The sequence below is a fragment of the Rhinolophus ferrumequinum genome, chromosome 8, assembly GCF_004115265.2.
Source record: "Rhinolophus ferrumequinum isolate MPI-CBG mRhiFer1 chromosome 8, mRhiFer1_v1.p, whole genome shotgun sequence".
Taxonomy (NCBI): domain Eukaryota; kingdom Metazoa; phylum Chordata; class Mammalia; order Chiroptera; family Rhinolophidae; genus Rhinolophus; species Rhinolophus ferrumequinum.
The window spans coordinates 45,888,288-45,960,376 of record NC_046291.1 but is presented as its reverse complement, the minus strand read 5'-3'; positions in this window follow the sequence as shown (position 1 = coordinate 45,960,376).

Here is a 72,089-nt window from a genome sequence, read left to right as displayed (position 1 = left end):
AGGTATTTAGAGCAGACAAACCCGTTGGTAGCCATTAAAGACGTGGTATTTGGCTGAATCTTGATTTCAAGGGGCTGAAAGAAGGAGGGAGTGAGAGAGGGAATTCTAGGCTGAGGGAACAGCAGAAGTAAGTTTGCGGATATGGTAAACTTCAAGTGAGAGAATATACTGTTCACTTGGGCTTGGCAATAGTGTGCATATTCTGTATACTTCCAGTTCAGAGCAGGGTCAGAATTTGGAGGCCTTATAGGTAAATTTGTATCAGAATGTGCGTACGCTCCTTTCATTCTTATTTTTTTTCTCTAGGAGGTTTTAATATTATTATATATGTAAATGTAAAATATGTGCCAATCAATACAATGAACGAAATTCTTCACAAGTTGGTGTGAAATCATAAATATGTTTGAAACAATACTGCATGCTGATTTTTCATAAACAATTTGATATCCCTTCACAGCTTGGCTGCAGCTTCTTGACTCAACAGGGAGGTAGAGAAAAACCACCATGTTTGGCCTCTGGTCCTGAAATAAAAGTAGTGGTTTGATTAAATGCCAGTTGGTTGTAAATGATAACCCACATAAACAGTGGGAAGTCATTACGCTTAAGCAGTGAATTCTAATTTAATTTTATGGCTTTTGGAAGAAAATCCCTTAGGCCAGTCAGCGGCAGAAGCTAAGGAATGGTGACTGAGCAGTGTGTTAGAGGAACTGTCCAATGCTGGAGGCCAGTTCTGAGGTGACCTACCCATGCAACAGGTAGCTATCTACAAAGATTCTTCCCTCATTCTTCTCATGAGATCATTTTGTTTGATCATTAACATATAGATGCTAAACTCATGTAAAGCCACACCACCAAATTTTTGTGTTTCGTGTCCATGTATTTCAATTATCTATTGTATTTCTATATTAAAAAAAAAAATCCCCCAAACTTAGTACCTTTATATCTAACAATTGTGTGGCGTGGTAATTCTTCTGCTTTATATGGTGTCATTTTGTGTTCCTTGGTACTATCCCGCTGGTATCTTGACCAGTGGGAAGGAAACAAGGTGGTTTCACTCACAAGCCTGGTGTTTTGATGGTGACAGCTCGAATGCTGAGCTCACCTGGGCCCCTCTCTTTCTCCATGTAGTGGTGGGACTTCTTCATGCTGTCTTTCCAGCGGGCTTGTCAAACTTTCTGCATGGAAGCTTTGGTCTCCAAGAGAACAAAGTGGCAGCTGCCAGTCTTTTTAAAGGTCAGGTCTGAGGCTGGAATAACATCACTTCCACCGTACACCATTGGTCAGACTAGCCATAGGCCAGCCTCGATCAAAGGGGAGGGTAAACAAACTGCACTGCTTGATGAGAAGAAGATCTAAGAATCTGTGGAAAGAGGACCCTATCATACACAAAATAGGATCTCCTAGAGAAATTAATCTTGGGAAAAACTGAAAATTGTTAATATGTATAGTTACATGACCTTTACAGGTCAATGGAAAATTATTATCTATGGTCAAACTGTTTCTTCACGTGATGAAGTCCTGCTGAACAAGTGCTGTGGAGATCCTTACGGACTTCTCCCTGTGAAAATCTGATGTATGGATCTGATATGTAGCTAGTGCCTTCACCTCTATTCCTTTTGTGACTACTTGGATTGTGCTGGTTTTCTAAGGCAGTTCCTCTTCAACTTTTTGCTTGATAGGCATGTCCCTGGCTTTTCTCAAACACTAAACTGTATAGCTTATTTGTTGGATGTTGTAGATGTGTATCCCAGGCAACAGATGCAATACACCCTGTTGTCTTGGCAGCACTTATACTTTAAGCACTATACTGCTTCTCCTAACGTTGATAAGATTGTCTATTTTGGCACTGACTGACAGTAAGTGCAATAACTTGTAAAGATGCCTTTTGGTGTTGATTTGGCTTTACAATCAGAGAAGACAAAGAGGAATTACTTTTTCACATTTTGTGCTGGGGTTGTCGATCTTATCTGATCTATACAGGGGCTCATATAATGATGCAAGTTGTATTAGGCAGGCCTCTGAACTGTCTGGCTAGAAGAAAGTCATTGTACAATCAGGACAAATTAGACAAAACCAGCATAGCAGTCGAATGGTGCTAATACAGGAGCAATATTTGTTGACTGCTAGTATACGTCATATAGCAATGTAATCACATTCAGTATAGGAAGAAAAAATTACATAGACAAGTGTGAGAACAAAATATCAAAGGACCTTTTTTAGGTAGCCATGATAGGGTTGAATTGATTCAAACACTTATAAAACCACCAAGATATGCTTCCGACTATTTTGAAATGTTTTGGATCAGAAGAGGAAAGACAAAATAAGAAATAAAATGTAGTTTTTAAAATTTACTTTTGGATGTCTTTCTCAGCCTCGGTACTTCAGTTCAATAAGCATTTATTAACTTGTACCTGTTGTTCATGGTTTCCTGTATTCATACATTCAACAGGATTTACTGAGAACCTGCTACATCCCAGACACTGCCAGGAAATGTGCTGGTACGCAAAACCAAGCATAGTTCCAGCTTCTAAGGAGCTTCTAGACTATTTACGGCGATAAGTAAAAAACACACATTCTTACAATTGAGATAAATGGTACATATAGGCACCTAAATGCTCATATTTGTAAAAACTCAGCATTTCAGAGGGTTATATGGTAAAGAGCTTATTTTTTATTCACTCTACAGCTCAACGTGGTTGCTCCTTCTTAGGTAGCAATCAGGGTAGCCTTCCATGAGCAACAACTCAGGGACACGTTTCTTCCATCTTGTGGCTCAGTTCTCCTCCAGACGTTCAAGTTTTCCCTGTTTAGCTGGAATATGGGGGAAGCAGCGGAAGGTTGTGTGTGAGGGTTTTATGGGCCTGCCTTAAAAATGCGTACCTCACTTCTGTCCACGTTCTTATCAGAATTCAGTCACATGATTGTATATAACTTCAAGGTAGGACAGAAAATATAATCTAGTGTGTGCTCCAGAAGAGGAGAGAAAGTATTAATCAGTCTGCCATAATTTGAGTGAAAAGAGCAAGGTGCTTTCAGATGTGATAGGTAAAGGAAAAATATATATATAAGACAATATCATCACGAAGGTTACAGTTTTGTTGGTGAAATATACAAATGACATATTTAAATAATACCTCAAGGCAATTTGTATTTGAATGAAACTTAGGACATTAGAGGAGGAATATTTTGCCGTCGTTGAATCTATAGGTGACCCTTGAACAACATGGTGGCTAGGGATGCCAAGCCCCCATAAGGTTGAAAAATCTGTGTATAAATTTTGACTCCCCCAAAATTTAACTATGAATAGCCTGCTGTTTACTGAAAGCTTTACCAATAACATAGTTGAGTAACACATATTTTGTTATATGTATTATATACTGTATTTGTACAACAAAATAAGCTAGAGAAAATAAAATGTTTCTGAGAAAATCATAAGAGAAAATACATTTACTGTATTTATTGGAAAAAATCTGTATATATATATATATGTATACACACACACACACACACACACACACACACACACACACACACATATATATGTATATGTATATGAATCTGTGTATAAAAAAGATCTGTGGACCTGAGCAGTTCAAACTCATGTTGCTTAAGCGTCAACTGTAATTCCTTTTTATATGTGAAGAATGGAAGTCCTTCCAACATAAGATACTGTTCCATTTGTTTGTGTATTCATTTTTTTTTCATCAAAGTCTTGTTTTCATTGTACAGATCTTTCCCTTCCTTGGATAAATTTATCCCTAAGTATTTTATTGTTCTTGATGCTATTGTGAATAGGATTATTGTTTTAATTTCTTTTTCAGATATTTCATTTGGTGTATAGAAACATAACTGATTTCTGTATGTTGATTTTATATCATGCAACTATACTGAATTTATGGATTAGTTCCAACAGTTTTTTGGTTGGATCTTTAGGATTTTTCTATGTGTAAGATAATATCATCTGCAAAGAATTGTACTTCTTCCTTTCCAGTCTGGGTTTATTTCTTTATTTTGCTCGATTGCTCTAGCTGTGACATTTAGTAGTGTGGTGAATAAGAGTATGGGCACCATTATAGTACTTGCTAAGGTAATATGGCTAATTAGTGTCACAGCTGGGTTACGTACTTATCAGAGAAGTGTATAATGTACGTACACACACACACACACACACGCACACTCTTACCCATATTATTGATTCCTATTGCCTATTTATTATCATGTGAGCCAACATATTCAGTTGCTTATTCCCAGTGCTGACCTTTCTGTGGAGGAAGCTGACCAAAGGGAACCGGGATCCACAGTAATGTTCTGCATTTTCTAAAGTCATCTGTAAATTTACAAAGTGAAAGATTTCCTAGTAATTTCAGATTTGGATCTAATGAAAGGCTATCTCTATACATGATAAGATCAAGTATATCATTTCTTCTTGCTTTTTTCAGACACATAGTCAAAAAGAATTATTTGTCTGCAGGAACTGCCGTTAGCTGGAATCAGCTGTCATGGATTGTATTTGGTATGTCAGAGGTCTTGTGAGAATCAGCTATCAAGCATGGAATAAAATCGTACAGTTGCTATAGGTCAAAGGAGGGAATGTTTTTTGTTCATGGAATTTTGACATTGTGTCAAGTGTTGTATCACTAGTTATATTTAACAAAGGTGAGGTTCCCTGGAAGTCTTGTTAAAAATCCTAAAGCACTGAAATAGCTCCAGATTATGAAAGATTCATATTGTGAGTTTAATTTTCCTTACGGTGTTTTTGAGATACTGAGTAACTATTTTCCATGATAAATCCTGATCTAAGGCAGTTAGAGGGACTCATACTTGAAACTCTGAATTTGACTTTGTTGAAATTTTTCTAGATTCTGGGTAGATGCTAATAAGCTGATAATGATTTTTTTCCCCCGTTGGTGACATAGAGTGTAGAAGGAGATCAATAAATGCTTTTTGAATCAGTGCTCAGTAAAGTATTCAGAATTCTTGGTGAGCTTTCAATAAATGCAAAACCATGAAACTGCCAATACTGGCAAGCAGTCAGTAGTTGGGAGTTGGGTGCTAAGACTCTTGCCTTCCCTCTTAGTTTCAAACCCCTCAAGAATCACAGATTGGCCATCCACAGGGTATATTTAGCCTGTGGATATGATTAATTTGGAAGACAGAGTTCATTAAACTTTTTGTAGTTGAAGCAATTTGAAAATCAGATGATTTCCCTTAAAAAAAACACCCAGCTTTCTGGATTCTCATGACAAATCAGAACATTCGCCACATTCTGCTATGGCAGCAATCAGAATTGCCTTCCCCTCGGGATGGTCAAGTACTCTCAAGCATGAACCTGCTTCACTCATTTATATTACCTGCCTCTGAGTTTGTGAACCCTCAAAGGCTTGAGGCTCGTGTTAAAAACACCTGTTCCTTCCTTTTAAATTTCTAGTGGTGCCCTTCACTCCTAAGTGATGTCCTCTCAAGATGACAACTTACTCTCTGAGCTCTCTGAGGGAAAACACACTACTTAACTACATTTTGTAAAAGTATATGTGCATAAGAAATACACAAAGACAGATACAGGCACACAAAATTCATCTCGATTTGTCAAGCTTAGAAGATGTATGACTGTTTTCTGATCAGGATAAGGACCAAAGTTAGTAAAATGAAATGTAAAAGGGAGAAATGTGAAATCATAAATTTACTTAAATATGAACACAGAAATACAAATATTGAGATACAAAATCAATTAGGAAATGCCAGATGGTAGATACCTAATTTGGTAGTACTTTTGTGAAGACAAAGTTTTAGTAAGTGAAAAGTTCAATATGTCAGTAGAGTGACATGACTATTAAAAAGATGTAAAAAGAGGTGCATTAATAGACATTAAATGTGGAAATGATGGAAATTGTGGTCTTTTTACTCTCTTTGGCAAACTGGGTATGGAGGAAGGTTTTGCTGAAATTGTAAAAAGGCACTGACCACAGAGCGCCAGGAAATGTGAGAATAGGTGACGTCAGTGGAGAAGGGCCTAGGAACTAAGCCATGTAAGGAATGACTGAGAAAGCCATATGTGTAAACCGGAGAAGAGAAGATGGAAGCGGGTAAGGGAAATAGGCAAGGTTTTAAATACTTGAAGGGTGTTACACGGCAGAGTGCGTAGGTTTGCGCTCTCCGTCTCCAAGGAGCAGAAAATAAGAGAGATCTGTGGATGTTTAAAAATGTGGGAGAAGGTGAACTGCAGATTGGGCAGCCTAGTGAAGCGAACCACTACGTACAGAGCACTACGGAATCTTTGTTAGCGTGGACTTTGACCACATACTAAAAAGACAGAGATCACAAAGGGCCAAGATAGACAAAACAGAATCTTGACAAGGTGACTTTCTTTCTTTTTTTATTTTATAATTTTAAAATTTTGTAAATAATAGTCACAAAAACACGAGACAGAAAAATATCTAATTAAAATAACTTGGAGTTCTATGTTGTAGAGAAAGTTACTGTTAACAGTTTTGATTATAGGCTTTCAAATTCCTTATGAGGAATTATACATATAAATACAAATATTTCTCTGTCAAAATTGGGATTCTACTATAACAATTTTCCTGTAATGCTTCTTTTCCACTTCAAAATGCATCATAAATGCCCTGTCCTTTCGTACTAGTAAATGTATATTTAAGTTATTTTAGTAGCATACTATAATAGTCTGTGTTCCTATATCATAATCAAAAATAAAAATTAATTTCTCATTGGAAATCTATGCTGTTTCCTATTGTATAGAATGATGAAAATGATGAAATATAATCTTGTTTAATTATTTTTGTTGGATATATTTCTAAAATTGGATGATAATATCAAAGGGTATGCATTCTTTCAGGAACTGTGATATATTACAAATTTTCCTCCAAAAAATGTTTCACAACTTATACTCCCACCAGCTGGTAATGATGGAGACATTTCCAAACACCTATATTAAATTCAGTGGTATCATTATTTATTCTGTTTTCCCAGTTTAAATTTTTTGGAGGATGAATATGTTTTTCTTTGATTATTGAAAGGTTTGTATATTTTTCATATTTTACATTTATATTTATATTTGGGGTAATTGTATATTCATACATTTAGCCCATTTAAAATTTTGGTTTCTTTTCATTTCACTTTAGTCTTTTTATTAAAATATACTTAATACACAACATTATATTAATTTCAGGTGTACAACATAGTTATTTAACATTTATATACTTGAAGAGATTGCCATAAATCTAGTAACCATCTGATAGTGTACAATATTTTTACTCTACTATTGACTGTATTCCCTATGCTGTATATTACTATATCCCTTTGACTTATTTTATAACTGAAAGTTTGTACCTCTTTCCTCCTTCACCTTTTTTGGCCTTTTCCTCATGCCCTTCCCCTCTGGCTACTATCAATTTTGTTCTCTGTGTCTATTGGTCTATTTCTGTTTTGTTTATTTGTTTTGTTTTGTTTAGATTCTACACATAAGTGAAATTGTTTGGTATTTGTCCTTTTTCTGACTTACTTCACTTAGTATAATACCCTCTAGAACCACCCATGTTGTTGTAAATGGCAAGATTTCATTTTTTTTTTATAGCGGAGTAGTATTTCTCTCTGTGTGTGTGTGTGTGTGTGTGTGTGTGTGTATCTCCTTTATCCATTCATTTATTGATGGGCACTTAGGTTGCCTCCATATCTTGGCTATTATAAATAACACTGCAGTGAACATAAGGATGTATATATTTCTGTAAATTAGTGTTTTTACTTTCTTTGGACAGATACCCAGAAGTTGAATTACTGGGTCATATGGTAGTTCTATTTTTAAGTTTTTTAGTAATCTCAGTACTGTTTTCCACAGTGGCTACAATCCTGCCAATAGTGCAAGAGGATTCCTTTTCTCCACATCCTTGCCAACACTTCTTATTTGTTGTCTTTTTGATAATAGCCAATTTGACTGGTGTGAGGCGATACCTCATTTTAGTTTTGATTTGTATTTCCCAGATGATTAGAGATGTTGAGCATGTTTTCCTGTGTCTGTTGGCCATCTGTATGTCCTCTTTGAAGAAATATCTATTCAGGTCCTCGTCCCATTTTTTAATTGGATTGTTTGTTTTTTGATCTTGAGTTGTATAAGTTCTTAACATATTTTGGATATTAACCCCTTATCAGAGATGTCATTTACAAATATCTTTCTCTCCCATTCAGTGTGTTGCCTTTTCATTTTGGTGATGGTTTCATTCGCTTTTTCATCATTTTTAATCTATCATGCTATCCTCTCTGGCCTGCAAAATTTCTGCTGAAAAATCATCTGATTGTCTTATGGGGATTTTTCTTGTATGTAACTAGTTGTTTTTCTGCTTTTAAGATTTTCTCTTTGTTTTTAACTTTTGTATTTTAATTGTGATATGTCTTGGTGTGGGTCTCTTTGGGTTCATCTTGTCTGGGACTCGTTGTGATTCCTGGACTTGGATGTATGTTTCCTTTGCCATGTTAGGGAAGTTACCAACAAATTTCTCTAAAGAGGTTTTCTTCCCCTTTCTTTCTTCTCCATTTGGGATCCCTGTAATGAGGATGTTATTACTGTACCACAGGTCCCTTGAACTCTCATTTTTTTTGCATTCCTTTTTTTTTTTGCTTTTCTGATTGGGTGATTTCCACTATTTTGTTTCTCATGTTGCTGATATGTTTTTCTGCATCATCTAATCTATTGATGATTCCTACTTTGTATTTTTCATTTATTGTATTCTTTACTTATGATTTAAAAATACGTATTTTTTTTCTGTCTCTTTGTTGAAGTTCTCACTGTGTTCATCCATACTGTTCCTGAGCTCAGCGAGCATTCTTACGACCATTGCTTTGAACTCTCTATCTGGTAGACTGTTTACCTCTGTTTCATAAGGTGCTTTTCCTAGGCTTTTGCTTTGTTCTTTAATTTAGAGCATATTCCTCTGTCAGCTCATTTGGCCTAAGACTCTGGTTCTATGTACTAATTAGATCTTCTGCATCTATGGTATTGAAAGAGTGCCCTTATGTACAGGGTGTCCTGCGGGGCCCAGTAGCACAATCCCTCGTCACCAGGGCCAGCTGCTCCAGGATTGTCCCCCGTCCAGGCTGTGTGTGCCCTCCTGTGGTGGGCTGTGACTGTTATGGGCACACGGTTGTGCAGAGCTGGCCACTGGCCCTGTCCTGGCTGTCTACAAGGCCTGGTTGTAAATGCTGCTGGTGTGCTTGTGCTCAAGGCAGGCCTCTAGTGTGGGTGTCTGTGAGGCTTGGCCTCTACTGTTGTGGGTGCTTTGGTGTGTGGGAGCTGTCCCGTTGACCCTGTTTGGGGCACACTGCTTTGGAAGCCTGCTGGGCTGCTCCTTGGTGCTTGGGCAAAAGGTGCCACTTTTGAGGTCGGCCAGGGACCACCTTCCAATAACCAGTTTTTTTAGATGATCATCTTTTTTTTTAATTCCTTTTCAAAAGCTCTTAAAAAAAATTAGGCTATTAACCCATTGTCTTTTATAGAGTTAAATACTTTTTCTTGTTTATCATTTACATTTCAAACTTATTAATATATATATATCAATACTTTGATTAGTCTAAAGTTTTACCCTACTTGTAAGCTAGTAAGTTAGCTTGCTACAATTTTCATGGATTCTGGAAGAAGATATGAGACATCTGGACCAGAGAAAATGGACAGTTTATTACAGTAATAGCAGTAGCCGCAATGTCAGCTTCTTTTTAATCTTATTTTCTAGGCCCAATTCCCACAGGGCATCAGGGCAAGGACCAGGTGATATTTGTACATATAGTGGGTACATTACAGGATGATAACCCCAAGCTTTGAAAATCCCAACATTTTATAATAGCCTAGAAGAAAATTTGCCCTGAGGGAACATTACTATGCTGGACAGCAAGCAAGCATCCCCTATCTCTGTTTCCCAAGGCTGTGGCTAAATAAACATACTTGAAAAGATAATTCAGAGCAGCTTTCAGTGCCTATACTTGCAAGACATACAGACATATGAGAAACCTATGGAGATCTGTCTTCCGACAGCATATGCCACAAAAAATTTATAGTAAAATTTATCATTCTTTCTTCTTAGTTTATTTGTTAGGCTAAAAGTTATTCCCTTTTTTGAGAGTCTTATTAAACGGTTCAGTAGGAGAATTCCCACACTTGGTACCTCTCAAATGTTCCTACTGAGGTATTCCAACAGGAGAGTTCTGCCTCACAAATGAGTTTCTAAGTTCCCCATCCTGCCTTAAATATTCATGCAGGTGATTTTTTCTAGTCAATGAAATATTTGTTTTAATGTATAAATAATATTTCCCAAAATTTGAGTAGAATTCATCCAGGAATATGTATCTTGTTCATCCTTTAGCTTTGACAATTCTGACATACCACATTCCTTATAATACTAGTGATGCAGATCCAGCACTGACTGGGCACCAGAATTTGTTCCAAATACTTCATATATACACACACACACACACACACACACACACATACATATATATATGTGTGTGTATATATATGTGTGTGTGTGTGTGTGTGTGTGTGTGTGTGTGTGTGTATATATATATATATATATATATATATGTAATTTTATTTTATTTTGCTCCTCCAGTAATCTGAGGTAGGTACTATTTTCCTGTTTCACAGGTGTGACACTGAGGCTCAGAGGCAACATAAATTTGTTCAAGATCATATTCCTGAGTTTGAGAATTATAATCCCAATTCATCTGATTTCAACAAGGAATTCTTCCTTTTGTTTCATGTCCTTGAAGGAAAAAAATGGACAAATGTAGGTATACAATTGATCAGAGGTGATCTGTGCAAGGTTGACGTTTTGCATATCTGTAACTCATTTAAGAATCTAATAAACTGTGCATCTTCTTGCAGGGGGTAAAATGTTATCTCTCACTTATACCCATATGTGTACACACGATATTGCAGACAATTTAAAGGACATTTTAACTAATATATTTAATATTAATATATGGTGGCATGGGAGAATCTGTATGCTTTAAGTTTAGTTATGTGATATATTTTCATTTATACTTTAGTGCTTTTAAAACATTTGGTAGGAAATATTTTTAATAATTTAATTTCACATCAAATACTTACATAGAAAGTACCTAATGAGGTAAAAGCAAAGCATCTCTGGTTGAAACAAACTTGGCATACTGAATTACTTGGCCTTGTTTTTATCTTCATGGGGAGCCAGAACGGAATCTGGTTAAGAAGACAGAATCTGGAATCAGGTAACTGGGGTTCAAATCCTGACTCGATGCAAGAGTAATTTTAACAATATTTAACAAGTGTTAAGGCTGGCCATGGACCAGTCAGAATGGACATAGCCTGTAAACACCTGATTTAGCCACATCAACTCATAAAGAGCTCTGACTCTGTCACTTATTAACAGTGTTTTTGTCTATTACACAAGGATATCAATGGTTATTATCTCGTGGGATTTTTATTGGTATTAGGTGTTATAATGTATATAAAGCACTTAGAACAACAGTTTGGTAGAAAGAGATATTTAAAATTAGTTGCTATCATCATCATCTTCATCAGCACCGTGACTAATACTTGAAGAACTTCCATGGAACTCTAGAACTTAGTTAAAGCCCTCTGCTTAAGAGAAGCCAGGGAAGATCTTATTAAATAAATGGTGCAAGTCTCTAAAGGATGCTTTTTGTATGGGAGAAGTAGTGTTCAGAGAGATGTGGAAAAGCTAGCAAAAAAGGCAGGAAGTAATACAGTGACATTCAATAGGGATAAATAGAAAGTTCTGCATTTTAATTGAGATTAAAAACAACAGCAAAAATTACCTGTTTATAGAAAGGGGAACAATTCCAAGAATTAAAAGGGATCCTAGTGAAAAATACTCTAGAATTTAGCTAACCAATTAACTCCAACTGTGGTTAACACGGTTTTTGTTTTTTTTTCCTACAGCAGCCAGATTAATGCTGCTACTTTGATTGGCCATAATCACATCTGTAATATATTGAGTTCCAGGCACCAATACATGTGTAAATAGACACATGTATTGAGATCTCATAAAAATCTGACCAGGAAGGTGACTAATAAAGGGTTTCAAAACCAGGAAATGTATCCAGGAGTGTTTTGCCTAATGATGTAGAGATCTAAGGGAGAGCTGATGGTGATTTTCAGATGCCTGGTTAAACTTGGCGTGCAAGAGTTTATTGTGCTTTGGAAGGAAGGAATAGAACTGATTGGTGAAATTCACGGAAGGGCAAAGTTCATCTCCACATAAAACACGCCTAAATTAAATTTCCCTGCTCACAGATGAGGGGACTTGCTCTTTTTCAAATAGATGTGCTCAAAAACAGAGAGGATAACAGAGAGGGTAAAGAATGCTGTAAAGGGAGTTTTGTCAATGGTGAGGAATTAGTAATCTTTTGGTTTCCTTTCTAAAATTCTTTAAAATTATGACTTGAAATTATGATACAAGTTGGTTATGAAGGATGAATGAAAGAAAGAAGGAAAAGTATGGAAGGAGAATATAAATAACTTAGTCTAGAGAGATTTTATCTAAGCATAAGAATTTCCTAAGAACTAGAATTCTGGAAGAATAGAATAGGCTGCTTTCTGAAGAAATAAGCTTCTAACTTTAGAGGTGGTCACTGGATGATATAGTCATGTATCCTTGGCAAGTAATGGGTACTTAGAAAATTTCATTCTGTTGAATAAATTATCACCTGTCAGGAATGTTGTTTGAAGAATTCTTGAATTGTTGGATGATGTACTACATGAATTCTAAATATTCCAATTCCAAGCTCTTATTTTTTAGTTTGTTTCTGTCTTGTGTCCAAGTATATTTTGTGCTATTTGTTCCATATTTAATTCTCTCAATGCCCACTTGAGAAGTATCTCTATTTACTAAAACCAAATCAATATTATATGAACCAACTATGATTGCTATTCCAGAGTTCTTTATTGCTTTTACCAAGCTGCTCCTTTTACTTTGATTTTATTAATAAATCTTAGTGATGTTTGATCATTCTTAGAGGAGAGAGATTTTCCTTGTTTATCCCCAAATCTCATAAATGTGGAAGATAAATAATAAAAGTATTGGCACTTCAGGTGCTCATTAGTATTTTAGAGTGTGTTTGAACATAGATTTTTATTTTTCTCTTTAAAATATGTGGATTACAACTTTTTATTTCTAAGAATAGTATAATTATCAGTTATTAAGTATTTAATTATTAGTCCACTATATGTTTTAATACCATTTTTCTCACTATAAATATATTTATTTTATAAAATAGGGCGAAAACTATATACATGAAGAGGAAAATAAAGGTTAGCTACTGTTTTAGTTTCCTAGTGCTGTCATAATAAATGACCTCAAACTTGGTGACTTAAAACAACAAAAACTTATTCTATCCCAGTTCTGGAGACTAGCAGTCCAAAATCAAGGTGTCAGCAGGGCTGTGCTTCCTCTGAAGACTCTAGGCAAGAATCCTTCCTTGCTTTTTCTAGCTTCTGGTAACTGTTAGCAAACCTTGGCATTCCTTGGTTTGTAGCTGCAACACTTCAGTCTCTGCTTCTATCATAACATAGCCTTCTCCTCTATGTGTCTTTCTGTGTTATCTCTTCTTATAAGGATATTAATCATTGTGTTTAGAACCCACCTTAATCCAGTATGACCTCATCTTGACTAATTACATATACAAAGTTCCTATTTCTAAATAAGGTTGCATTCTGTGATTCCAGGGACATGAATTTTTGAGGGGACACTATTTCATCCATTATACCTAAAATCCCATTTCTGTTAATATTTTGATGCACATCCTTTCATTTTTATTTTGTTCACATCTACCATGAAATTGAGATCTTGATACACATACTGCTTTGGACCTACTTACTTCATTCGATATTATGAATATTGTCTTGTGCCATTAACTGATTTCCTACAATTTATATTTCCAATGTACTAAATTAATTTAACCAACACTCCATTGATGAATTATTGTGGTATCACTGCCTCCTTTTTGCTGTTACAAATAAGGCTTTGAAGAACTTCCATGTATATAAATCTTTGGATACATCAGTGATTATTATTTCCATAAAGCAAAATCCTACGCTAGAGAGGACCTATGCTTGGTCCAAGTGTTTATCTTTTTTCAAGACATTTAATAATACGTAGCGTACACCATTTGATATTCTGAATAACAGATTAGTAAATGGAGTGTATGCCTTTTTGGAAAGAATCAGTTTAGTTCTAGGGAACTTTTTATTAAACTTCTGGCATGTTATCTCATCAATATTTATCTTTAATATATGCCTGTTATGTAGATTATTTTCCAGGTTAGATCTTGAAATAAGACAATTTTGGGTTTTGGGTAAATATTTTATATGACTGATTAAGAAGGACTACATTCTCGTCTTTCACCTCTAATCCCATTCTTTTTCACATGTGTTTGGTCTTCATCATCCATCATGGTAGATTCTAAAGAACCGAAAGAACGTGAGGGGAGAAGAGCAAGTAAAGAGCACCATGTGCCTCAGGTTTTAAGTCTTCCTTTCAATACTGCTTGGAAAGCTAGACTTGACCAGATATGTGCACCAATACTTCTAAAGATCAGTCATTACCTGTCTATCAAAATAAAAGTATCTAAGATATTCTATGGGACAATTTAAATTTTTTTAAACTAAATTTTGTTTGTTGGTTGTTATTTCAATAGAAGTATTTGAATCTATTTTGGCTTTATCATAATCTCAGATCCTAGAGGGGTAGTAATATACACCAGCAAAGCTAAGAAGTTAAAAGCACAATGAATCCTAAAAACAACAGACTGAAAACAGTGCTTCGGGCATGCCCCCATCTAAAAAAGCATGTTTTACTCATTTCTACTGATTTCTTGCTATGTGTGAAAAATGGGCCTTGGGTTGCCAGATTGTGATTTTTTTTTTTCCCCAAGGAAGCCAGATATTCAAATTTTTGTGTTAAATATCCCAATTTTTAATGATAGATAAAATTGTAAAGTGTAAATGTATAAGGCAAAAATAACACTTTTGCAGAGAATATTTGCCTTTACAGCATCAGCCTATGACTTTTGGTCTAAACTTGAACTTTAGTTTATTGAAGTGTTCACTTTTCTAGTAAGTTCATGGTTGTATTTTTTGTAGCCAGAGTATCAGTTTGTCACCCCTTACCTTTAAATAACCAAAGGCCACTTAGAATGGGGGCAAAAACAAAATTAAGGATATTGTGGTATACTTTCCAAAATATGTTAGCACACAGCTGGTCAACCTTAAAATTGTAATGTCAACTTAAATCACTTTTGTGACAGTCAATCAATTCTTTTTGCCTTTCAAGCATCTCGAAAGGTCAAATGGAGACTTTTACTCTTTGTACATAAAATCACTCAATCTTATTTATCGGAATAACATAAGAATATTTGTTAGCAATGTAAGTCCTGGAGGAAAGCAGGATATCCAATTAATAAGTCAACTGATTTAATATGTGAAGAACAATTTAGATGGGATATATCTAAAGCACTTGACTTAAATAATTGATTGAAAATGTCATAATTTGGGTATTTTAATTTTCTTTTATAAATGTTTAGCTAATGGTACTATCCTAAATGCATTTACTTTAATAATAATTCTCCTGTGCATTATTCTTTTACATAAAATTTTTCCTAAAGTGATCTAAATTATAATAAGGTCTATGATTTTCCCCACTCACATAATAATTAGGAGTGTTAATATTCATTATGATGTGTAAATAAATAATTAAGATAAAGTTGATACTATTTCTTTAGAGCTAATGTTAAAATAGCTTTTAAATAATTCTGCTATACAATGCCAATTGTATTATACGGATCACAAGATCCTAAATATGAATTATTTACTATTTGCTCGTGTGAAGTTGACAATTTAATTGGTTGTCTTCAGTGTGTGCTATGTCAATCACAGTATTTATTTACAATCTAGTTGTCTTGCTCTAGTTTGTCAAGTGAAACAAACTGGTGTGTTTCTGACTAAAATAGATTCTTTTGTAATGGCCAATCACAATTTGATTTTCCTTAGAGTCTTCTTATTTCTTGGTTAAGGCAAAAGATACAAAGAGCTATAGACTAGAAAATGACTTACGCGCCAAACTTTAATAGAACAAGGGATAATTTAAAGGAAAATATTGACAGAAAGAGGTGTTAGAAAATTCACACTTCTGTTGCTCTCAGTGGTTTCCCACAGAGGTTTGAACCAGTGGTTTCCCAAAGAGGGCTTTGTGTGAAATAGATAAGAAATTTGTGGAGGAGAAAAATAACAATGACCTATATAAACTGATGAATTTACTGCTCTACAGAAGTGATAACATTATCGTCCAGATTGGGTTATTTGGGAAAAAAGAATAACAGTGCAAATATTTTAATTTGAGCTTCCTTTAGTTCTCATAGCTCTCTAACTACAGCACGTTAAATGACATAAAGAAATGCTTTTGCCTGACAAGTTTTAAATAATTAAAATTTTAATATAATGGCAATGCCCTGATAAAAATTAATACAACTTGTTAAGGTCTTCCTAATTAGGAAGGTACAGTGAACCTTTCCCGGAATGATCCATATGCATACTTGATACTATATTGGATAAATACCGGAAAGAGTCAAATAAGGTTTATGACAGTCCAGGGATCTACACATCTACATAGAAGTGACTTGCTAATTTATAACAACAGGAAGTTTTTGGTTTTTTTTCCATCTATTATGGAAAAGTCAAGTATGCATATTTTCACAGACCCAGAAATTGTGGATTTGGGTGTATGTGTGGATTTGAGAGAAATTGTCCATATTTTTGTACGGTAAATTTGAAACTAAAGGTGATGGATAGGCTATTTTTCATAATAATAGCTTTTATTGAATATACCATTAAATTCATGCTTTTGAAGCATATATCTCAGTGACATTCACAGAGTTGTACAACCATTAGCACTATCTAATTTAAAAACATTTTATTGACCTAAAAATGAAGAACTGCTGTACCTATTAGCAGTCACACATTCCTCCTCCCACAGATTCTGGCAAACAATCTAGTTTCTATTTCTGTGGATTTGCCTAGTCTGAAAATTTCATATAAGTGGAATCACGTAATATACGGCTTCTGTTTTCCAAACTGGCCACACCTTTTTACAATTGTAGTAGTGTATGAAAGTTCTGATTTCTCCACATCCTCACCAACACTGGATATTCTCTGCCTTTTGTATGTTAGCCATCCTAGTGAGTGTGAAGTTGTATCTCATTGTTTTCTTTTTTGCATTTCTTAAGTGACTGAGCATTTTTTTCATATGCTTCTTGGCCATTTGTGTATCTTCATTTGTGTAGAACTGTCTATTCAAATCTTTTGCCTATTGTTTAATTGGATGGTCTTTTTATTGTTGGGTTGTAAGGGTTCTTTATATTTCATGGATACAAGTCCCTTATCAAGCATATGATTTATTCTTTTTCTATTCTGTAGGGTTTTTTTCATTTGAAAATGTCCTTTGAAGCACAAAATTTTTTACTTAAAAAAATTACCAATTATTCATTCTCTTTAATACTCTCTGAGAGGCAAGTGAAAAACAAAAAATGGTTTTTTAAAAGAAACACATCTGACAATACTCAGAATGGGGAGGGGAGAAATTAACTGGCAAGCACAGTACCTTGCACATATAGTGAGCACCACAACATTTGTTACATTGAAATGGCTTGAAGTTGAGGATTGTAATATATTTTTAAGACTGGACAAAATGTAAGTTAAACTATGAGAAGCTTTGACCAATTTCTTTTCATTGGCATCTATTAATTGATCTTGTTTCTTCACAACAATAACCCCCAGGTTTTTAAAATCTTCTTATCCATTCATGTAGCTTTGATATTCTTAGTCATATTGATGCAATGTCAAAAGCAGATTTCAGTAAGTTAGAGGTTTTCTTTCTGCTAATTTTTACTTCAAATATCAGTATATCTGAAGGATTGATATGAACTATGTCACGTAATGAAAAAAAAAACCTTAAAGTTTGTAGTGACCATAGGTCAGCTTTAAATTGATCTACTTAAAGTTTTCAACATATTTTTTTAATGCCTATTTAAGATAGGTAAATTCTGTGTGTACCTTTCTTTTTGAAACTTCAAACTTTATGATTAAGCAGTTTAAATCAAACAAAATTTAATAGTTATAGTAATATTCCTAGAGCAACTTGTGGTCTTCAAACTGACCTAATTATGCTCCTTTTAAATGGGAACAGAATTATTGTGGAGAATCCTTAACTTAGTGCAGGGATGTTGACCTTTTGTTTTTGAGAAGGAGATCGTGCCCTACAAACATGATAGCTGCGAGAAACTCTTCCTGAGGTTTTTGCGAAGTACAGATATAAAACCCGCTAATGCTCAGCAAGAACCATGGAATGCTTTCACATGTCACTAAACTACATTCTCCTAATAGGTAAAATGCTTTGGACATCTCTGTATTAAGCATGCACTTTTTTCAGGCCACCAGGATTCAGTGCAATAATTGGTGCAAGAGCTGGAATTTTTAAATATATTCTTAACAGCTTGAAATAATGCCAAAACCAGATACCACTTATTTAATTTAATAAAATAAATCTGTTCAATGTGAATTTATTTAATCCCTATTTTATGCCTACTACATACACACAATATCTCATTTAATTTTCACATATCCCTCAATAATGTATTCTTGCATGCATTTTGCAGATGAAAAATCGGAGCCAATGAGAGATTAAATGGCTTGCCCCAGGGCCAATGTGAGGATTCAAATCCAAGTGGGGCTCGAAGACAAAACATTTCTTTGACATCATGCTATCTCCTGTTTAAGGGAAGGAGTTAATGTGTTTGCAAAGGTACCCATGAAGTAAAAATGGATGATCTAATCCAAGGTGTTCAGTATTCACCTTGGAAACATTAGTTCTTCTCTTACTTAATGTTGCTCAGTCTAAAAGGGACTATGATGATTCTAGTAGTTTTAGCTGCTTTATTTAGTAGAGAGAGTTGCTTGCTTCTGTTGTCTGTTACCCTTTGTTAGTGGTTAACTCCAATTATTTCTCATTTCAGAGTTTCCATATACTTTAGAAAAGTTCTAAACACCGGAGTTAAATTCATAGTTACATAAATGTTGGCAGTGTTTCACATTTTCTCACTCAGTAATGTCTGTTTTTCTTCTTTTATTTGAAATAGTTACAAATTATTTTTTCTTATAATGAGAACTTTTAAGATGTACTCTCTCAACAACTTTCAAATGTATAATAAAGTGTTATTAACTATAATCACCATGCTGTATATTACATTTCCAGGACTTATTTATCTTATAACTAGAAATTTGGACCTTTTTACCCCCTTCACCCATTTCGTCCACTCCCTACCACCTGCTTCAGGCAGCCAGAAGTCTGCTCTCTCTATGAGGTTTTTTTTGTTAGTTTGTTTCTGTTTTAGATTCCACATTTAAGGGAGATCATACAGTAGTTGCCTTTCCCTCTGACTTACTTCATTTAGCATAATGCCCTCAAGGTCCATCTATGTTGTAACAAATGGCAGGATTTCCTTCTTTTTCATAGATGAATAATATTTATATATTATGTATCACATTTCCATTATCTATTCACCCATTGATGGACACTTAGGTTTTTTTCTGTGTCTTGGCTGTTGTAAATAATACTGCAGTAAACAGGGAGGTACAGATATCTTTTCGAGATACAGGATTCTTTATCTTCAGATAAACAACCGGAAGTGGAGTTGCTGGATCATGTGGTTGTTCTATTTTTTTATTTTTCTTTTTTTGAGAAACCTCCATACTGTTTGCTATAGTTGCTGAACCAATTTACATTCCCCTCCATTGGTGCACAGTGGTTCCCTTTTCTCCATATCCTTGTCAAAACTGATCTCTTCAATTTTGATAATAGCCATTCTAACAGGTGTGAGGTGATAGCTCATTGTGGTTTTGATTTGTATTTCCCTCATGATTAGTGATGTTGAACATCTTTACATGTACCTGTTGGCCATTTGTATGGCTTCTTTGGAAAAAAAAGTCTATTCAGTTCTCCTGCCCGTTTTTAAATCAGATTATTTTCTATTGAGTTGTATGAGTTCTTTATATATTTGTTTAATAACCCCTTATCAGATATATGTTTTACACATATAGTCTCCCATTCCGTAGGTTGCCTTTTCCTGTTGTTGTTGGTTTTATTGGCTGTGCAGAAGCTTTTTAGTTTGATGTGGTCTCACTTGTTTATATTTGCATTTGTTGTGTTTGCTTTTAGTATTAAGTCCAAAAAAAAATCATCACCAAGACTGATGTCAAGCATACCCCCTCTTTTTTTTCTAGGCGTTTTGAGGTTTCAGGATTTACATTTAATTCTGTTGTTCATTTTGAGTTGATTTTTGTGTATGATGTAATACAGCAATCCAGTTTCATTCTTTTGTATGTGGCTGTCCAATTTTCCTAACACCATCTATTGAAGAGACTATCATTTCCCCATTGCATATTCTTGACTCCTTTCTCATAAAATAATTGACTACATATATATGTGTGGGTTTATTCTGTTACATTGATCTGTGTATCTGTTTTTATGCCAATACCATACTGTTTTGATTACTATAGCTTTGTAATATAGTTTGAAATCAGAGCGTCTGATGCCTCCAGCTTTGTTTTTCTTCTTCAAGATTGCTTTGGCTATATGGGTTCTACGTACATATGGATTTTAGGATTGCTTTTTCTATTTCTATGAAAACACCATTGGGATTTTGACAGGCATTGCATTCAATTTGCAGCTTGTTTTGGGTAATGTGGACATTTTAACAACATTAATTTTTCCAATCCATGAGCACAGAATATCTTACCATTTATTGTATTTTCAGATTCTTTCATTAATGTTATAGTTTTCAGTGTACCGATTTTTTTAACCTCCATGGTTAGATTTATTTCTAGGTATGTTATTCATTTTGATGCAATTATAGATGAGATTGCTTTCTTAATTTCTCATTCTGGTAGTTTAGTATTAGTATATGTAAATGCAGCTGACTTTTGTATGTTGATTTTGAATCCTGCAGCATTACTGAATTTGTTTATTAGTTCTAACAATTTTTTGGTAGAGACTTTAGGGTATTTGTACATATAAAATAATTCCATCTGCAAATAGAGACAGTTTAGCTTCTTTCTTTCCAATTAAGATGCTTTTTATTTTGTTTATTTATTTAGCCTAATTGCTTTGACTAGGACTTCCACTACTTTTTAAATAAAACTGGTGAAAGTGAGCATCCTTGTCTTACTTCTGATCTTAGGGGAAAAACGTTAACTTTTTATCATTGATTATGATGTTAGCTGTGGCTTGTATATGGTCTTTATTAAGTTGAGCATGTTCCTTCTATGAGTTTGTCAAGAGTTTGTTTTTCTTCATCATGAATGGATATTGAATTTTGTCATGCTTTTTCTTTATTTATTAAGATGATCATATGATTTTTATTCTTCATTTTGGTAATGTGGTATACCACGTTGATCGATTGGTAGATGTTAAACCATCCTTGCATCCCTGGATAAGTTTTACTTTAGATGAATTTCAGTTTATCTATTGCTGCTTGATCTTCCAGAGTCATGTCTAAAAATAATATTAAATAAATTTGCCAAATTCAAGATCGCAAACAGTTAATTTTTGTATGTGCTATGAGGTAGGGGTACAACTTTATTAGTTTGCATATGGATATCTATTTGTCCCATCATCATTTGTTGAGAAGACTATTCATTACCCATTGAATTATTTTGGCACCTTTAAAAAAAAAACGACCACAAATGTCAGGTTTCTTTCTGCACTTTCAATTCCATCCCATTGATCTATGTGTCTATCCTTATGCCAGTACAACACTGACTTGATTAGTATAATTTTGTAGTTAGTAAGTTTTCTTTTTTTTTTTTAAGACTTTATTTTTAGAAAGAAGCTTTAAGTTTGCAATGTAATGGAGAGAAAAGTACAGAGATTTCCCACAGAACCACTGACTCCACACATGCATAACCAACATTATTATCAATATCAACTGTGAATGTGGTACATTTGTTCCCAAGGATAAACCTACATTGACACATCAAAATCACTCAAACTCCTTAATTTCCTTTAACATTAACTCTTGGTATTATACGTTGTATAGATTTGGACAAATGCGTATTGACATATATCTATAATTATAATATATGGAATATTTTCACTGCCCTAAAAATCTTCTGTGCTCTGTATATTCATCCCTGATAACCATTGATATTTTTATTTTCTCCATCATTTTGCCATTTCCAGAGTGTCATGTAGTTGGGATCATACAGTATATAGCATTTTAAGACTGGCTTCTTCCATTTAGTAATATTCATGGAAGGTTCTCCATGTCTTCTCAAGGCTTGATAGCTCATTTCATTTTAGTGCTTAATAATATTCCGTCATCTGGATGTACTACGTTTATCCATTCACCCACTGAAGGACATTTTGGTTGCTTCCAGCTTTGGGCAATTATGACTTAAACTTCTATAATCATCAATGTGTTGGTTTTTGTGTGGACCTAAGTTTTCAACTCCTTTGGATAAATACCAAGGAACATGATTGATGGATCCTGTAGTAATAATATGTTTAGTTTTGTAAGAAACCACCAATGTGTCGTCCAAAGTTGCTGTACCATTTTGCATTTTCACCAGCAATGAATGAGAGTTCCTATTGCTGCAAACCCTTGCCAGCATTTGGTGGTGTCAGTTTTCTGGATTTTGGCTATTCTCATAGGTAGTAGTATTTCAGTTTTTTGTTTGTTTTTATTTCCATTTTTCTGATGGCATATGATGTGAAACATCTTTTCCTATGCTTGTTTTCCATCTGTATATCATCTTTGGTGAAATGTCTGTTAATGTCTTTGGTCTATTTTTAAATTGGATTGTTTCTTACAGTTGAGTTGAAAGGGTTCTTTATATATTTTGGATAACAGTCCTTTATCAAATATGTCTTTTATATATATTTTTCTCAGTCTGTTGCTTGTTTTCTCATTTTTTTGATACAATCTTTTGGAGAGCAGAGGTTTTTAATTTCAATAAAATCCAGCTTATAAATTATTTATTTTATAGATCATATCTTAGATGTTGTATATAATCTCTTTATTTGTTATAGGTCTGTTGAGACTTTCTCTTTTCTCTTGAATCTGTTTCAGTAGTTATGCCTTAATAGGAAGTTTTTCATTTCACATAAGTTATCCAATGTGTTGTCATACAATAGTTCATATTCCATTATGGTCCCTTAATCTGTAAAGTCAGTAGTAATAAGCCCTCTTTCATTGCTAATTGTAGTCATTTGAGCCTTCTCTCTGTTTCGTTTGTGGGTCTAATTAAATTTTGTCAATTTTGTTGATCTTTCCAAAGAATGACTTTTGGTTTTGTTGATTTTCTGCTGTTCTTCTACTTTCTATTTTATTTATTTCTGTTCAAATTTTTATTATTTCCTTCCTCCTAGTTGTTTTGGATTTAGTTTGCTCTATATTATCTAGATTCTTGAGATGTAAGTTTAGGTTATTAATTTGAGATTTTCCTCTTCTTACTCTTCTTAAATATATGCAATTCAGTCATTTTTATTGCAACTGAGAGTCAATGTATCACAGAAACTTGGTGGTAGATCTGGGGGAAAGCACTATTTTTATTAAATGATGGAATAGTTTGTCATTGGTAATATTATTTATGAATAATACAAAATACAAATATGGATGCTTTTAAGTTAGGACTATCCAACTCATAAACTTGGCTGATGGAATTTGCCTCCACACTGCTCCTTTAAATAACACAAACACAACTGAAAAACACCTGTTTTCTCCTTTATGGTTCTCCCTTATTATTCATGGTATTGGCACTTTCATTCTAAAACTATAGACAAGAATGGCTTTGAAAAATTACTACTCTAGTAAATTAATTTGGCCATGTACATCTATTGGTCAGCAAAGTTCACATGACCCTAGGCACTGATAATAAATGTCTTGGTCTTCTTATTGCTTTATCACTGTTCTTTTTCTTTGGTGAAACAAAAACAAAAATCAGAAACGTTAAGAATGAGAGTATAAAAATTTTACAAGGGCATAATAGTTGAATATTATTTCCTCAGTGTTTTCATGTCAGTATATATAGCAAATGTGAATGATACAGGAATAAAACTGATTATTACATCAGCTATGACCTTACCTGGCCTCTATGTGCATACTCAAGAAGTTTTTGAATAACTGAAAGTGTGCTATTTTTAATCTATAAAAAAGGAGGTTGGAAAACTTAAGTTATATATATGATGAAAGGATAATGTACAATTTCTCAGATATGGTGTAATCTCCATATCAACATATTTCAGAATGAGATACAATGGAAAAAATACTGATGAAGATGTAGATATTGATATAGATATATTTCAAATATTCTTGATTTAAATGCTACAAACTAACAAGAATGGTATTTGTGAGTATAGTACAGTAAATAAAAAGTAATCTTTCACATAGGAGTGATTACAAATGTACAATAGCAAAATGCAGCCTCATAGATGTTAGTTTTGCTTTAAAAGATAGATCATTTTAAAAATTGCAGGTTTTAAAAAGTTTTTGAGCAGTGAAGCTAGCACTTCATTGCTAAACTGTTAAAGAATTGCAAGATCACACACAGTCATGATAAAGAAATTGAGCTGAGTCTGTGATTAATTCAGTAGCCAGTACAAGAGTTAACAGACTTAACTACAATTGCTGCTGCTCTCTCAAATGAAGAGGGGTTAATAAATGAAAATGAAAGCAGATTGATGCAGAACGTTGAATGCAGTTGTGTAAATCCTCATGAAACTACAGAAACGGGAGCACCACACAACGTATATACTTCAGTTTACATCTTTTTTTCTTTTAATAATTTACAGCTATAAATTTTCTACTGAGCAGTGCTTTTGCTGCATCCTGTAAGCTTCACATGTTGTGTTTATGTTTTTATTCATACCTAAATATGTGTGTGTGTGTATGTGTGTTTAGTTTTCCTTGTGATTTCTTCTTTGACCCATTGATTATTTAGGAGTGTGTTATTTTGTTTCCAAATATTGGTGAATTTCCTAAGTTTCCTTTGCTTATTCGTGTCTAATATAATCCTACTGTGGTCAGAGAATATATTTTCAGTAATTTTAAAAATCTTACATTTTATTGAGGCATTTTTAGTGGCCTAATAAATTGTCTGTCTTGGAAAAAGGCCCATGTGTGCTTAAGAAGAATTTGTATTATATTGTTGTTGGGCAGAGTGTTCTGTAGATGTTTGTTAAGTTTAATTGATTTATAGTACTGTTCAAGTTTTCTATTTCTTGTTACTTCTATTATAATTTAAAGTGGAGTATTGGAGTCCCTAACTATTACTATTGATTTATCTCTTTCTCCTTTCAATCCCATCCATTTTTGTTTTATGTATTTTGAGGTTCTGTTGAGAGGTGCATTTTTGGTTATAATTATGCTTTCCTAATACGTTGACCCTCTTATTATAAGACATCCATCTTTGTCTGTAGTAACAATTTTTATCTTAGTCTATTTTGTCTGATAGTGTTATAACCATGTTAGCCCTCTTCATTACTTTATTGTGGTTTGTCTTTTTCCATTCTTGTACTTTCAACCCATTTTTGTCCTCTAAAGTGTGTCTTTTAAACAGCATATTGTTGGAAATTGCTTCTTACCCACTTTCCTAATCTGCTCTTTGATTTCTATATGCCACATGTCTTTTTTTCTTCCTCTATTTCTCCACTCTTCTTTTGTGTTAAATGAATATTTTCTAATATATTATTTTAATTCCCTTTTTTCTTTTCATATATTTTTGGTTATTTTCTTACTGTCCTCGGGATTATGATTACTGTTTAATTTCAATTGGATACAGGAATTTCCAATATATCTACAGTTCCTTCTCCCTTCTTTGTGCTACTATTGTAACCTTTATGAATTACATTTTTTATGAATTACAAGCATTAGTACAGTGGTATAATTATTGCTTTATTCAATTGTCATTAAATAAGGTCAGAGAATGAAAAAGTAGCAAACAAAAAGGGCACTTATTCTCTTTTATCTGTAATTATATATTTACCCTTTTCTATGTTCTCACTTCTTGTGGATTCAAGTTGCTTTCTAGTGTCCTTTTATTTCAATCTAAAGGACTCCCTATATTATTTCTCGTGGGACAGGTCTGAGAGCAATGAATTCTCTCAGTTTTTGTTTACCCATGAACATCTTAACATTTTCATTTTTGAGAGATAATTATGCTGGATATAGAATTCTTGGTTTCTGCACCTTGAAAATATCATCCTACTGCCATCTGGTCTCCATAGTTTAAGATAAGATATAATCTGTACATTTTACCGAGGGTTCCTTGTACGTAGTTATGTCTCTCTTGCTGCAATCAAGATTTTCTCTTTCTTCTTCGTTTTCAGGTTTAACTATGATGTGTCTAGGTGTGGATCTCCTTGAGTTTATCTTGGTGTTCACTGAGCTTCTTGGATAGGTAAATTAATATTTTTTTATCAAGTTTGCAAAGTTTTAAGCCATTATTTCTTCAATAGTCTTTCTACCCCTTTCTTTCTCGCCTCTCCTTTGAGACTCTCATTTTGCATATGTTGTCCTGAAATTCTGAGTCTCTGTTCATTTTGTTTTCTTTCTTTCTTTTTTTCTTTCTATACTTCAGACTAGATAGTCTCAATTGACCTGTCTTCAGGTTTGCTGATTCTTTCTCCTGCAAGCTCACATGTTCTGCTGGACCTCTCTGCTATGTTTTTTTCATCTTATTTACTTTTTGCTCCAATACTTCTAATTTGTTCTTGAAAAAAAACAAACATATCTCTATTATTTTCTATTTGGTGATAAATCTTTCTCATATTTTCCTTTATTCTTTAGACATAGTTTCCTTTATTTCTTTGAACATATTTAGTATAGCTGACTTAATGTCTTTTTCTATTAAATCTAACATCTAGGCTTCCTTAGGGGCATTTTCTATTAGCTTCTCCTGTGTATGGGACATAGTTTATTGTTTCATTGCATGTCTCATGATTTTTTATTGAAAATTAGATATCTTAAATAATATATATGGTTACTCTAGAAATCAGACCACTTCCACCCTCTCCACAAGGGTTTGTTGTTTTTCTCTTCGTCTGTACTCTTTGTCATGTGTAGCCACTAGACTCTCTGTTTAGTTAGCTCAGTGGTCAGCTGATAATTGGATAGAGATTTCCTTAAATGTATTGAATCAATAAGTTTCCCAGTCTTTGCCAAGGAGCTTTGTGTGTATGTTGGGGCACACGTTCAATGCTGTTGCAGTTTGCACTATGCCTTAGCCTTCACTTCTGAATTATTCAGAACCATAGGTGAAAGCTTGGGAACTTTTGAAATCTTCCTTCAGCACACACACAGCCCTGAGTACAGTCTTTCCTGAGTACAGCCCTCCACATGTGTATAGCCTTTTAGATTCCCAGGAATATACCTGAGATTTTTAAAGCCCCGTAGGAACATCTCATTCTCAGCATTTTCTTTTATGTTTTTTGCGCAATCTATTGTTTGTCCCCCAAATTACCACTGCCTCAGGCAGCTGCAGTGTTGAACAGTTGCCCCTGATTATTTTAGGTATGTTCCCCCAAAGGAAGGGCTATTCTCACTGTGCTAAGTTCTGAGTCAGGTCAAATAAATACAAGTCCTGCAAATGGTAGTTTTCAGGGAACCTCCATACAGATCAACTAACAATAGTTCTCTGGGAAGGGACTTCTTAGGGAGCTTCAAATCCATTTTGCCCTACCAAGTGGCTGCTAGTCTGATGGTTTTCACATTAGACTACAAGGCTGCTCGTTTTCAAAGATATTATAGATGTGAGAGAGTGGATGGAAATAGGGCAGGTTAAAATACCACAGAACTAACTGTTTTGTTTTGTTTTGACCAAGATTCATACAATATTCTTGAATAAGTGCTCCGTGGATTGTTGCAAACCATTGATTAATTTTGAAAGCGTTGGTTTTGAGTTTTATTTATTTTTTTCTATTGTCCTAATTGATTTTATGGAAAGCAGGTCTTTGGAGATCCTTGTTCTACCATTCTGAAAATGCTTCCCTTCATAGACTTTTTAACTTAAAAAGTGTTAAGTTTTTGAAAATTTTCGTAATGAAGTATGTGCTGAATTTAAAATATTGCTCATGAGGCAGATTACAAGACACATACAAAGACCTAAATACAGACAGGAATTTAGTATATAACAAAAATGTAATTTCTAATGTATGGAGGGTAATGGATTTTAAGATAATTAATATTGGGACAAGGGGATAACTAACTCTAAGAAAATAAGCTTGTATTTTGATCTCATATTCTTCATCAAAAATAAATTGTAGATTTGCTTTGTATATAGAAGAATAAAAAATGAAAATATGAAATTATGAAAGTGCTAGAGCTTACCTGGGAGTAGTATAGGAAGTAGTACTACTTCAGGAAGTAGTATAAAGATTCCGAAGCGGGAGAGTGTTTGAGATTTGCAAAGAGGCCAACAAAGTGTCAGGAGCAAGAGAAAAATGGCAGGGAATGGGAGTAAGAAGATATCCAGTGCCAAATAAAGTAGGATTTAACAGGCTGCAGTAAAGACTTAGGATTTTATTCTGAGTGTTAGAAAAGTACTGCAAGGTTTCCAGGAGTTGAATAATATAGCATAATTTCCCTTTAAAAATATTTGTTGTGGCTACTGTGGGGAGAACTCTGTCAGTTTACCAGAGCAGAAGCAGAAGACTTTTCGGGCACCAGGTGATAAATCCGGGAGAGAGATAGAGATAGCTTGGAGCAGGATATTACCTGAATGTAATTTTTTTAAGGATTCATTTGATGGATTGAAAGAAAGCTATGAAAAATAGGGATAGCTCAAGGGTGAAGGCAAGGTTTTTACCTGAGATGCTTTATGGCAATAATTGCTGTGATAGGGACCTCTAGAAGATGAACATGTTTGGCCAGGGGTAGGAGAGAGAGTCAAGGGCTCAGTTTTGGATCTGCTAAGATGGAAAGGCCCATTAGATGTCTTAGAGCAAAGTATGGAGATTCAGAGAACTTCATTCTGGAGATATAAATCTGGAATTCATCAGCATATAGAATGTGTTGAAGGCCATTGGGATGGATGGGATAACCTATGAGTAAGGGACGTTATAGTATTTCAATGTTGGGGACATGAAGAAGATCCAGCAAAGGAGAATAAGAAGTAGCAACCATATGGGTAAGAAAAAAATCAAGAGACTACGGTGTACCAAATACCAAGTTAAAAAAATCATAATAAAGGAAGGAGTGATGAGCTGTGTCAAATAATGCCGAGAGTTTGAGCTAAGAGGGTGAAGGAAGAGTGGAAAGGGGTAAGGGTAAAGATGAGACTGAGGACTAGCTGTGAAAGATATCATAGCATGTTTTTATGATAATAAAGGGGTAACAAATGGGATAACATTTGATTGGATAAAGGAGGAGGGAGAGGAGATAATTGCATGAGAAAAGTCCTTGAGTAGAAAAAGATGGGACCCAGTATGTGAGAGAAGTTGGCCCTTATAAAACATAGACAGTGAATCCATTGAGCCAGTGTGGATGCAGAGGATACATGGTTACAAATGCCGGAGGGTGAAAGATTCAGTGGCAGGAGAATGAAGCAGCATTCTTCTGATTCTTTTATTTATTTATTTTTTTAGTCAAATAAAAAGGAAGGTTATTAGCGCTGAGTAAACGGTTTATATTTTTGTCTTCTTCACCAGACTTTTTGTCAAAGTCAGATATCATGTCTTCTCTGTTTTCATGTCATTATAGTGAATGATTGTAAAATGCAAATGAATAATAATATTTTAAAATTACTTTTGGCTTCACCTTTAGTTAATATGTACTTTGAACATATTTACATTACTGTTTATTTTGTTGGAGTTGTTTTAAAGATCAAGTATATATAGAAAGGTGATTTTGAGTATCTTACCTCAAAGTCAGGCTCTTATGCACTGCTATTTGTTTTATTTTAGAACTAGACGGAGATTGATTATCTAAGGCCAGTTAGAGACTATATACAGAGAAAGAATTCAAAGAAATATGTCCAAATAGTGACCATTTCCCTCTCAGATAAATTTCTAAGTGACTGATAGCATTGTCGATGATGGTTTTGACTTGTAAAATTAACAATTTTCCAGGTGAAAGGTGACATGAAGTGTGAAAATTTCAGCTGTTTGGAAAGGAATCCTACGAAAGAGTGAGTAGCAATTAATCATTGTATACATTTTTCAGTGTTGACTTCTTAAAGGCTTCTCTATGAAAGGTTTCTTAACCTCCACACTTAACATTTGGTCTGGATAATCTTTTGTTGTAGGGATGCAGGGGTGAGGAGGGAGCGCTGTACTGGACATTGCAGGATTTTAGCTGGATCCTTGGCATCTGTCCACTAAATGGCCGTAGCATCCCTCTCCCAAGTGTGACAACTTTCAATGTCTCTAGACATGGCTGAATGTTCCCTGCAGTCAGGGTGGCACGTGGGAGGTTGGGGAGAAAACTGCCCTGGATTACAGAACCACTATTGCAACAAACACATGAACAAATGAAACCAAGTTTCCCAGGCTTTCAGCTAATTTATTCTAGAAACAGATTATTTTTCTGAGGACAATTTTGGAGTTTTTATCTAATGAGGTTGTGGTATCAAAGTATTATCACAGGAATGGCAATGGAGACTGTTAATTCCCATTTTACATTCAGAGAACACCTTCCTCCTGGATACATTACAAAATATTCAAAGCTAAATACTCATCAGTTGGAACGTAGTCAAAACCGTCATGTGGAAGAAGAATGTAATTGCCACAAGTATATTTCCAGAAGGCAGAGCTATGACCAATGGTGTTAATTATAGGGACACATATTTTGTTTTGTGATAAGAAAGAGGGTTCTAACGGATAATAGGTCCTACAAATGGAACGAGCAGCCCCATAGTTCCCTTTCAATAAAGTCAATCAAGCCAAAATCATATGGTGACTTTTTAGGACTGTCACAGAGGGAATTAAAATATTGGTTGGGTTTGAGATCCCATTTAGTCCTGTGAGTCTTGAATGAACAGAAGGGTGATGAAAATACGAAAATGAATTTGCATCAGGCAAAAGTAGTAGGGAAGAAAAAGCAAGGAAGCAGAATTGGGAAGCAACAAAGTTGAATTGGTGTTGTAATGAGTAAGGAAGGCATTCATCTTCAGGAATGATAGCTGAGGGAGGAGAAGAGGGAGAATTCAAATATGCAAGCATCCTCACTTAAGGTCATCAGACTTGAGATAATTCCTTGAGGCATCTTGATGGTACATAAGGACCCTGTTTTAAATCCATCCCCACTCCTTTATGGGAGGAGCTTCTGTCACTTTCAGGTCATAAGAATCCCCTGGGGTGCTTGACAGCCACACATATTTGTGGAACCACATGCAGAGATTCCAGATCTTTAAGTCTCTGTGAGCTGGTGATTCTGCATTTTAAACTGGCACCCTTGGGAATTCCAGTGCAGATGGACCTAAGATCACCCTTCAGGCAAAGTTGTTTTGGAAGGTGTAGTTCAGATTGCTATCTGACTCCTACCTGATCCCTCTGAATTTTGTAGTTTTCCGAGGACAGAGAGATTTCAAGGGGAATATCAGTTGCAATACTCATGCTAAGCATTAGACCTCTAAGTAACGTTCACTACTGATGGAACAAAAAGGAGTGCAACAATATTTTTCTGTAAATGTGAGGTGTTTTTTTGTTGTTTTTGTTTTCTTTTTTGGGGGGTGGGGTGGGGTGGGATTTATTTTCTGGTAATGAACTATTCTCTCTGATACTCCCCAGTGACTAAATTCCTAAGCTCAAAAAGCTTGATAGCCGTAAATGTTTGGAAATACTTATGTCAGTGTCATTATCTGCATCCCCATGGAAGCACTAATGATAACAGCATCTCCTCAGCTGGGTTACTCATTGATAGAGGAACTCATTTGAAAGGAATTCCTAATAAAACCACTAGAGTGTCAACCAAACCAGAGTGATTAGAGGTTTATGTCATCATTTGACAACTTAAACTAACACCAGCACGTCTTTTCTAACTCTGGAGTGGACAGGTTCTCATATTGAACGTCTTTGGATGTGTGTTTTTATACAATCCAGGTGTTTTCAAAAAGCCAGGGTCCAGTGGACAAGGCATCTCTAGATATGGCTGCTTCAGTAGTTTCACCCGGTGATCCTGAATTCAGATCCTTGTTCTCATCTCTCGCCTCTGATCCTCCCTGCGTTTACATTAGACTTCTATTTTCCCAGTTCAACTTTCTTTTGTTGTATCTGCTTGACCTCACGCTCTGATCTTTGATCAAGCATGAGGAACTAGAACCTGACTAACCTACACTTGCCATTCTTCTGTGATACACATGGAAAAGGTGAATGAAGTCAATAATTGTTACTTGTTTGCATATATCATTGGTTCAAGGCAGACTTACCATGACGCTAATTGAAGTTAAACTTCAGGGATCTCTTCCGCTCAGTTCCTTTCCAAGGACCAGAGATAGTCTTGGCACTGTGTGCATACGGCCATATGGTTTTATAATACTTGTAAAGAAAGATATTTTGACCACTCCCCCTTAAGACTGCTCTTTCCTTTCACTGGGATGCTCCGAACACCCTCCCCTCCTGTATAACAGTGTTTGTGTGGCTAGAGAAATTTTGGGCATATAGGTGAGAAGAAGTACAGTCAGAGAAATATTTAGTGTGGATAGACATGTATTTTTGTTGTTTGTAGGTTAGGAGGTATATTGAAGGTATGCAGTCCTATCTGTGACTCAGGGTGGGACTTGCTTCTGGAAGTTGCTCACTGGGCCAACTCACCGGTGTCATATCAGGTAGGTGCAGGGCTAGAGGTCATACCTCAATGTAAACAGGTCCCATAACATCCATCACAAGGCATACTCGTATGTGGGCAGTTGATGAGAAATAAGGTTGGAAGTAATGAGAGCCAGAAGTAGTCGGTGGTAAATTCTTTACAGCAGATGTGTAAAATTGTAAGCAGAGGATTTAATTCTTATTGACATCAAGTCTAAGATGAGTTCTCTCCTGTTAGGAATAGTCTCAATAATAAATAAACACAATTACAAATGTACTGTACATATACTATTTTAGAGGTAATGGAATTTATTATCAGGCTTCCTGGATTGAGAGCACAAACCTAAAGCATTACTACAGAGTAAAACTAAGTGTGAAGAATCATGTTTTATGCATCTCAATGATCAATAATAAACATTTCAATCAACGATGCTAGGGAAAAGACTAATTTGTCATTATGCTTTCTCTATGGAAAACAGTATCACAAAATTATGGTTATGTTAAAAAATGTAAGATTCTGCATCCAAAACGTTTAGGAAAAAAGTCTTTAGATTGTGTGTCAGGCATTTTTTTAAATTTTTATTATTTTCCTGGAATTTGTATGTTTGTGCTATTTGTTGACCTTTGAAAATTTGTAATTTATTGTGATTTCTTTCTTCATTCTAAGTATGCATTCATTTTGTACAAAATTATATATTTGTAAGTTTATATTCTTTTTCTAAACTGTGTGCTTCAGGTCCAACAACCACTTTAGGCTAGGAACCAGGATTCTAGAAATGCTTCATGCCTTACTTATTTTGTGATATTCTGCAGGCTTGTTTTAGATATCTGGTGAAGCAAAGTAAATAAAAATATCCATAAACTGTAAAGCCTTATATAAATGGAAGCTCTTACATAGTTATTACTACAAGTGCCATAGTTTTTTATGGCATTCAAATCCCGGTATTGGTGGATCTCTGGCTAGTCCCACTGTAACATGTGGCAAGGGACTTACTGAAATTTTGAACAAATCTGCCAGCTTTAGTGGGAATGTGAAGTCTTTTCCAAATGATGCCAGCACACCTACTTCGCAAGCAGACTGTGATCCACTTTTCTGTCACAGAAATCAATTGCTGTGAACCCACGGCTCACATTCTGTCTGTAATTATAACTGTCAGGAATCTGTTGACATTGTGTGGGGAAAATCAAGATTGCCTGATTCTTCTACCTTACAGACCTGAGAGGTATGAAAATCCCTGGAAAGACGAACTTTGTAGGGATCAGATGATGCTATACAATAATTTATAACATTAGATCATCTCTCTTGTTGAATCTATCACTTGCATGTGGGTATGACTGTGGCGATGAGAACAAGACAGAGATGAAGAGGTAACACACAAGAAGAGGAAATCCATGTTTGATGTGAAACTCCCTAGTACACCATGCCCCCTGCCAGTGCCTCCATCTTGAATGGCCTCTCCCTTCCCAGACCACATGGGAATTCTGCTGCAGCCCTTTGACTCTCTTTGGTTATGAAGGCTGTGCACAGTATCACCACCTGACATCAGCCACTTCCTCACTCTCCACATTTCTGTAGTTTTTTACTATCCTCCATGGGGAACTGTCTCTTGGTGCTCTTTTTTGCACACTTGGAGGTAGTTGGTGGTACTTATGTTTGCATATTTTTGTCACTTGTACTTCCTTGTCTTGAAATTTCAGGAATGTTATATACCCTTTAAGAATAATGGCGCTCCCTCCCCCCGCCAACTTTGGTAACCTCACACAGTATCTTCAGTGGTAGGGGGCTCTATTTTACTGCACCACTAACAAAGCAAAAAAAAAAGGTAGTCAGTGTTCCTGATAGGTGAAGACAGAGGAGAAAGGTAGAGAAAAAGGGCATGAGGGCAGCAGTGTACATAAAATGGTAAAGGGAACAGAGAAAGAATGTATAGGTCACCATGATAATGTACCACAAATGAAACAAGTTGCCCTTCAGGATCCCAGAGGTGTTCGAGTCCCGGAAGCTGCCATCCTCTTTCTCCACCTCCCATGCCCTTTATGAGATTTAATCTCTGCAAGGAGATCTACAGAAGGCCTTTTCTGCCTCCTAACTACTGCCGTGCCTCATGTACTCTGTTAACCTCTCACCTGGCCTACCAGTACTTTTCCTGTCTTTTTACATCTTCCAGGTTAACTTTCCAAAATCACTTCCCTGTCGATTCTATTCCCGTGCAGAAAACGGCTTCCTATTGACGAGTACATTCATTGGTTTCCACTTGACAGGAGTGCAGAGATCTCAGTAATGTGGACCCACTACCATTTTTGCTTAATCACTTGAATTTTACCATCTCTTCCAACTAAAACTGGACCAATTCCTGTTTCTTGCAATGTTCTCTTCCCCCTCACGCACCCCTACACACATCCCTTCTTCTGCTTGGAACACTTTCTTTGTGTTGTAGACAACCTTATTTTATTCAGGTGTCATCTTAACTGCTACTCCCTCTAAAAATAATTTCTTCTATAAACTCAAATAACCATCTGTTGCTCTCTCATGCCACTAGCCATATTCTGTCGAGCACTGGAGTTATCTGTGCACTGGTTTTATTTCTAGAAGAAGACTATGAACTCTGTAAGGGTAAGGAATGTGGTTAGAATCTTTGTGACAGTGGTTTATAGAAAACTGTACAAATATTAGGCATCAATTAATATTGTTTTAAAGCTAACTGTGAAACATGAACCAAGTGACTGGGCAACTTAAAGAAAAAGAAGCAGCTTTACCAATTTCTGTTTCGTTGTTGTTGTTGTTGTTGTTTTAAATATGACATACATAAACAACAAAAAGATGAAATAGGGACTAAACTGTCTGAAAATACTTTATCCTGATTCATCATACACATTCCTAAATGTCACCCCTTGTATTCTGATACGTTTTCTACACCTCTTTTCTTGCCTTCTTTACCTTTCAAATTCATTTGGCGCAGATATCACCCTTCCAGGAAGGCACCTGACAGAATATATTGCGGTAGTATTTTACCCTGTTCCCTAGCACTGAGGTAATCCTGCTGGATGTGATGGGATCATGTTTGCACCCAGTGGATATACTCAACAAAACATCACTCACCTTGAATAGCAGCTCAGCATAATCCAAGGTCAGCATGGCCAGAGGCCATGGACTATTTTCTAGGAGAGACCAATGGTGCATATTTAGCTGAGCTAATAAAGCAGCAGTATGGCCTTAGACAAGCAAAAACTTCATATCGTGATTGGCTTCAACCTGCTCTTTCACACCCTTTACCAGATAAAGCAGATTTACTGTGAAGTTAAAGAAGCTTACTTGACATTTCGGGGCCTCACATTTGTATAGGCCATATCAATTTATACAGGCCAGAGTAATGCTATGTTTGTAATTTTGTTCTTACACTTCAAGCACACTCTCCTTTCCCAAGTTATAGAAGCTTCAAACCCTACAAAACGAAGATCTTTGCCAGCCTCTATGCCTTCTTCTATGCATGGTCCTAATGTTGCTAATTCTCTGAATTTACAGCAGATAGGAAGAGTTATGAATCTTAAGTCTTTATTTTGATTGGGCAAACGTCCTCTTGGGCTTCCCTTTCTATGTCTTTTATTCCCTAGGGCATGAACAAAACAAATAATGTACATGTATTTTCATAAAGTAGCAATTAGGTAATATCTGTTTTCATTTTGATCAGAAGCAAAGCAATAATTTGTATTCAAAATTAGGGAAATTATTTCCATGTTATTATACTAAATTTAACTTGAGAATAGCACTCATATCAGACTAAAGAACACAGGAAGAAGGACAGACAGGGACAATATATACATGCTATTATAAGTGGTGATTGGGAGAAACCATACAGAATACAGTGTATTTGATGAAAGGCTGATTTCCCTAAGAGCTGGGACACAGTTCTTGGTGGGTCTTTTCTGTTTTTGTACATGTTATAAGTGAGGCATTAACTGCCCTTTGTTTGGGACTACCTTTTCAAAGAGGTATATGAATAGACTTGAAAGGTACAGATAGTCTTTCCCTCCGAGCAAAGGGCAGGTGAGTTTCTTTCTTCCAGCACAACCCAGGGCACATGCTGGCATCCTCTGGACCCCTCAGGGACTTGGAGGCCAGGAGGACTGACGCAAATATGCTAATGCTCACAATGCCTCCTGATGTGAGAAATAATGCCCTTTGTCTCTGGGTCAGGCATCTTGTGTCTTCTGGCAGAATCCACAAAACCACAGCAGACGAACTGTTGGCTTGCAAGTGGGGTAAAACCTCAGATCCTCATAGCCCTTGACGCTATTACACTATGCGCTACTACAACTTCATAACACCACCAAAAGAAAAACAAATCTACTATCATGAATATTTAGTAGAAAGTAAATGTAACTATACTTTAATATCTGTACATCTTGACTAGTCAGGAAATATAAAATAAAAATAATATTGAGATCATTTTTCACCATCAGATTGTCAAAAGCTAAACATAGCAATGAGTAGGATATAGAGAAGAGATGGAGAAAAAGATACTCTCATGAATTGCTGGTGGATGTGAAAAGCAATTAAATAGTTTAGAAAAAGTTGTATGTATTTATACCTATTTGGCTAGCAATTTTGGAATCTATAATGGGAGTAAGTCCCCAGAGTGTGTTGTGTATGTTTCTGTCTCTCTCTTTCTCTCTTCACATATATATACATACATATATGCATGTATATACATGTATACACACATATATATGTATATATACGTATGTTTCTGCATATATGTATATATTTTACGTGGTATATACATATATGTATATGTGTGTATACATGTATATACATGCATATTTATGTATATACATGCATACATAACACACATATAACATGTCATATATGACATGTATGTTACTCTCTATATATGTATATGTATTCATATGTAGAGATTGTTTGTAGTAGCATTGTTTGTCAGAGGAAAAACGGGAAACACTCCTGGATACCCTCTAATAGAAGAATGCTTAGATACAGATGGTTTGTCCTCGTATCATGAAGTGGGATGGAATTATGAGAAATATGTTGGATCAGTATGTTTAACTTGAAAGAATGCCCATGAGATATTAAAAACAAGAAAAATTATAGATATAATATAAAAGTGACTCCATTCTTATTTTTAAAAAGAATAAACCAGTATACATATGATATATATATATGTGTCTGTGTGTGTGTGTGTGTGTGTATGTGTGTATACACATTTACCTTATTGTAATCTGTCATAATAAGCAAGTAAGGTTTGAGAATATTATTTAACCCCAAAGTGACTGAAAATTGATTTTCTTTCCATACTGCGTAAGAAACGAACAGCTTACACTGAGTTAGCACCTCAATGTCAATAGTAGTTTGGTCCAAACTAGATTTTAGCTTTGGAATCTGACAGAACGGAGTTTCCATTTTGATTGCGTGTATTACTAGCTGAGTGAACTTGAACAACTCATTCTTAGACTCAGTTTATCTGTAAGAATGAAAATAACAAAAGTTCCCATCTCACATATTTGTGAAAAGTCCTTTTCAGAAAATACATAACCTCCTAGAACAGTTCTGTCATAGAGTCAATGATAGTATTTGTGATGAAGCTGGACACTTAGTGCTTACTTTGTCATTGGGCTCAATGTACGTACTTGCCGATTTTCTCTTCTTCTCTTGTTTTAATAGTAGATCGCTCACCTAGCTTCCTGTGAAGAAATGATGGTATCTCAGGTTTTTATATCATTTCTCCACAGAAGCCCTGTCAAAAAGCAATTGAATCAAGGCCTTGGGGTGCCCTTAAAGCAGTATTCACATTGTTAGTGTCGCTTACTTTAAGTGAAGGATATTAGAACTGCAGCCAGTAGATGGTTTAATGTGTGAGGCAAACCTCTAGCAATGCAGCTCGGGGAATATTAGCATGCCTACAATTCACTAACTAAAGTTGTGGCTTTATTTTACAAATGAAAAATAATCATCCCTCACCTTCTTTAAGTAAAAACTAGAGTTGCATGTCCAAATGAATGCAACACTCGCCCCACCAAAAAACTGTTTTAAAGGCAGTCAGCCCCGTCTTTATTGCAAGAGCATAAACCAGCAGAGCTACTTATCATCCTCTTAAATTTCTAAACTATGGAGCATTGCAGCAAAGAAGGTATTTATAAGTCCTATGTCTCCTTTAAATCCTTACCTCATAGGCATTTAGCTTGATTGGGAAAAGCCACATTTTGTTCAGGATTGCATAGGCTGCCAGCAGAACAAGGTTTTGAATTAATCAGGAGTCTGATTACATTCCCTGAAACTATTCAAGTATTAATGGTTTCCCTGTCAGCGTTTAATGAGCATTTCCTTTGGATTAATAGTCTCAATTGCTTTGTTCATTTACTTACAATTTTTGATCACCAGTGTAGGTAAGATGTGGGTATTTGTTTCCCAGGCCATGGGGATGACAGCTGGAGAGGACAGTGGAACAATGAATATAACTTAAAATTCAAACCTGGAAAGCTGGCTAGCTATAAAACGGACATAAAGATGCCCCCTGGAAGCCATGTGTCTCAGGGTGCTGAAATTGCTGTAGAAACCAATGGACATCTTAAGAGAGCAGGGCCGTTGCCACAGGCACTGTCTCTGTACTTCCAGTACCTAGAGCAGAGCGAGGCTCCTCACCCCAGGGGAGGAAAAGGGAAGACAAAAGTGCCTGACATTAATTAAAACATTCATTTTATGCTGCAAACAAGTTCTAGATTCATTTAAGTGCCAGAGCTCCCATTAAACCTTTTCTAAAATTAACATACATGCATTTGATGTTTTACTTTATTCAAGATAGAATGTCAGTGTCTGGGGATAGAATTAGCATGAGTGTCCTTTCTGTTTTATTCACAGCCCTCCTCAGTCCCTAGTCAAATGACTTCAACAGCTATTGAAAGGAAAGTTGCATGTGCCCTGAAAACTAGAACATTTCTTACAAAGAGCTAAGAAAGTCAGCAGGGATTTCAAGGTCAGATGTGCCTTATCTCAGTTTTTTGTTGGGACTCTGGGATACTAGATGGTCTATAAAATGCATCGTTTTTCAATGAAGTGTTGGATTTGGGGAGTATACCACCTAAGCATTCTAGGGGAAGATACTATAATAATTAAGGCCAGCTTTTAGTTACTTTTTTGAATTTTCAAATTCAATAAAATAAAAACCTCAAAGCTTTTCATTTCAAGATAAACCATTTAATTAAAGTTGTTTATTTTTTAATATATGAGGCTGTAAAGGATGCCCAGGGAACCTAGAAATTTTGAGTGCTATGGTCCAGATGGAGATGCATACAAAGAACCAGTGGGTGGAGAAATCAGTAGATGAAATAGAGTCACATAGCAAGTTCAGACCCCAGACTTAAGGGTGAGATGACACTGTTCTTAGACAAATTCCTTGGCCTCCTGTGCCTTGATTTTCTCATTTATAAATGTGGATAATATTAGTACCTTTCTTTAGGATTGTTTTCAGGATTAAATGATTTAATCAATATAAAACTCTTAAAATATGTATCTGACACATTAAATAAATTTTAGCAATTATTGGACGACAGAAAAAATGTTGGAAATAAAGATGAATATCAAAATGGCAATTGCTTGTTCAATGTGATGAATCAGTCTTGACTTGAAGCTTCCAGAAACAGAAAACAGGACTTTTGTAGCTCTTCCATCCAGTGAGGGGATGGATGTTCCAGTTCAACAGGCACTGGTGGCAAATGCTTGGCCACACCCAAGGGTCAGTGTGCCAGCAGCAGCCCTGGGCTCAGTTGCAAACTGAATGGAGCAGTAATTGTCAATCTGTGTTTTGTGACAGTTACTGTGTTTCCCCGAAAATAAGACCTAGCCGAACAATCAGCTCTAATGCGTCTTTTGGAGCAAAAATTAATGTAAGACCTGGTCTTATTACTATAAGACCGGGTATAATATAATATAATATAATATAATATAATATAATATAATATAATATAATACAAGACCGGGTATAATAATTATAATATGATATAATATAATATAATACCGGGTATAATATAATATAATACCGGGTCTTATATTAATTTTTGCTCCAAAAGACGCATTAGAGCTGATTGTCCGGCTAGGTCTTATTTTGGGGAAACATGGTATTTACCATCTCACCTTTACAGGTATACTTCCAGTATTACAAAGCATAACATTATATACTTTTTCTTCACTAGAGAATGGGTTTGGTCAATGTCCACTAGAGTGAATGTTCAACTGCTCATGACCTATGAATCGGCTGAGCATGAGAGCTGGTGTTTCCAGTTCAGAGACAGAGGTAGTCAGGTCCTTGCTTGCACTTTGCCTTGTGAGAAAAGCTCAGAGCAGGAAGATTCAAACAGTGACAGAGCTAAAGGGCGGCGTGGTCCTTTTGTCAGGCACATGAGACCCTACTATCTGGTAGTTAAAATCGTTTGGTGGACGTGTCTGACTTCCTTGACATTGTTTGGAGATTTTTAGTCCACTCAAGCATTTTCCCTCAATCCCACCTCAATTCTACTTCCTGAGAATACCAGGAACAGAGCTGGTAACCACTAGCCTGAGTGCCCAGGATTTCAGGTGAATTTTCTAGATCACCAAGGAATCTTTAGTAAGTGAATGTAGTCCTTCTGAATACGGATTGGAATATGTTAATGTTTTAGTTCCAAAACAATAAATGTGAGGTAAGAGCTGTTTTCCAATATTTATACTCTCCTTCCAACCATTTACAAAAGGGGCTGAGGAAAGTAAGATAATTATAAACTACTTTATTACCATAAAAGAGCAGAGATTTGGGTATAAAGAAGGGGTGGGAAGATAAACCATTTCCTAAAATTCTCCTATTAAGCTTTTGCCCAAGTAATAATTGATTAGTAGATTATTTTTTTAAAATACGCCTGTGCCCAAATGGTGAATTGCTATTAGTTCTGGTAGACTAGACTATGCCATCAGTAGAAATTAATATTTCCACTTAGCAGTTAGTTTTTAAAAAATATGTCTGGCAGACATTCATTAGACAAATCAGAGGCCTTGCATTCGCCATAGTTTTCCAAAAAAAATGTTGTTGTGCTCAACATAATTACAGTTATTTTTCCTTCAATGGAAAGCTTAGTTCTGAAATTTCTATTCATGTTTCAGAATCTAAATTTCTGTTTATGTTTGAACAATTTTACTAAGTAATTGATCTATTTTATTAATATAAAATTGTGACTTTATTGATAACTTGAAATATACATGTAGTATGTGTGTATATATGTCAGACATATTTAAAAATGGAAGGAATGGCATGTTTTATAGCAAATAGAAAGATAGTAAGAATATATTTGTTGTTGATGTCATTTTAAGACCAGAAACTAATAAGGCAGTAGGGGGAGGGGCTTGAGGGGATGGAAGCTTTGACCAAGGTTCAGAAAACCAAGGTTCTTAGTCCCAATATAGAAACATAACTGGAAACTTAAGCGTGTCACTGAACTGCATTGTTTCAGATTTTACCTGTGTAAATGAGAATACTAATATCTCATTCAATCATCCCACCCAGTGTTTGTGAGGGCATAGCAATACAATATCTTGAAAGCACTCTATAAATATATGCCACTTTTCATCTCAGTATGGTCTTTTGGGGTCCTATTCTCTTCTTAATATCAATATGAAGGTTCTCCTGTTTTAAAATGTACTTCTTCTTATATAACGAACATATGGATATATTATCATCCTAAAACACAATCGTTACCATAATGTACAGAGAAGAAAATGGAAGATACTTGACTCACCTACATCCAAATCTGACTTTGATGAGTTTCCATTCAGAAATTTTGTGTGTGTGTGTGTGTGTGTGTATATGCATGTGTATGACTTCTCATAATTTGGATCAAAAGTTTATTTCTAACTCACAAATTTAGCTTATTAAAAGAAAAGAAGTGTTTCTTCCTCTTTTTCCCCTAAAGAAAGTATGACATAATTAACACTACAGTTATTTCAGGTCCAGGACTGATTGTTAGAGGTTAAAGGAGTGCAGGGAAGGTAGAATGGGTTTTGTATTCGCAACAAGAAGAAAACCCATATACAAATGAATGTATTTCTGTTGTCGTAATCATGAAACCCCCGTTATTTAACAAATGGGAAATAACACCTCATGGCAGCCAATCTAAAATATTCTCCATGTGATGAGTACCACCAGCAGATCTGCCAAGATACACCGATTCTCAGTGTGATCATATAGATTTCATTGGTCACAGAGAAAAGCATATGATTGTGTTGAAAATGATGACAGTGCTGCCAGCCCAGAAATCACAGCTCAGGATCCAGATAGCAGACTATCACACCTGCCACTTGACAGGTGTGCACTAAAATTTATGAAAAGCTTTTCTAGCCCAGCCATCAGGCTGCTGAAAAGAATGGTGGATGCCTTGAGCCTTGACATTTATTACAGCTTTGCCAGCATATCTGTCTTGTAGAGTGTGATTTGAAAAACGATATGTCTAACCATGATCTTAATAAGCTCATTTGTTCCAGGATCTCATTGTACTTGTGCTTGCTGATAGAAGACGAAAGGGCCAACAATATAAATAACGGAGGCTTCCTTGTAAAATGGCTCTACTTATTTCAATATGGAGACAGTCTCATGTTTAACATTGCCAGTTACCTATACCTAAGAGAGGAGCTACAATGCTGCCTTGAGATTTTTCAGACTAATCCAGTTCTTTAATAACATCAATGTCAATTTGGTAAAAAAAACCACGAAAATTGATGTATGTGATAACTATTCTTGTGAAGATCAAATCTATAAATATTAGCCAGGAAGGATATGTCTTTAAATATATTTTAAAAGAAAAACTTTGCAGTTTTCTTATTAACCACCCATTTATAAAGATTCATAAATATTTTATGTATTTCCTCACTTATTATTAAAATACCCTTGGAGGATAAAGATGGAACAAGTGTCATCTGTTGTTGATAAAGGATAAGCAAGAGGAAGTTAAACAAAATGCTTAAAACCAGCTTCCCCAGCCTTGTACGATGGCTAACACACACATTTATCAATTTTCAGTGCACTTTTTTTTAAATTAATTTCAGGTGTACAAAACAATGTAATAGACATCTCACCTCTCACAAAGTGATAACCCCCCTCTCCCAATCTATTGCCCCTCTGACATAGTATATATCATTTACAATTCCTTGACTCTATTCCCTGTGCTGTACTCCATATCCCATGACTATATATTTATTAAATTATAGTTGACAAAAATATTCAGCTTCAGATGTACAGTGCCTCTATACCATCCATGAAGTGGTCTCCCTAATAAGACATGTGCCCATTTGACACCCTACAAAAATCTTTACAACATTATTGATTATATTCGCCAAACCGTCTTTCATATCCCCATGGCAATACTGTGAATACCAATTTGTGTTTTCTAATCCTCTCACCTTCTCCCTTATCCCCTTCTCCCACCCCCATCTAGCAACCATCAGTTTTTCCTCTGTATCTCTGAGACTATTTCTGATTACTTTGTTCATTTATTCAGTTCTTTAGATTCCACATATAAGTGAGATCATATGGTATTTGTCTTTCTCTGACTGATTTATTTCACTTAGCATAATGTTCTCTAGATCCATCCATATCATTGCATATGGTTAAGATTTCATTCTTCTTTATACCTGAGTAATATTCCATTGTATAAATGTACCACTGGATCAGTTTCTTAATACAGTCCTCTACCAATGGGCGTTTTGGTTGTTTCGAAGTCTTGGCTATTGTGAATAGTGCTGTAATAAACATAGGGGTGCATATATTTGTTTCAATTAGAAGTGGGATTGTATATTGGTGCAGCCACTATGGAAATCAGTATGGAGGTATCTCAAAAAACTGGAAATGGAACTACCTTATGACCCACCAATTCCACTCTTACTCTTAGGTATCTATTCAGTGTACTTTTATCTGGATAAGCATACGCCTTGGCTACACCACCTATATCTGAAGACATTTAGTTTAATAAGTGTGCTTGCCTATTAAGATACAATATTCATTTAAGTGGGGATAATAAAACAGCACTTTAAAAAGCATTATTATGTTATCAAGGCAAACAATATTTCTTATGGAGGACCCAGTCTTTTCTTTCTCTGCTCACTGCTATTAAAGTATTTCATTCAGTAAAAACATTACCTTCTTTTTTTCTACCTCTAAGTCTTTATTCCAGCCAATGTGTATATCCTTTTCTATCAGCCTTTGTGCCTCCCAGTTTTGCTCATTTTGAGGACCAGCCCTCCTGGTGAAAATGAGTAAATAAACCAAGAAATTTTAAAAAGATTCAATTAGAAAGTAAACTAAATTAGAGAAAGAACAATGATATAGCAATAGAAAAGAAGGCTATTAAAAGACTGTAAGGGGAAAGGAAATTATGTAAAGTTCTATGCAAATAAATTCTAAAATCGTAATGAAATGAAATGGATAATTATCTGGAAAATATGAATTATTACAATTAACTTAGGAAGAAGTAACAAATATGAATAGAGTTATTGGCTTGTCCATAGGAAACTGAAAACACCTTAAGTTTTCAGGTACCTTAAAAAGATGGATCCAAAGCAGTATAGTTTTACTTGGGAATCCTTTCATATTTTCTAAGGAATTGAAGATCCCCTTGGTAAATTTTTCTACTATGTGGAAAAGGATGGAAAGCTTATATGATTTATTATGTTAACTTGATAATAAAAGTTCTAAAGATGTTACACAGAAAGAACACCACCCACTAGTCTCCTGGAATATATAGGAGTAAATATGCAAAAGTACAAAGTAAAATAAAATATAGGTAAATTGAATCCAACATAATATTTTTTTAAATGCATTTTTCCTTACAGGAATATAGGGGTGACTTATTACTCAGAACTTATTAAGTTACATTAATTGACCACAAGAAGAAACACATGATGTTAACCTCAATTAAAATACTACCAGCATTTGATAAACTTCAAAATCCATTTTTAAGTTCAGCTCGAATTCTCCTTCTTTCAAAAAGCCTTCCTTGATTCTTTTGGCTGAAAGTAGTCAGTACTTTGAATTCTCGTACCACCACATTTACTTCTTCTGACACTTTTCACAGTATAGTTTGTATTATAAATAACTGTGTACAGACCTCCATCTGCTTTACATAGCTATAGAGATTCTACTGTATTTATTTCTCCTCTCTCATAGAACCAAAGTGAGAGTAGTTTCTTCATAAGTGCATGCTGAATAAATAAATGCTTAAAAATGAGTACAGCCTAATTAAAAATATAAAAGCCAGGAAGTGTATAGATAAGAATAATTGCGTATGTATGCATTTTCCTCACATCATTTAGTAATTGGGTACATCACTATATACCAGAGGTCAGAATGTTGCCTTTCTAGTTGCTTTGTCATCATAATACTTGTTCTCTGACAATATACATATGAGGATTGTATATTTTATTCCATGTTGGGGTTACAGTAATATTTACCCTGGGAAGATTATTGTTGCTTTTTTCTTTTTTCTTTTTTTCATGTTTGGAGAACAGTTGTAAACTTTCCAAGCAGTGTCATAATGTAACAAAGGAAATTAGTTTATGTAAATATTTGAAAATCATGGAATTACAATGTTTATATTGGGGGAATTCTATAATAAATGGAAGTTCTTATTAAAATAATACGTTTCTTCTAAATGATCCAAAATGATTTTATGTAAGTTATCTCATATGATTGGGTCACCTTATACATGCACTCATGTTATTATGGTTCTTTAGTAAAGAAATGACACCTTCACGAGAAAATCTGAACTGACCCCATTGGTGTCTTATTACTGCTCTGGCATGAATGTGGCTGGGTGAGCTTGGGCAAGTTACTTCATGTTTCCAAGGCTCAATTTGTTCATTCCCCACATAGGGATAACGACTTTATGCTGATGATTAATTATAGAATGATTATAAAAGCAGCTGGTATATAACAAGTGCTGGTATATAGCAACACTATCTCTTCCCCTTATATGAAAGATCATAGCTCATTAGGATTTCTGTGCCTTTGCTAATTGTCCTGAAAAGCTTTCTTCTGAGCTTCTAGAAACAAAAGAACATAGGTTTCAGGAGCGCAGGAGCAGGCCTGTTTTATCTCAGTCAATTACCCAGTGTTTGGCACATGGAGTTCTTTAATCCGTTGAAGAGAAGAATGTGTGAAAATGTTTCTGAGGTTTTTTTTTTTTAACTTTATACATAACAAAAGCTGATTTTTAAAAATCAGATGACATAAAATTGTTCATTGTCGATTTTAAATTCTTAAAATTCTTCAGTATCCTTTGACATCCTCTCCCCCTCCCATTATCCAAATAGAAACTAAATTTATCTGTATACTTTTCGCTTAGGAAATTTTAATAAAGTTATCTCATTTCATACTTGTTTTCTTCTATATCTATTCCTATTAATAGGCTAAGCCCAATAGGATATGAACTTGTTTAATCTTTTCCTCTAGTTGGTGTCCCATCTGGGCTGTGTAGACTTTCTCATTATTGTCCTTAGGGCTATCTCAGACAGAGCTTATAACTCTTTGACCATTTTCAATCATTGAAAAGTTATTTTTAATTGAGGCCAATTTAAAGCATCTACCTCACATCTCATTTGATTATCATCCCTTCCCCTCTTGCCGGAAATACCTGGAATTCACCCTGAAGTGGGGAGAAAGCACAGTCTACTCTTTGATTCACCTCCCACCATGTCATTTCTGGATCGGGATCTCTTTTGGGGTTGGAGCCTGGGAGAAGGGATTAAGAAGGGCAGAAATGGACAGGTGTCTGGTTCTTAGTTGTCTCATTCTCTTGGCTATTGCTACTCCTCTGGAGATCCCTGACCAGCCATCGATGTTCTCTTGTTGGCAGACACACAGATGCTATCACTTTTGTTGAAGGCATGGTCGAGTTCTTCAGGTGCCCTATGGAGACATACTCATCACTGCTAAGATTTTTCCATTTTCCCTTTTTCATATATACCTTAGAATGGTCCACCATAGCTGTGTATTACTGAGGTCATTTCTCTAGCATATGATCGATCATCTTGGACAGGGTTCCTAGGATGTGCACAAGTCAGGCTAACTTTTGTTGTATCTACCTGAGCCACAACTTGCCACGCCAAATGATGAAAGTGCAAGTTGTTCCATGGTTGAACTCTTCTCTGCCTTGCTCTCTTTCCAGTTTTTCCTCTCTACTTCAAATAAATGCAGATAGAAGATCAGCAAATTCGCTGCAGCAGATATATTCTACTGGGGAATGAAATGATAGTCTCCATTTCTTACTGGCATCCCCAACCTCTACAAGTAGTTCTTTTGACTCTCCTCCCCTTGACTCTGCAGACTCTTCCTCTGAATGCAGCCGATGACTTAGAACGCCTACGATTCCCTCCGTGGCACACCTCTCTCCTAACTGCCTACTTCGTTTCCAATGTTTATTGACTGGGGTAGGAAAGTCGGAGATAATAGTTGGAAGTAGCTGAGATATTTTGGCTGTCTTCTACTTAATTCTGAAGTGGCTTTCTTTCTTTCCCTCTAATTTTGCTCTCTTCAAAATACCAGGTACTTCACAAATTTTTGTCCTGAATTCTGCATCCTAGTAACCGGTTCTGGTGGAATATGAAGAAAAAAAACCCATCACCATTCTGTTGATTTCTAAAATAGTGCTGTGTTTTCTCTCCAAAATTTCAAATCAAGATGACAAAATTCTAATTTATTGCACAGGCATTATTATCTTTTCATTAGAAGGTAAATAAATATTGAAGAGATAAAGGAAAGTCCAAGAGCAAATTTCTACTTTTTTTTTCAATAAATCACTACAACTCTCAAAGGGATGTGCTGGTGGGGTTAAACAAAATTAGTTGAAGCAAGTTGCTGAGGCAAGCAGAAACATACTAATAATGTGTCATAAACTTTAAGTAAATATTGTTAGGTAGAATACAGGTGGAACCAGCTTAACTTCAGCTCTTCTTCCAAATAAAGCAGCGTGCTTTGTGAGATGTAAGAAATGGGAATCTAAGCAAACTCAGAACATGGGAAGGCACATACAGCCCCTTGTCCTTGTAAGAATTCACACCAGGACTCGCTCTGCTTTTGCAGATCAAAATATCAAATTCGTGGTTAACCCAAATAGAAAGCCTGTCTGTGGTGGACTTTTCTCTGAGATTTTTTTTTTCTTCTTTTACTGATGGTTTCACTTGAGTGCAGGGAACTGCTTTTCTGAACCTGAAGGATACCGCTCCAAAGAGATGGGGTCCTCTCTACCTTAGACGTAAAAATACCAAAAACGAGGCCAGACTCAATCACACAAAAAAGACTGCAGGTATTTATATATGTAGTTTAGCAAGTAGATTCAGGTCAAGATATTTTAAAATCTCTATTTCAGGATTTTAGAGATAACAAAACCTTCCATTTATTCTTGAAGATATTTGCATCAAATCAAGACACTTATAAGTGGTTCACAGCATAAAACAAGTCCAGAATTTATTTCTATCCTTTAGATATCAACAATGTCAACATATAGTATTTTCAAACATGAAATTAAGATTAAGAATACATTTCTATCATACTTTCAAAAAAGGAAAATTTTGAAAAACTGTTCAACTGTCTTATTAACTAGTGGAATACTTACTCTGTCAACAAGAGGGATTGAACCAAGAAAGACAGGAACCTGGAATCAAAGGGTGTCATATAAGAGAGAGGCAAAGAGAATCCTCATGATGATAGTGAGGTGGGAAATACGAGGGTGAAAGATGTGTACTAGTGATGACTCCGTACTGATTGGAAGCTAGGGATATAGAGATCTAAGAGGAAGAAATTCAGAGGATGGCTGATGGTAGATAATATAGGGACAAATTAGAAAACTAAGCAACAAGGGGAAAATTATTGGGACAGCTTATAAAAGAAAGGAAATAAAATCATTTTATACTGCATGGGACAGCTTTGAGCATTTACTTAGTCATAATTACATTAACAATGGAATACTGTTCTAACCAAGAATTGTAATAAATTGGGTGCTACATGGGTGGGAAATATGTGAGTGAAGGAGAGAAGTGATGAAAAAGCTAAATCCTTATCATCCATAGTAAACAGACACATCTTTAAATGCAAGTACAAACCTAATTATTCTGAATAATGAAATACTCAAAGATCTGATAGTAGTTGTCGCTATGGAGCAAAATTCGGGCTGTGGAGGGAATTCTTGGGACAGTTGCTTTTTGAATAAAACTTACAGCATTATTGTGGATACATTCTTCTGTAAGAAATATAAAATATAGTAACTTTGATAACAATGAAAGGAAAAAGTAAATATCGTAAAAGAATTGGTGCAGAGACACTGAGCACATTACAGTAGGGAATGATAGTCACTCCGTGTATCTGCTCTCTTCTTCTTCCACGGTAATGGAATTTTGAGCTGACCTCATCGTAGCCCAGAATAAAGGCCATGTCTGTCAGCCTGCCATGCAGGTAGGTGTAGATGTGACATCTCCGGGCAATGTGATGTAAGCAGCAGTGTCCTGTGATAGCTTTTCAAAGCCTTTCTCATGAAACCGTATATGTCTCTTAGCTTTCTTCCTCTTCATCCCTTCTTCAATTTTCATTTCTCTCCCCATCCTGCAACTGGGCACATGATCGCTGCTCTCCAGGCCCACAAAGTCAAGGCTATGAACCACTGAGTAATCAAAACAGAGATGTGCTCTTGCACACAAGGAAGCACCCTGTCTGTCCTAGACTGCTAACCTTCTAAAATACTTAAACATCTGTTATTTACTTTTTCTCATACTCAAAGTTGAAGTTAATCGTAACTGACAGCACATTTTGCAATATTAATAGTAAACTTATAATTCAAGATTAAAAACATGAATAGAATCAATCAAGACATTAAAATAAGAAAGAATAAAACAACATGAAGCATAACCATCAAAACCACATAAGTCTGGAGCCACTATAATCAAAAAGAATAATAATAAAAAGAATAAAATGGTCAAGTGGATATGAATATCTGATTCATGATGCATTTCGGGCTAGTAGGTTAAAGTATAACCAACGGGTTAGTATTATAGAGTATGTTTATTATATGTAATATGTAAATATGTATATTAAATATATAATAAATATAAGGAAAGAGTAGAAGCTCTTCTAGGACAGAGTGAAAATCAACTTGGACAAGAAAAGGAAAAAGCAGTTCTGCCATTTATCACGCTGAGTGCAGAAACAGATAAAACCAGCTCTAAAGATGACTGGAACCACACTGTTTCTTCTGAGGTGATGTAGCAGAGGTAAAATGCCACAATAATGCCCTCTTTGAGTAACTACTGTTTTCTTACTAATACTTTGATGTCCTAGACCTCTTTGCTACACCCCCTGTTCCTGGGGATACACAGTTGCTAAGCCTTCCTTGTCCAGTGACAGAACACGACCCCGCGTTAACCCAGCTTCTTCAACCCCACCGCAGAAGCAATAACAAATCCGGAACTGAGCCCCTGAGCCCCTTATCGCCTCCTGAGCATATTTCTGTCAGAGACCGAAGCTTACGAAGGATGTTTCTCTCCTTCTTGTGGAGAACAGCATTCAGTGGTTTCTCCTGAATACCTTCTCGCACTCTGAGTCAATAAACCTGATTTTCTTCCCAATAGTAAACTTGGTTAACTATTTGTCCAATTGGTACAAATTCATAATGAATAATCCCTCTGATATCAAAAAAGGTTAACAACATCGTTGCAACAAGTTCGCAAATTTCATTGTCAGACCTCGTATGTCTAATATATTAAAAGACTTTACCAGTAAAAGACTTTACCAGTAAATTTTTCAAAATCCGTGTCTGTACTAGAAAATACACAAAGGATCAAGCATAAAACTGTTTTAAATAAAATATTGAAAAGTCTCAACTTCACTGACAATCAAAGAAATATAGATTAGACCAACGTAATGGGCTAAACTGTTTCCCGGGATGATGTGTTGAAGCCCCAGCATCTAGTAATTGTGAAAGTGGCCTCCTTTGGAAATAGGGTTTTTGCAGAGCTGATCAAGTTAAGATGAGCTCATTAGGGTGGGCTGTCATCCAATGTGGCTGGTGTCCTTATCCGAAGAGGGCAATCTGGACACGGGGAGTGTCGTGTAACAACAGAGGCAGGGATTTGGTGTGATGTGGCTGCTAGCCAAGGAACTGCTAAGGTTGCAGACCCTCAGCAGAAGCTCGGAAAAGGCAAGGAAAGATTCTCTCTTACAAATTTCAGGGGGAGCAGAACTCTGCTGGCACGTAGACCTCTGGTCTCCAGAACTGTGAGACAATACATTTCTGTTATTTTAAGCCACCCAGTTTGTGGCACTTTGCAATGGCGACCCAAGAAACTAATGCAAACAGTAGTAAGGGACTGTTTTTCAAGTCTCAGAGAGGTAAAGAGTAAAATTACTCTCATACATTGCAAAGGATGAAATGGAAATTAGTCTAATGTTTATTTGGAGCAATCTGGCAAAAATAAAGTTCAGACATATTGAACCTCCAGTTGTATTCCAAGGAATCCATCCTAAAAATGAGTAGAAAAGTGGAGAAAAATACATAATAAGCGTAAAGGGTGTTGTTTGTAGTAATGTAAAATTGTAAAGAATATCTAATATTACCAGGTGGTTAACTACAATGGGCTATAATAACACCCTGGTAATTAAAAAGAAGATTTATAGTTATTGAAATGGAAATTTGATACATTTTCATCCAATCTATGAAACACTTGAAAAGCTATAATCCAAAGTGTTAATAGTGGTTATTATCTTCAAGATAGAATACAATTATTTTTTTCTTTTGCCTATATTCATTTTCTCAATTTGTAAAATGGCAAATATGCACTCTTCGATTACATGCCAATTATTGATTCATTATTTTAATAAATAGAAACAATAGTTTAAATCGTATACGTTTTTCTTTTGAGTCAATTTGGTTTCTTTAATATTTTTCACAGAGTACTATAAATTATATTAATTATGTTTTTTATGCAGGAATATTAATATTAAAGTTAGTGAATAAATGTGACCAATAAATTGAATAAGCAGTTTTCATAAGGTATAATTGCAAAGGCAATTTTATTTTGTTTCTCACAGCCTCTTTAAATCTAATCAGTGGTTATTGTCCCCACCTGGACAACTGGATGCAAATTTTCCTGATTACTCTTAGGTAATAGATATCACACAGACACACACACACACACACACACACACACACAGACACACACACACACACACAGACACAGACACACACACACACACACAATCTCAAATCAGTAATTTAAAAAGGCTGGTCCGGATAATAAACTTATCAGACTCACAGAAGGCAGAATCTGAATACAGGACAACCAATCTTTCCTCTCTCCTTATTGTTACGGTGTTTCTACTCTTCCTTCAGGTTGCTAATGGGAGAAACTTGGAGGTAAAAGGAGAGAGAGCAAAGTGCAGGAGGACAAGAAAGTTATGACATGATCGGTGCTTTACTAAGCCGCCTAGCGCTGTGTGATCCTGGCAGATTTTAAAGCTGCTCCCTTCTGAGGAGCACATTCAGGGTTTCCTCACATTCTCTCACCAGGAATATCCCTCTGCAACTCCTGCGTTTCCCTCTGGCTGCAGCTTCTCCCATTGCCCTTGATTTTTTTGGCAGTTCACACCTCACAGTGTTTGCTGCTGGGGTCCCAATAGCTCACATCCTCTAATGGGTTCTAGGTCATGATGGTCTGTTACAAGTCACTTAAGGACAAAGCCTGTATTTTCATGTGCGGCTTCAGGAACAGGAAGAGTCTCATTTTAATATTCTATCATATGTGGTTTATATTTTCTAAGCTTATCTAAGTTATTTAGGAAGGGATGCGATCCAATGGCAAAGTGCCAGCTTGAGAATCATTGTTGGTACCACTCACATGAGGACGTTCCAGACTCTGCACCTAGCCTGTGTTTCTATCCCCGCTACTAAAAGTATCCTTAATAGAGTTATTATCCATTTTGCCCCTCCTCCAAATACCATTCTTACTTCTGCGTCTTCAAATTGTAGACTCAGGAATTTTATAAACACTTGTTTGCCTTAAGTCTTTTAAAATTATTTTCTCCCTACTTTCCTAACATCACCTTACAGTTTCTTACAAAAAGTACTACATAGTCATAAGAAGCAATGTCTTAAACTTTCTGGAAGGAAGATATTGAATCAGCTGGCCAAAATGCCTGGGATCTATTCTCCCCCTTCATCAGAGGGAGGTCCCCTAAGGATATAAAACAAACAAAAAACAACAACAACAAAAAATGCAAATCACTCAGCCTAATCTTGTTGAATGGACCTCTGGGTAAATAGACTAATGCTATTTGCTAGGAGGAAGAGAACTTATCTCTAAAATGTCCTCAGCAGGATGTCCCTGACTAAGTACTACCTATAATAAATGGAACCCAGGATAAATGACATAGCTCCTTGGAGAATGTCACATAGGCTACAAAACTCTATTGCATATAAAATTGAGACATTTTGTAATTTAAACATACCCTACTGTGTGAGCCACCCAATAGCCTTCCTTTCAGACCTTATCTATTATTCTGGGCTAGAGGTGCATGTCCCACGTGGGAAGAAAGGACCTAGGGAGCCGCCATTTATATCCTAGACTTGGTTCTGCTTCATCCAAGTCTCTTCAGTGCCTTGTATTTTTGTAATTATTTAGTTAAGTTTGATGTTGAGTAGAATATCTGAGTCACGTAAATCCGATTTGACAGTTTGATCCTGTGTGCTAACTCATTTCTTCAACTTTTTTTGAAGAGGTTCATTTTAGTTTGCCCTATATTGATAACAATAAACTATTTCCAGGAATTTTGTGCCTACTTCCAAAATATGCCATACTGATATATTCTTGACCTTGACTTCAACCTATCCATGTCTGGGGATGATATTTCTATTTTAGGAAAAGCATCTGTATAAGTGCCATTTGCAATCAACTGATTACAAATGTTTCCAATGTATATTTGGTTTATTATACCCATGGATGTTATGGACAGTGAATGAACTGCTCCTAACGGACATTTACAATGTATCCTTTTTATTTTTATTTTTTTGCAGGTTTACATTATCTTCTCAAATCTTTAGAATCATTTTAATTTTAATATTTTTCATTCTCCTTTGCTGATTTTTAAATTTTATTTGATATTCCTGATATTAGGTCTTATACAACAGTTCCTTTCCACTTTTTGCTTCCAAGTTTCTAAGTTTAGTCCAGATCTTGCTCTCTGCTCTTATGTGGAGACCCTGTCTTCCTGGTTGGTGTCCAATGACTATATGATTTTGTTCTTCTCTCTTTGGTCTTCTCTTTTCCTGCCATTTTAAGATGCTCATAATTTGGCTTGCTTTACCTTGGCTGTCCTTCAGGAAATAAATCACTGAGCTAACTTAATACAGATGCCCCTATCCCTAACAACAACCACAATGCTAAGTGAGGAAGAACTGGCATTCATTTTTAGCCAGGTCTAATTATAAACAAAGGCCCATTGGAAGTGAAACAAATGTAAGAAACATTCATAGCACTGTTTTGAAAACTGGAGGGCACAAAGATAGTACTCCAATGGCTAAAGTAAGAATTTTACCATGGACAATTGTACCATGTACAAGGCCAAAATGAGAAATTAGCGAAATAGAAGATACTGAAGTTGGATCAAAGAAGAATTGATTCCTTTTTAGTTGGCAATAAAGGGAAAGCTTTAATATAAGAAATGTCACTTTAATACTGACTCTTGATGCATGATGTTGAATAGTGTATTAATCAGGGTTCTACGGAGAGACAGAGTGTGTGTGTATCAGAGAAACAGAGTGTGTGTGTGCATGCACGTGTGTGTGTGTAAAATGAGATTTTTCACAAGCTGGAGACCCAGGAAAACCAGTGTGTAAATTCCAGTTCGAGTCCGAAGACCTGAGAACCAGGAGCACTGATAGTGTAAGTCCCAGTCTGAAAGCAGGAGAAGACTGATGTCTTAGCTCAAAAGTTAGTGAGAGAGAAAGAGAATTCAACTTCCTCCACTTTTGATTTCTGTTTGGGTACTCAGTGGGTTAGATGGTGCCCACCATCATTGGGGAGGGCAGTCTACTACTTTATTCAGCCCACCAATTCACATGCTAAACCTCACAGACACAGCAGAAATGCTTAACCAGATTATCTGGGCATCCTCCGGCCCACTCAAGTTAGCACATAAAATTAACTACCGTAAATACAATGTAAGGGTAAAATAGAGTAAGAGGAAGGGGGAAGTAAAGAATGCCAGACTAAGAAATTAGCACTGTTTGGAGAAAAGGGCTGGATATTTAAGGGTCCTTAGGTTACTTTACTAAGGTTGTCCTAGATTGTTACACAGAGTATTGGTTCTTTTGAATCAAGGAAAAAAAAAATGATGGCTCTTTAAACATGATGATTACAGTGTGAAGTAAAACTGCTCTAAGTATTTGAACAGTCATTGATTCAAGAACTCTACCTTTTGTTAGGTCCAGGTGAGTTATATTAGTAAAACAGTTTGCCAGTGTCCTTGTAAACAGTCAGACCACTGCGCCATTTCTCCTCCTCTCTTCCAGGTAGCCAACAGTTAACTTTTACTTCTGTACAATTGACTAAGGTAAATAATTTATTCACTAGGATTTTCCTCCAAGGATCCTCTTTAACATAATAATAGGTCAAACGTTTATAAATTCTTGAACATTTTCCTGTTATTTAATACTAAACTGGGACATCATCAACAGCTTTATCGATAAAACATTACCTATAGGCCTGTGTTAAGTGCTAACCTTCGGAACTATGTTTCTTTGCTGAAAAAAGCAGTAAAATAAGCAGTCAGTAAATACTTTAGACAGATTTAGCACCATGATTCTAATAAAACACGCTTTGCTTTCTGTCTCCCTGGGTTGCAAGACTCCATGAAGTCAGGGACTCTTGTCAGTTTGGGTTACTGCTGTATCTCTCCAATGCCTACAGCAGTTCCTGACACAGTATAGGTACTAATTTTATTCATTATGGAGTCCCTGTTGATATATACCTATTTTGTATGCTACATTATGAATGTAGTATTTTGACCTTTTTATTCATTATACAACATGGGGAATAATTATTGTTATTATTATTTTAAGTTTTGTAGTTACAAGGTTTGCAGTGCTCTTTGGTGTGAGAAAGTATTTCAGAGATGGAAACTATTTCTTGAAATTCAATGAAAATTTTAAAAATATTCTAAGGAAATCAAGCTACAACATAATTTTTCCATTTTGCCTTCTGACTGGGCTACTGACGTTAATAATTAGGAATTTTATCAGTGACCATATGGCTGAGTGATCTCATTATGGACATTTGAATTAATTTGCATTTTCATTATAACTCTGCTTCTAAATTCTATGGATTGTGTTTGATCATTTGTGTACACTCAAAAGAATTGGAGAATTCTTATTTCATCACAGCTTGACGTGGAACCTAAGTAGTATGTGCATTCCAAATTTAAAATGTTTTAAATCACTAGATTATTAACAAAAATAAAAACTAAACTAAGTTATTTGCTTCATTTGATGTGCCTCCTATCAATCCCTATGCACCTCTATGAGAAAAACTCTCATATTATCATTATTTGTTTACTAGATAGATGTGATGAAATTTTAAGAAATTTGCCATTCGAAAGTTAGTTGTTTCTCTATTGAGATTAAATTACTAAGTGTAGGGTAGACCTAACAATTCACAAAAAGTATCTGAGAACTTCTCCCCAACTCCTCTACCATCTCCACAACCAAACCCATCTTAAATATAAAAGGCCAGGAGGTAGCTGCTAACTTGGGAAAAGTATAACAAGACCGTTTTTTGGCTTAGACAAGACTGGCCCTTCCGGTCCATTGGCTTATAGGTCTGGTCTGTGGGGAGGAAGTAGTGGATCAAAAGAGGGGACATAGAGTCTCTTGGGAGGAAAACACTCAGCAATGAAAAGAAATGAAATAAAGCACCTACCACCACCTCCCCCTACCTTTCCCCATCAAGGAATATGGAGTTTCGAGAATAAAGTGTACATTAGAGATCAACTATCATGAGAGGAAACAGGGGGAAGCAGGATTGGCCAAAGGAAAAATGCTGAACTGTGGTGCAGGTTTGACAATACTCAGGACAATCTGGCAGGGAGCCTGGAGGTGAGTGTTACCTGTCAGAGTAAAATGCCTGGGCCTTTCTATCTGTGCCTTATTCAGACACTGGATGTGGGCTGACCTGGAAAGGGTATGACCTTGGATGAGGCATACTCTCACACTTTTTCTTGGATCACTCACCCTGGGGAAGCCAGCTGATATGTTGTGAGACAGTTCTCCAGAGAATCTCACTTGGAGACGGACTGAGGGAGTATGTTAGTCAGCATGGAAGTGAACCCTCCAAACCCTCATACAGTAGAACCTTCAGATGAGACTGCAGCCCAGTCGATAAATGAGCAACAACCTCGTGAGTGACCTTGAGCCAGAGGTACCCAGCTAAGCCATATTCTGCTTCATAACCCATAGAAATTTGAGATAACATTCTTGTTTTAAGCTGCTAAATTTGGTGGGTAGTTTGTTGGCAGCAGTGGATAACTCATACAGCTGTGGCAAACCCCGAAGCCAGCATTTCTTTTACTGAAGAAGGATCTGGGTAGCACATCTCCATATCTGTCATAGTTTCCCCTTTTATTGTCACTTGTATCCACTTCTCTGTATGTTTGGGGAATACCTCTTCTAGGATTCTGATGAGCCTCTTTTCCTGAGGGGAAAGTTAAAAGAGTCAACTCTATCCCTACTGCTACAGTTGATCTTAGGGCTACTCTTTTTTCCCTGCACCATTTGTTTTAGACTGCTTGCAGCCTCAGCCACCATTTCTGCTGGCTTTGGTGGCTTACCTGGTAGTATTGCCAGACTCTCATCCCTGAGGGGTCTGATCTCTTAGTCACTATGTCTGCATTGCTGATCTATTTATACTTACAAGGGCAGAGGATTACCACAAGGTCTCCAAGTAAGTCCACTGGATCCTACATGTATTTCTCCTATCCTTCATTGTATAACAGCAGTCCTACCTCTTCCTGATGATCCAATTCAGTTGTTCCTGCCAACATGATGACTTTTCTTCTTGCCCCAAATCTCCAGACAGCAGTCATAGCTCATAGGACTTTTATGGTATCCCCTGGTGAAATTGTCACCCTTTTGTAGGCCAGGACCTTTAATCAGAGTCCTGGGGACATGGATATTTGGTTATAATGGTAGATAGGGCAACTCCTGCTTCTACCTTTTGGTTCCTGGGCCCCTAAATTTTTCCCATCAGAGACACAGTACTGTATAAAGTTCTTTGATTCAATGTGAATATTGACTCCTGGAAGATTGCACCCCATCCACACAGTTTTGCCTCTCATCTGGGGTTTCAGCTGCTCATTTAACTGGACATTCCAAAGCTCTAGTAGGCAAGCAATGTCTGGAGAGTGTGGTTTGTGAACTAACCAGTGAATGTTATGGTCATGGCCCACAGTGCCACATCCTACGTTATAAAGTTGTCTCCGGGTCTGAGGAAATGTTAGGTTTGATTCCATACTGGTGCATCAGACATTTAATAATTCCTCAGAGTGCTGCCTGAGGTCTTTGGGCAAAAAGAGCAAACCCATGCCTGGAATACATGTTATATATAATCCTATGAACGTAAACTAATGGTCCGTCCAGGATGGAAGTGGTTCATGTGGCTGAATGGACTCCTTGAACAATGATGCTATGTCAGGGGCTCCACATTGATATTTGTCATTAGCAGATTAGAAATTCAGTAGCTAAACTAGCCTTGATAAGTGAGAGTCCATGAGGTTGACACATACAGGATCTCCCTTTCTGCCACTATGACCACTTTATTCATTTGTTCCTCAAGCCAACACTGAGGTGGCTGATGACAAAGGATGACTGACATTAACTGACTTGAGCTTTTTTGGTCTACACGGTGGATTATCACATCTTTTCTTTAATGGGCATCAAGTTATGATAACAGATCTTCACATTTCATGTCCATTCACACATGTCCATCTCATAGGTATTCTACATGTCTAATCCAGCCTCCTCATCCCCAAACTTCTAATCTTTCTTTCCATATCCCTGAAGACTTGGTCAGACCTGACAGCATTGTTTACAAGTCTGAATATATTATAACCTCACTGGTTTTCTCCAAAATGAACGAGATGGGACATTGCATCAAATATGTTCATTAGAAGGATTTTCCTCCTCCTTTAGCTGGTCATACAAGATTCCCCATACGGCTATAAAACTGAGCTGAGGGAGGAGCATGGCATAACTGTGGTTTATTTCAATCCTGCTCGTGCTCATTCATAGATATACCACTTTTACCTTATGATGGATTGCTCCTAGATCCACAGTACCTTATTATTTGGTGGGTCTTATGGGAGTCCACTCATGATGGATGGTTCTGGCCATATGTTCACTTGGTGAGTCATTGTCAGGCATTCCATCTTTACTGTAGTCCAGTAGCATACCAGGAGTTATTTTTCAAAAGCTGTACAATTCTCTGCTGCAGATGGACATTGTTCCAAAGACTGTTCCAAAAACTTCAGGGGACCCACTTTATGGTTCTCCCATTGGGACTTGCCATATGGCGTCTCTTCCCACCACTGATACCTCCCACACCACAGGGTGAGGCAGATCGTATTGTCCAAGTGTGATGGCTGCTTGCGGTACTGCCAAGACCTGCAGTAGAGCTCTTTGCTGCTCTGCAACCCACTTAAAGCTGATAATCTTACTATCCTGGATGTGGATGTGGAGTACACTGATTCCAGAGATGGAAGAGGCCCACAAGCATGGTGCTGCTTTATCTATGGTAAGATACACAAGGTGTAATAATTTGTTCTTTACTTTGAAAGGGATGTCTTGGCAAACTGGCCATTAGACTGCTAAAAATTTATGGTTCTGGTAGCCCCCGAATCTTAATAAATTGTATTTCCTTCCTTCTGGAGTGCATGTCACTTATCAATACCTCCAACATACTGGCCACCTCTTGCGCATCTGGCCCAACCAACAAAATGTCTCCAATATAACGGGTCAAGTAGTATTTTGAATGATGTACAGATGATCCTACACACATGAAAGAGGGCCAGAGAATTAACATAGTCCTGGAAACTCAAGACTCTCTTTGCCTACTCCTATTTATTCTCCTTTTATCTTTCACGGGAGTTTCTCTCAATAAACCTCTCTCACTTCTAATCCCAATTTAGCATCTGTTTTTCAGAGGACCTGAACTGGCACATGCCCCAACTCTTCCAGAGAGACATTGACATTTCAGGTGTCCAAATATCGGTGTTAACTCTGAACTTGTGTGCAACTTTCTTTAAAATGTCTGGATGTCCTCCTTTCTACAAGGTATGGTTTTCTGAGTAGATGGCCATGGATCCCTTTGAGGAAAAAATGGGGGAATCGTTATTGTGTAAGCCTGATGTGTGCAGAGTCCTCCGTTCTAAGGATTCAACCATCTCTTCAGTCATTGTGTTATGAGTCTGGGAAATAGCTCAAATCTGAAAGTGGACAATGGATTGTGACTTTTCATTGAATAACTGTCCTCAGCCCTCTGGACATTCATGCTTGATTTCTTCTGTTATTACAAATTGAGGAGTACCCTTGTTGGATACACGTCTCTCTGACTCATGGGATACTGTATTCTGTTAACTCTCTCTATAATTCTTTGTAGCCCGGGTTCTCTTGGCAGCACCTCTGTCATACTAAGTCATTACAATGATTACCACTCCAGCTTATGGAGATTCAGGGTTGCTACCTAGCTCTGTGGTTTTAGGATCATATCATCTCTTTGCTATCAACAAGCCAATTTATGTAACAGTCTTTTGTTTGTTTTGTTTTGTTTTGTCAACCTACTTGAAGAGGAGAGTCCCCACTAAACATTTTGGTGAAGCTGTTGGCCCTGTCACCACTGCATCCCCGTGGGTAAATAGTGTGTAAATAGTGTGTTTTCTGGGCATTCGTGTGAAACATGATCATCAGGTTGTTCTTCCAACCTTACATGATATATTCATTCTCAGATGCTCAATTCCCTGAGCCCTCATTTCCTTTCTCCACTGTCAGCCATGATAATTTTGGCATTTCAACTTAGCTCAAAATAAGCCATCACTTTTTCAATGCTTTTAGGAGCGACCCTAATAGAAAGCTCACCCTATCTCCTGGGGTATCACCAGGGAGTATCTGGATACAGAGCTCCAAAGTCAATAGACTCTTCTATATCCAATTTAATATTCTGGTTCAGCTGATCAAATACCCTAAGAATCCATTTCTATGCTTATTTCTCTGGCTCCTCTTAGTTGGCTAGGTCTGACAGCAACTTTGGGATTTTTCTAACAAACTGGCATATTTCTCTGACCTACACATAATAGACCTCCCTTGGTTTTATGTTTAAACTTCTTTGAAATAAAATCATTCATACTATTATGTACTGAGCTTGGTATTCAACTTTCTCTGCCCTCCCCCTGGATAATTAGAACTTCTTTGTATGTATGTAACCAAAGAGTTTCACCGGCTTTCATACCTGGATTTTAACTGGCTGTCACCCTTTTCTATGTAATATCTTTCTGTAGAGCATCAGTGGCACTTAGAAATAGTCATCCAACCCTGTTGTCTTTAGAGCTACTATTTCTTCCCCATGTCACAAATACCTGATAGGCTTTACCCAGTGAACTTTTTACTGGGACACCCAAGTAATTTACCTCTAGTGAAAGTTTGAATAACTGGTCACCACTTTATGCTGTTGGTATCCCGAGAACAGCCATCATTCCTGAGACACTAAGATGGAGTCTGAGATGCAAGATGTTTATTAGGGATTAACACCTGTAAAAAAGAGGGAGAAGTAGTATTGGAAAGAGGAAAAAGCCAAACTGTGAAGCAAAGTCTTAGCCCACTCTGCAGGAAGTTCTGGAAGGAGTATTGCCAATCAGAGTATCCCATGTCAGACCAAAATGGCTAGGATTTCGTACCCCGGGCTCACTCAGTGACTGGACATGGGTTGTTCCAAGAGGGGTGGGATCTTGTGTCAGGCCACTCTGTGCAGCTGAATGAGGCACGTAAAGGCACTACAAGCTAGAGGCATCTGCTGATGATATTCCCCACAGTTGCACAGCTTGTTTTTCTTTGAAGGGAGATCTGCATGTTTCAGTGTACACCACAGGAAATCTGGACCGTTAACCAGGGCTCAATAAACAGTCTTAGAAGATGGCAAACTGGCGTCAGGATAAGTGTTGTATTCTGGGAACAGTGGCTGAGTTTATGAGCCTAAAGCATGGAATCATAATCTAGTTGCCTAAGCTTTGAGCACCCTTGACCCTGGGTACCACTAGAAGTTTCATTCTCCTTCTCAAAGGAATGACTGTGACCTGGGTAGATACATAGGCCAACAAGGGTACTACTGAAGCCAATAAATAGGAAAGCATTAAAATTTGAAGAACAACGACTCTGGAATATACTAAAAGCCATTGAATTGCACTGTTTAAGTGGGTGAATTGTAGTATATGTGAATTGTAACTCAATAAAGTTTCCAAATTGTTTTTGTAGAACAAGTTTTCAACTTATCTATTGATAGCCCCAAAGGCAAACCATTCCCAATCTGGCTTTCTAGGGAACTTGTTACAACCTCAGGTAATCACTGCACTTCTCTTTCAGAGAGGAGTTCGTTCTTTCATCATGAGTAAGCCTTCCAAATATATTGTACAAGGGTTCAGGTAAGGTGAAGAGTGAAGAGATACCAGAGGGGCTTACTTTTGGAAATTCTTTCTCGTAGGAGAGAGTTTTCCAGCAATTATTTTAGCTATTAAAGCAGATGTGATCATTTATATCCTGAGCTGGCAAAGAGGGTCAACCCAAGTGCATTTGCTTGTACTTGTATGTTAGTTGTTTTTAAGGAATTTCCTTGGAAAGTTGGTCTTTTCTAGAATGGATTCCAAGGATAGTGAGCTCCTTGAGGATAGTGAAAACATTCACAGGTGCTTCAAGACTATTCATTCATTCATTCAGTCATCATTCGTTAAAAAGAAAAGTGTTTTTGTATATCTACTAAATGCTGGACATTAAGCTGGCCACTGTGAATATAGAATTGATTGGGATGGTCCTGCCTTAATTGAGGGAAAGATATGAAAACTTAGAATTATGGTATGTTTTGCTGTATTCTGTAATAGATGCATGGTAAGAGTGATATGGAGACAAAATGAGAATAAGACATTTTTGTTCTTTTGTTTAAATCACTTGTAATAAATTTGTGCTTGCAAAAAATGTATTTGGCTTACAAAACTTAAATGGTTTATTAATAGTCTTGACTCTCCTTTCTCTCACTTTTCCCTTCTAGGCTCCTTCTGGGTTCTTTTAGTTCTTAAGAAACACAAAATCTGCTTATAGAAAAATGTAATAACCTAGGTACACACTAGCATGAAGACACCAAACTAAGTAACCAACAGGAGAGGCGGGAATACTATGCTAATAACTGCTTCTGATTAACTACTCATTGAATTGTTGTTATCTTTTTTTTTTAATTAAAGTTTATGGGGTGACAATGGTTAGTAAAATTACAAGTCTGTAATACATCATCTATATATCACATTGTGTGTTCACCGCCCAGAGTCATTTCTCCTTCCATCACCATATATTGGATCTCTTTTACCATCTTCTACCACCACTTCCTCGTTACTCTCTGATAACCACTAAACTATTGTCTGTGTCTAGGAGTTTTTGTTTCTTTATTTGTTTGTCTTGTTCCTTTGTTGTTTTCAGTTTTATATCCCACATATCAATGATCTTGAGATTCTCATGCTACACAAAATAAATCAGACAGAAAAAGTCGAGAACCATATGAATTATTGTTATCCTTAGGGGAGAATGTGTGCAGAACACTTTAGCGAAAGCCTGACATCTCATGTACTCTCAATACATATGGTGGGAAATAGTTGTAAGTGTTCCTGGGGGGAAATATTTCTGATTTTGTGTCTGCAAACATGTGTACTGAGGTACTGAGGATTAAACAGTGTTAAAATGGGAAGAAAACATAGATCTACCATCATTTGTATTTTAAGAAACACTCTTCGTAATGGAGGCAGAGGGGTTCTAGGGCTTGTTGCACAAGAACACAGGATTTGAACCATGGAATAGTTTTGGCTCCCCAGAAGGCACACCATGCTGACCCCTCACTCCCATGTATAGAGCTGCCTTTATCCAGGTTGGCAATGTAAGAGACAGCCTGCGCCAACAGTGGAAATGATTTTTATTAGGGACTTTACAACATGACTCAGACCTGGCCAAGACCAGAAATATCTAATTTCAATTCCAGTGTGATTTGTGATCTAAAATTTTGCATAAAAATAGCATCAACTGCTTCCAGACAAAAGGAATAATTATTAATAGCTTTTTTGATAGATGCTAAAGTACTCTTATTGTGGAAGATGCATATATTTCTTTCTTTTTTTCTTACTGAATATGAGCTGTGTTTAATAAAATCTATTTCTCCTCCAGTCCTGAACCACAGAGGCAATACTTGTGTAATGCAGTGTAACATGGCTCGAAGTCACCAAGGGCCATAAATAATGCACCTCAGTCAAACACTGTGATCGGGTTTCCTTTTGCATATGGGCTATTGTGAACCAGTCTGACACCAGCTGCAGGCTATTTCTATTCAGTGATTCAGCATACTGGGAAGGAGATGCCAAGATTTCCTTGGGCAATCCAACAGGTCAAAGCTAGGATCTGTGTCCAATAGTCATTGTTTATTATGAGAGTTTAATGAATATAAAAATAGATTAGATAGAAGAGAATGTTAGTTAACTACCACAAACACCACTACAGAAATCAGTATTAATTCTTATTTATAAAAAAAGGTATTATGTTGTGTTTCAAGATTTTAAAAATATTTAGGTTGTGCCTGTTGGCTAAGGTTGTGAGAGTAGAACTGGGTTCACATTGGGCGCTTCTCTGAATTCACAAATATCCTAATACAACATATGCATATACAAATGTTTTTGCTTTTTGTGATCATTATTATCAGATAGGAGTTATTGATATGTATTGGAACATATACAATTTAAAATATGATTACAACACATTAAGGACAGACTTTATGAAGTCAACTCTTCTGATATTTTGAGACTTATCTTAGAATCTACATAGGCATCAATCACAACATTTCTAGTTCTTGAGTATGATTTTCTCCCTTTTGTCTGATTACTTGGTTAACCAGGTTGGAGAAGAAACCATTTACTGAATGCCATGGTGCCTTGACATTTTTGCAGAGACTCTCCCTTTAGGGAAGATGGCTATACCTTTGGATGCGATCAGTGACTGGCTTAAAAATGATAATATCACATTTTGAGGATAATAACTACTTGAAAGTTGAAGGAAGAAAATTCACACTTTTATAGCTTTTAAATAATCCCTTCTCCTAAGTATTTAAGTAGTTATAAAAAAGGTTGTTACGTAAATATGCTCTACATAACTTTCTGGTTTACTGGAAGTCGTCTTATTATTATTGCTATTATTATTATTATTGTTGTTGTTGTTGTTGTTGTTGTTTTCCAGTATTTTCTGTTCTAGCTAATCATTAGAAGATGTAACAAACTTTCATTTGTCATACGTTTATATCTAGCTAGAATATGAACTTTATACATGGTGTGATAGAACCTCTGCGATCTGTCTTATTTTGGAAAGAGAAATTAAGGTATTGGATGCTCCAGATCTGAAGATAATTTGTCATGATTTCACTTTTATGTCTCTACTTTTAATTCATCTTCAGCCTATTCCATTAGACAAAGTTTTCTGCCTTTCTCTGACTTTAGCCCCAATTTGTTTACACTCTTCTCCACCTTCCTTCCCTGTCTCCTCCTATCCCTTTGTCTTCAGCTCTGATCCCAAATCTATCTCCAACCCTCATTCTTTCACCTCCCTTTCTGTCCTCAGCCACAGTTCAAAAATTTTCAGAATTAAGATATCAAAAATGTTGAAGAACTAGGATTGAGAGTATCTGCTCATCCTTCCATTAAAATCAAATCAGTAAAACATGGAAAAGGGAAAGAACATTTGTTTTTATGCAATGTATATACTGTTTTTATCCATTTTCATTTCACCTTGTTCAGATACAGTGAAAAATCAATGCCAATGTTAAAAAAACAAGTGGAAAATACTATTTCAAAATTTTCACCTATTATATTTATAAATACAAGCTAGTTGAGTTTCTATTGCTATGATAAAATAATCTCAAGCCTACAATTTTGGCAGTATTTGTGATTGTCATACTGTATGGAGACTGTTAACTGCAAATCATTCTTTTGCCTTTCTTGCAATGTGTTAGCATACTGCTCTATAATGAACCAATTAAGAAAATTTTGTTTTAAACTATACCTTAGGTAAAAATTTATTCTCACAAGGAAGACACAGAGGTAGATCAAACATTTTCCTGTTAATTAAAGGTGAATTCCTCAAAAATGATTGTAGGAAATCACTTTCCAAAAGATTATATGACCCAGTTATTTAGAAACCTAGATATTTAGAGATAAGCTGTGAGTGTTTTGTGAATTCAAAAACAAAGCATCAATATTGCCATAAAAATCTTAATGAGTCACACTATAATTGTTTTTCTATAAACGGTGAGGGCTTTGGCTTGAATAATATTTTTCTACAAGGATTGATGGTTTTACTTATCACAGTGTGTTTTCTAGACTGTTTATAGATGATATATGTATAGGCTGTAATGTGAATGAAGTAAAATGACACCCTAATTGTGGGCTAACCTTTTAGAATATGTATTACTTCTTTTTCTTAATGTCACAACAGTTGATCACTTATCCTACTGACATTTTATTAACTTTTGTAGTCGTTTATTAAAAGAAGACGTTTTATTTTATTGTTGTTTTTCAACTACGAAGGAAAGATTTATTCTAACTGCTCTTTTTCTTTATTTAGAGTTTCTCACTTCAGGTCATGATATGGCTGAGGAGACTAGATAAAGCCAGGTTCTCACAGTGATTTTCATGTTTTGTTAAGACTCCTCCCACATCAGCTGCCTGTTACTTCAATGTTCAAACCATGTTTTACATGATGGTCACTCAGAGCCCTTATAGAAGTTAAAGCCAAGCTTGTGGAATAATAGCAAAAATTAATATAAAGTATGCTAACATTGTTCTGAATTTATTGCAGTTCATAGAAAGGTGAGACATGCTAACCATCCATTAACATATTTTATCATGGTCCATCATGCCTAAAACGTCAGATTTGCATATGATAAAAGAGCATGAGGCTAATTAAAGAATCCATGATCTTTCAATCTTTTGGATCCTAAAAGCACACAGATCCGGTAACTAACCACTTCGCAATGGGACCACTGAGGCACTAGGAAGTTTTCCATATGTGGGATGTATTTGTGTTGTTCATGGACACCTGTATCTCATGGCTGAAGGGATTTAGTCAGTGTTAACACCTACTGAAGGAAGGAAGAGTTGGAGAAACTATTGAGGGACCCATTTAGCAGGGTGGATAGGCACTCATGTTTTGGAGCCAAACAAAACAAGTTCTCTGGCACTGATTCCTTGGACATGTTATGTAGCCTCTCTGCATCTTGATTTGCTTGACTGTGAAATAGGAATGTTATAACTGGATCTTACAAGGCTGATGTTAAATGAGACAATTCAAGGGAAGTGCTTAGTATAGCACCTTGCTTGTAGTAAATATTCAATAAATATTAGTTATTATTACTGATAGTATATTGTTATATAATTGTAGGTCTTGCTGCCTTTACTATAGCATGACTTTTCTTGAGTAATGAGGTTCCTAGTTAAAGTGTCGAGGTTCCTGTATGGAAACTTAGTTTAGTCACACCTCTTAATCACCTCACAACAGGAGTTCAAGGATTTTTAAAGTAACTGTAATGAAGGTTTCAGTACCAATTTGTTCAATATTTAGTTGGAACATACACAAGAATTTATTCTTGTGTATGTTCCAACTAAATATTTATATAGTTTTTCAGTCCTTAAGTAAACTCTGTAGAGTAGTTCCTCTATCCAGCATTAGTGGAGGGAAGTTTTTTCAGTGGTTTTCAAAGTGTGGTTCCCAGATCAACAGGACCAGAAGTGCCTGGGAACTTGTTAGAAGAATTTGGCCTCCACCTCCGACTTCCTGAACCAGAAACTCTGGGGTGGGGTCCCGCAAGATGTATTTGAACAAGCTTTCCTGATGATTCTGAGGCACGCTAAAGTTTGGGAACCACCACTTTAGTGTTCCTAGCAATAGGAGGCTAGAAATACTGATGATTATTATGTAGAAATTATATGAGAAAAGGTCCTTTTAATTGATGAGATAATCCCTGCTTTATAGTCTTATATTGAGAACAAATTTGGCAAGTGAGTATTCAGCTGTGGGGAGGGCCAACGCGAAGAACCTGAAGGTGGGTAGATTTAAGAGAAAGGTGATGATTACATGTTCCAAGGATCCTTGTTGTTGAAGGCTGCCCCAGAATTATGTTAGAGTAGTAAAGAACACTCTTAATACATGAAACTGAATTAAAATAGTTGGTTTCATAGCTCAGATTCTTTATTTTCTTTGATTCAACTTTTACAGAATTGCAATCAATTTAAAGTATTTTAGAATCAAAATAGAAATTAGAAAACTAGATAAATAAATGAACAGATAGTGGAAGTGCTAAAGAAGCCATAGAATTTTACGTAAGGCTGCACATGGATAGAAATTTCTAGAACATGAGTCTGGAATTTAGGCACTGGTTAGTCCTCATTTCAGCCCTACCTAATTAAATTACCTGTATATGTTCTAAATGGAGCAATAATTGGCCCAGGAAGTCAGTGTAGTGTAATGAGAGGAGCCCATTCTTTAGGAAAAAAATAGACCTGGGTTTGGGTCTCATTTACTAGCTATTTGACTTTAGGCAAATTTCCAAGAACAGGTTTTTTCATCTGTAAAATAGGGCTAATGCTGTCTTTAGGATGGTGGTTCTCAAAATGGGGAGTGGGTAGTACTTTCCCTTGGAGGAAGTTTTTTGTGGTCCCAGGATTCGAAAAGATGGTAGCACTTGGAGGGCAGAGACCAGGGGGGCCAGGCACCCTGCAATGTGTGGGACAGTCCTGCCATGGAGGATTCTATCATGCCCTGAACTAATTTTCAGTGTCTTCAAGGCATGCATGTAGGTGAAAATCCTCTTTATAATTATCTAAGCCTATTAAGGAGCTGTGTTTTGCATAAAAACATAAGTTTGTTTGTTTGTTTGTTTTTTGTTTTGTTTTTTTTTTAGCATGGTTTTGAAATACACTGAATTTTCCAGGATTACTGTCGTTTAAATTGAGGGAAGATTTTGTTTTGTTTATGCTTACTTATCGAAAGTTGGTCACTCTTTTGGGGAAAAAAAATCACACAGCCAGTAGCAACTCTATGCATGATATTTGATCTTCAGTAAAACAGCCTTCTCAGACCGTATTTGAAGAGGTTGCAGTTACAGTGATACCACATATAGGTGCAAACCACTGACTACCTCATTGTGTCTCCCGGAGTAATTTTGCTGTGGCATTTCCTCATTCAAACAAAGTAACTGAAATCTATTAATGAACATAAACATTATTTTAATATAAATCTCTTATTTCTCTTTTATATTATAGCTAGAGCATTCTATTAATTTTTTAAATTATGTGTATAGGTAGGTTATATTAGTTATGAATTTCATTTCAGGATAGTACATGTGGAATGACACAATATTGTTGTGAAAGAGAATGTTAGATCTGAAGGCTGGGTCTGCTTTAAACTTTTGAGAGAGTTGTATGAGGCAGTGTGAGTAAGTGGTTACAGCATTCATGATATGTAGTACAATATAATTATTGTAATTAGGAAGCAGTGGCGCTGGTGAGATTGGATGCCACTGAAAACCAGTGTTGGTGGCTATTCCCAGGCCAGGAAGTCTGTTTCTTTCCTGGGAACATAGACCTGGACCAGCCTGATGCCAGGCATATGCCTGTGGGACCCCTATTTCAGGATGATGGTGAAAGAAATTGGGCGTTCCAAACTTAACTCTAGGACTCTAAGAGAAAGGGGAAACAGGAGCCAATCTGAACCGGAAATGATGAGAAGGGTAGGAATCAGATTCGTCACATTGCTTCTCAATCCACATTGGACAGACAGTAGTAGTACAGTGACTGTTTTTGTTGCTGTTATTCTCATTCTCTGGTGACTAGTTCAGCAATCTGGTTGCCTGTACATCTCCCGCAGGTGTTGCAGGTGTTACTTTTTACAGTCTCTGTGTTATCAGAGCCAATTATTAAAAGAGAGCCTCAACAGCATGTTAGAAACGAAGCAGAGCTCTATCAGGTTTGGGAGTAACTGCAGTGGCCTAAGTCTGTGCCATTGTAACTGGTACATAAGCGCAACACATTGAATGGCTGGCTCCACAGGAACCTTACCACTACACCTAATTCCCATTTGGCTCTTGAGTTGTGGCTGCTTCCCTGAACTAGGATGTCAGCAGCGTTTGTGGTCAATAAAATAAATAGTTGAATCTTTGAACAAGACTTTAGAGACATTTCATGGGCTAGATGACATCCCGAGATAGGCTGACATTCTTCCCATATACTAACGCCAAGTGTTATAAAACGATTTCGTAAGAACTAATGATGTACCAAGTGCAATAATGGGTATATCTGTGGTCAATGTAAAGAAAAACAATCTCTCTTTTTATACCTAAACTAGTTAGAAAGAACAGATTAAAACCCTTAAGAAGGCATTTGTGTATTTTTATGCCAAAGCAATGAAACAATCTAGATGACGTTTCTTTGGATAATTGCAACCATTTGCCCAGGTGTGACCACTGCTTTGTAATGCTGACTGGCCAGAATAATATATAAAGTATTAAGGGAGTATTTAAAGAATTTTTGACAATGCTAATGACATTATGTAAATAATTAAAGGCAGAGTGATACAGTGTTCTAGGTTATCATATACTAAAATGATAATTGGCCAGAATACTAGTAATAAATATGAGACCTAGACATTTTTACTTGAAATCCTTTTAAAATTAACAATGTAGAAGTCAGTATGACCTAGAAGGACAGGCTTGGACATCTGTGTCTTAGAATATGCAGACAAAAAAATGCAAGCTGATTCTGTCCCAGAAGCCACTTCACCTTTGAGGTTTGTTTGACTAGAACACTTCAAAAAACGGAAATACACACTGACATTTAGGGA